The sequence below is a fragment of the Phaethon aethereus genome, assembly GCF_964289735.1.
Source record: "Phaethon aethereus genome assembly, chromosome: 1".
In the NCBI taxonomy this organism is placed as follows: domain Eukaryota; kingdom Metazoa; phylum Chordata; class Aves; order Phaethontiformes; family Phaethontidae; genus Phaethon; species Phaethon aethereus.
The window spans coordinates 68,403,387-68,463,157 of NC_138575.1; the positions used below are offsets into that span (position 1 = coordinate 68,403,387).

At 49.3% G+C, this 59,771-nt stretch overlaps 1 protein-coding gene across 1 annotated transcript; it reads right to left on the minus strand.

Moving 5' to 3' along the window:
- Positions 1-23,466: 23,466 nt before the first annotated feature.
- Positions 23,467-54,507, minus strand: LOC309416349 (sodium- and chloride-dependent betaine transporter-like; the record flags this gene model as incomplete). Its single annotated transcript, XM_082013847.1, has 14 exons — positions 23,467-23,925; positions 27,605-27,775; positions 28,859-28,959; positions 35,260-35,362; positions 36,794-36,931; positions 38,274-38,386; positions 38,635-38,759; positions 40,260-40,363; positions 42,318-42,452; positions 45,405-45,537; positions 47,135-47,222; positions 48,798-48,938; positions 50,313-50,447; positions 54,315-54,507. The coding sequence occupies 14 exons, from the start codon at positions 54,505-54,507 to the stop codon at positions 23,782-23,784; spliced, it is 1,824 nt and encodes a 607-aa protein (XP_081869973.1). The 3' UTR covers positions 23,467-23,781.
- Positions 54,508-59,771: the final 5,264 nt, after the last annotated feature.

Genomic DNA, 59,771 nt, shown 5'->3' on the forward strand with positions numbered 1-59,771 from the left:
GGGTAGCCCCTCCATGCTGCCCTGCTTTCCCCAGAGGTAAAAAGGAGGATAATTTTGCCTTGCCCCACAGCTGCCCTCCTGAAGATCCGCAGTCACGCCAACTGCTAACAACGTGCTCAGAGCTGATTGCTACCAGCACATAGCAAACTTCTCACCTCCCATCTTATCTCCTCCTTATACCAACACCTGCTCTGCAAGAAAGCTCCAGGACCAATGTGCCTGCAGGGAAGTCAAAGCCTGTGGGTGACCCACCACAGAGCAGTCCAGGCAGAGGAATACACTAGCATATCTGAGTGACGGTGGAGAAGAGCATGATGAAGATGTTACAACTCCAAAGAAGGGCAACGAAGCTGGTGAGGGGTTTGGAGCACAAGTTTTATGGAGAGCGGCTGAGGGAGCTGGGGTTGTTTAGTCTGGAGAAGAGGAGGCTGAGGGAAGACCTTATCGCACTCTACAACTACCTGAAAGGGGGTTGTGGCGACAAGGGTGTTGGTCTCTTCTCCCAAGTAACTAGTGATAGGATGAGAAGAAATGGCCTCAAGTTGCACCAGGGGAGATTTAGATTGGATATTAGGAAAAATTTATTGACCAAGAGGGTGGTCAAGCATTGGAACAGGCTGACCAGGGAGGTGGTAGAGTCACCATCTCTGGAAGTGTTCAAAAAACATGTGGATGTGGCGCTTCAGGACATGGTTTAGGGGGCATGGTGGTGCTGGATTAATGGTCGGACTTGATGATCTTGAAGGTCCCTTCCAACCTTAGTGATTCTGTGAACTCCCAGGTCCGGGTCCCAAAATTGAGTGCACCAGCCACAGAGGCATCTGAGAGATCGTGTGTCCCAGCCACCCAGGCATGGCTGTGACAGCATAGCTTTGCAACGGTGCCACTGCTACATACATGCCCCACGTTGCAATCCCATGCCCTAATCCCCTGGCATGGCAGCACCACGGCTGCGATCACAGATGTGCACCTGCAGTGCAAGGAAATCGCTGATCTGCTCAGCACCTCCCTGCATACCATGTTGCATGCGATACTGTAATCGCCAGGTATATTCAGACGATGCTTGTTAGTAGCTATAGCCAGCCTGTGAACCACTGAAATCCCACTAAGTCAGGACTCCAAAGTCCTGAGGATTAGTTGGTCGAGTCTGATTAAAAATTTAATTAATATTTCCATTGATTTTAGGCCCTAAGAAGTATATAATCAGCACAGTAAAACAACTCAGAAAGAGAGAACAGGTTTTGTCATTATACTGGTGTCTAAAACAGTATTACACTCATGTCTTGAAAGCTAAGTGCAGTTCTCCCTTCCCCTTACAGAAGCTATTGCAAAAAAAGGCACTGAGGTGAGCCAAAAGGACGCTCAAAAGTGTGGAACATCTTCCATGTGAGGAAAGGCTAAATGAACTAGGATCCATCGTCCTGTGGATGAGGTGACTGACAGGGGCCTATAAATATATCAGTGTCATAAAAGACGTGTATTCACTATTTCACCATTCACCAGACACAAGAACTACAGGGGATTAAATCAAGACAACAGGTGGTAGGTTCAAAAAGAGAAAAAGATGATACTCCACAAAATGCATAGCTATGGAGCAAAACTCCCCACCCCAGAACATGCTGGATGCTAAGAGTTGACATGACTTCAAGAAGCAAATTAAGTGGAAAAATAATGGAAGGAAAATCCACCAGAAGCTACCACTGTGGTTCGTGAAATCCCTGAGCTGCAAGTGGTTGGAGGTTGAGGGACTCTTCCAAGGAAGTATCACTCCCTACTTTTCCTGGTTTTATCCTCTCCCCTCAGCATCTGCCCTCAGCCAGTGCAGAAGACATGGTCTGGGACAGGCGTAGCCTTGGCTCTCACCCAGTTCTCAGCCCAGTTTACACAGAGCTGAATTTAAGCCTCCACCAGGGGCCATAAGGGTGACCAGTGCTATAATCTCCTAGAGAAGTCTGTTGACAAAAACATTCCCAGATGCACACATTAAAAAAAAAGAAAGAAAAAACGAGTGGGTATGTCAGGAAACAGAGCAATGCTATGAAGCGATGGCATGCTCTAACAGTTAAAGCTGGCCTTGCCTGAACTGCTTACCTTTACAGAACTATACAGAATCACTAAGGTTGGAAAGGACCTTCAAGATCATCAAGTCCAACCATTAATCCAGCACCACCATGCCCCCTAAACCATGTCCTGAAGCACCACATCCACATGTTTTTTGAACACTTCCAGTGATGGTGACTCCACCACCTCCCTGGGCAGCCTGTTCCAATGCCTGACCACTCTCTCAGTGAAGAAATTTATACTAATATCTAATGTAAACCTCCCCTGGCACAACTTGAGGCCATTTCCTCTCATCCTATCACTAGTTAGTTGGGAGACCAACACCCTCGTCACCACAACCCCCTTTCAGGTAGCTGTAGAGAGCAATAAGGTCTTCCCTCAGACTCCTCTTCTCCAGACTGAACAACCCCAGTTCCCTCAGCCGCTCCTCATAAGATATGTGCTCCAAACCCCTCACCAGCTTCGTTGCCCTTCTCTGGACGTGTTTGAGCACCTCAGCATCCTTCTTGTAGTGAGGGGCCCAAAACTGAACACAAGATTCAAGGTGCGGCCTCACCAGTGCTGAGTACAGGGGCACGATCACTTCCTTACTCCTGCTGGCCACACTATTCCTGATACAGGCCAGGACGCTGTTGGCCTTCTTGGCCACCTGGGCAAATTGCTGGCTCATGTTCAGCCGGCTGTCAACCAGCACCCCCACTCCCTTTCCGCCAGGCAGCTCTCCAGCCACTCCTCCCCAAGCCTGTAGCATTGCATGGGGTTGTTGTGACTTGTCAGTCTTGTCTCCCAAGCAAACAGTACCCATTTGCTCCATGGGATGCCTGGGGGACTTATTAACTAGCATTTCTAAAGCATCCTGAACAGACATGGTCTCCCAAGCCCAGGCTCAACAGCAGTATCGGCTCCTGCTTACTACAATTGACACCCTGTGATTATATCAGATGGATTTCCTTCCCCCACAGAATTTGTCACTGAGGTTAAAAAAACTGTGTCAACTGTGAAGGAAATGACTGAACCACAAAATAACTGTAATTCATTCTGGTATGTCAGCAGAGAAGCCAGAAAACTCCTTGCTGTGGGCTGAAGGCTGTAATCAAAGCCCTCTGAGCCAGCCCCGAGCCTCGCAACTCCTAAGAACTCGCTAAGAAGCCCAAGGATGGTTGCAGGTGAGCCCAGAAGTAAGTAGCAGCACAAAAAAGCCTCCTGGGGAGAAGAGACTGTTTCACATAGCCCATCAGGCAGATGCCAGAAGAATGCGTTGATGGACACCTGAAGCAAAGGCTTCGGTTAATGCATCCCCTTTCTGTCCTACACCTTGTGATAGTGTGACACTGTCACACCAGCTCCTGGGTGCTCAGTAAGGTAGGGAGCATTTTTGCTGATTATTCAGAACATGTAGGAGAAAAGTAAAATAAAGACAATTTATAAATCAAACCAGAAGAAATGGCACCAAAGCCCCTGGGAAGTATTCAGAGCTGGGCTAAATCAGGATAATTAGCTATGCCTGGAGACATAACAAATTAGGCTCAGCTGAAGCCATTTTGACTCAGTTTTTTTCTGAGACAAAAACCAGTAGGTAAGCTGCTATCTTAAAAAGTATGTATATATCCTGCTCTCCCTGTGCTCTTTCCCCTGTTCTTGCTGCCACAGTTCTGGAGTGATACTGCAGCTAGATGATTGCACCTCATATTTCATACTGAGGTAGGATGATAGAAGAGCAGCAGACCATACTCTTCTTACCTGAGAAGTGAGGTCCTTCATCTCCAGCTCAGGAAGAATAAACTCTGCCAAATTCTAACTAGATTTATACAGGTTTCTCCACAGCCAAGAAATAGAAAAACCATGAAGTGGACCCACTGAAGGTGCATCCCACCTACTGTCCTGTCTCCTACAGTGACAGATGATTAGGGCAGAAGGGCTCACGCATGTCCTGCAGCATGGCCGTGCCATGTACTTCCCCAGACACACAGCTCTCACCAGGAAAAATACAAGGCATCTGTTGCTCCAGGCTGTGTGTTTGACTCCTGCGTTTAGACATCGGCTCATACGCTGGACAAGTGGTCCTACTGAGAAAAAATGCACCAGCCCCTCCACTTATCCACATGGGTCTCCTCCAGCATGAGCACAGGGCTCTGCCAGTCAGGGCTCTGCCCGGTGCTGACAGCCTAGAGAGAGAAAAGTTGGTTCTGCAGCTCTCTGTCAGGTCACATTATTCGTTCTGAAAAACACATGGTGCTTTGGGCACAGCAAAACACCCAAAGGACTCAAAATGATAATCAGTAAGAGCAGAGCTACAAGCTGGAGGTGGGCTCTTCTTCACAAGGACTTGAAAACCGGGTCAAAGAGTTTAAACATGAGACTATAGCAGGTTTCTCATTCAGCTGCTTCTAAATACATCCTATTCTGAAACCAAGGTGTTCAAAACAATCACTGTATGCTTGGGTCATAAATCCCTGGCACTAAAGTAGTGACCTGAGGTTCACCGAGTCGTGCACAAGGCCTGGTCTTCTGCTGCTCAAGTCAATAAAAACAATGGCATGGTCCCCAGGGGTGTAGAGCCAGGCTAAAATGCATTATGGAAGACAGTCCTTCCCTCTTTTTTTTTTTGAGGAATTTCACTTAAAATAAGAAGATAGCCCTGAAAAAGCATTACCTCCACTTGAAACACTGCTGCCTGAAACTGCTAACAGTGGTCATCTTTTTGCTTTCCCTTGCTTCAGTGTGAAATATTAACAGCCTCCTCAAATTTGACAGAAACCAAAAATTTCAAGGGCATAAAATTGCCTGAAATGAACCAGCAAAATTACCTGTGGAAGCACATGTAAGAAATACTTTCACACCTCCCCACCTCTTATTTGTCAGTGCTTTATCAGCTTCACAAATCACTCTGACCCATGCAGGTAGAGCCACAATTAGTTTAATTACACGGCGCAGACTGTTGTTCAGTCAATTAGACTTTTCCTTCCATCCACACCATTTTAATGACAGCCAAGTAGCCCCAAGGCTCTTGCATCTTGTTTAGAGCCGTGACCAGCTGATCAGGGCACAGCAGACTCTCGGACAATTTTCTGCTCGCTGTGGCAGCAGCATATGCTTGAGCTTCCCACATCAGTGAAAGCCAGAGGGGCTGGGGAAGAGCCCCTGTGGGAGCCCAAGGATGCTGGTGGGGCACTGGCCCCATGTGGAACCTGCTCTGAGCTGGAGCATCACTGTCCTGCCCAGCTGGGTCAGGCAGACAGAGGGGCTTGTGTTTCGCAGTCCTCTCCACATGCTGCCCAAGAGGCAGCCACTGTAGCCACCCAACCTTTCATCTCCCTTCTCCTGGAGAGAGGCGATTGCTTGGTTACAGGAGAAATCAGCACTCACAGAGGACATGAGAAGAAAACAAATAAGCTCTCCTGGGTGACGGAGCTGCCGGACGGTGTCCACCTCCACCCCCCTTTTCCACCCTGCATGAGATTTGGGTTGTTGGTGTCCGGGTTTGACCTGTGTCTGTTGCGCAACATCACTCCTCCACCAGCAGCCCTGGGCAACCTGTGTCAGCCTCATGGCCCTGAAAAAAACAGGTGAAGAACTGCTGAGCTGCTGGGGCTGGCTGCAGCCTACCACATGGTTTCTTTGCCAAGCAGCACCTTGATTTTTGTGTTACTCAAGCAGGGGGACTTGGGTCGGCTATTGCAGTGCCCTCCCTCACTCTGGATGCCCATTTGAATCTCCTCTGGCTCCTCATCCCACCAGGGGAAGTGGGGTCAGATCCTGCTCCTGACTGCAGACCATGCTTCACCCACCACTGCTGCTCACGCCTCAGTGGGGTGCCTCACATTGCCTCTATGGAAAGCGGGCGTTCTGTGCCTTTTTTGGAACGATGCAAACGATGCAGCCTCTGATCTGTTTTAGCACTCTTGTTTAAAGCTCAGTCTGTCACCTGAGAAGTTCCCCCGAGGAGCAGAGAGCCGGCAGGGCTCTTCCCCGGCTCCCGCAGACCATCCAGACCCAGCCCGAGCAACTGCAGCTGCGTGAGGATTGAGGCTGGGCCACGTCCCACTCCCTCGTGGCAGCCTCCGAGCAGCTCCCCGAGCCCCTGCCTGCTTTGCGACTGGGAAAGACAGAGAAGTGGCTTAAAGGCATCCCTGTCTCTCCATCCTCCCCAGCGAAACCACCACATTAAAAAGATTAAAGGCCTTTTTCTGCCCATTTTAAATGTGCTGATTAAATTAAAAAGCATTTTCCTTTTCTTATATCATGCAAGCTGGCATGCTGGGATGCCAGTTTCATGATTCTGGTAGTTTATACAGTTTTGCTACGTTATTCTTTTGCCCTGCCTGAAGCAATGCTGACATTTTTAGCCCAGATCCATCTGTCCTCAACCCAAGTTACTTTCTGAGCTCACTGGTGAGTTTCACCCATACTTGCAAAAGGAGGACAGCACTCAAAGACATCCAGTTCCTTGAGAAGCAGGGAATGGAGAGAGGGAAGAGACTTCGGTTAGTTCTTCTCCCGAGGGAGGGCTGTGGGGTGACCCTGAGCCTGCCCCACTGTGCCCCACGCACCGGACAGCCAGTGTGCACGGGGCCAGGGAGGAGGGAGGCAGCTCCCGGGAGGGAAGCCTGCAGGCATGGGGGCCAGGCAGGAGCGCTGAGGAGTGGGTGGCATCGGGGGCTCGAGAGACTATAAACACTGCCATAAGGGACTTGTCATGAGAGGTGGAGGGGCAAAGGATATTATGAAGGAAAAAAGCAGGTATCATTAGTTCTGCTGAGCAAAAAAAAAAAACCAAAAACAACCCACTATTCTTCCTCTAGGACAGAAGCTGCTGGTTTGCATGTATTTCTCCACATTTTTTGTATGCACAGCCCAGGAATAACATTCATTGGCCTCCTCTGCCTGCCTTGTTCTTCGCTAAGGGACAATCCCACTCCAGGGAGTCTAATGGAAAAAACCTTCCAGTGACTTCAGCGAGAACATCGCTGGGGCAGAAGTGCCTAAAAATGAACACAGAGGGTAATTTCAGCTGGAATTTCTCACTTGCTTTATACCTTCTGTTCCCTTTCATTACAGCCCAGCATGGTGTCCAGGCACGGCCACCATGGTGCGGGCAGGCATCCCCGCCGGCCCCTTCACTCTTTCTCCTGGAGAAGCTGCCGTGACGCAGTTCAGCCGATGCAGTCTGAGTTACTGCTCCCGCCGGCCACTACCTTACCAAAACTGTGCCGCTGAGCTAAGATTTTAGCTCAAACCCTGAGCTGCAGCAACATCCTCAGCGAGACTGTGGCCTTCACAGGGGTAAATTTCCCCATCCCGCTGGCAGTCACAACTACTGTGCAAAAGCCATGGCTGTGCTATGTGTGAGCGGGGGAAATAACATCTTCATACATGTAGAGCTGGATTTGACGCAGCTCCAGAGATGCTGCAAGTAATGTCAGTGGTTATTTGCTGTATTGGGCTTGATATGATTTGGGGGTTGTTTTTTTTTTTCCTCTTTTTTTATTAAGTCATTGAATGGAGCAACTTGGGCAAAATAGGTCTTGCGAAGGAAAGTGATGACCTTCACCTTAGAAAGTCACCTTGGACTTTGTTGCCACAATAATGAAAAAGTGAATAAAGAAAAAAAATGACAAGGAAAGAGCATGAGAATGATCCAGAGACTGCCCTGAAATGTCCAGCATGGCAGGGGAGTGATCCCTCATCACTTGCGTGGCAGAAGAGCAAAGGACTGGCCACTGCGTGTCCCCTATGGCCAGGAAGCTCACAGCTGGGGACACAACCCATCTGCAGGGCATGGACAAGTCCACCCTGCTCCATGCCAGCCAGCACCCACTGCTGCTGGAGTAAGACAAACAGGTAAAAACCCTGCACTGCTTCAAAAATCTGCTACTGCATTCTCCTGAAAGCACAAAGAGGAAGATAGATGAGAGAAGGAGGAGAGGAAACACAGACCTTCCCCTTGCTCCTTCTGGGCAGGATCACAGCAGCTACCGAACGCTTCATCAAATCACCAAGAGCTCATCCAAAACATGGTACCTGTGAAACTGCCTGGCACCACTCCGGCATGCATATTCAGCTCTGAAAAAGACCAGAGCCTCACCACGCAGAGGACAACATAGTTTTCCTGCTGCAGCACAGCCAAGCCAGAGAGGAAATCTGTGTCCCACTTTCAGATGCCAAACTCTTTGTTCTCCGTCTCCATGAAAACAGAGAGATAATCATGCCCCAGAGCCCCGCGGCTGCTCTGAGGCTCCACTTGTTCATATGCTTTTTTGGGGTGGAAAATAGAGAACGGCAGATCCAGCTCCCTCTGCAGGAACCACACACAAGCACTGGCAGCTCCTTGGCTGAGGTCTTCCTTGAAAAAGCCCAGAAAACTTGTTCGTTACCCAGTAAGGGCATCATCCCCCACCGGCTAGGATCAGCCTGCAACTAGCTGGGCATTATTATCTCTACTACTTTAACACTCAGAGCTTCCTTCTCGTCTCCCGACTTCTTGTGCTAAGCACTGGTGCAGAATGAGCAGCTCTTCCTCCGGGGCTTGCGATATCAGGAGATAAGGCAGGTGGAGGAAAGGCTGTTGTCCCCGTGCCTCAGCTGGAGACCCGAGCCATACCAGGGTGCAGACCCTGACCCTCCAGGGCCAGGCACAGCCTTTACTGCATGAGCATCTCCACAGGGGCCAGACACAACTCTCAATTTCTGTGTCCCCAGTGAACAGGAGGTCTGCCCCCAGTATAAGGACATTACTTGTTTGTTCCTTGTGCCCACTAAGTTTCTCCAGAAGAAAACACATTTGCAGCTGCATGTCTTCAGCCTGACTTTTGTTCACCTCAGACAAAATCCCAAACTGTGACAGAGCTTCTCTTGGAGGGATGAGAATCAAAATTAAATGCACCAGAGGTCTCCACCAGAGGCTGGCAGATCCACAGCAAGGTCACCAGTGAGCTGGGGGGTCTCTGGTAGCCAGGCTGTGGCTGTCTCTTCCTCCAAGGAGTACTCATGGGAACTAGGGAGCAGGGACAAGGTAGTAGGCGAGGGAAGAGTTGGATGAATTTGGCCAGTTCTCCAGTGCCACGGAGACAGAAGAGGGATGGGGAGGGCTTCGCCTAGGGAGTGAGGCACCTCCTTCAGGGTCAGAGTCTTTTGGAGATAGATAGGAGGGAATAGCACAAGACATACCCCCTTGAAACACCCCAGCAGTTTTACAGGCCGGGAACCTCAGCTCCACTGTCAGAGGCTGACAGAGTTTGCAGGACCCCCGAAATGCTGTGTTTCAGGCTGATCCTTGGGACTGCAGCACACAAGGCTGGGAAGGGCAGTCCCAGCTCCAGGATCCAGTACCAACTCCTCTCCTATGCGTGTCGCCTAGCCTGTCCCCAGAGTCCTCCTCACTGGAGACTCCTGCCCAGGGAAACCTGCCCAAAGTGTCACCTAAGTGCTGTTACAGCGTCTTTACTGAGCCATCATTTGAGCTCTCTACATCTCCCTCCATCCCAAAGGCACTGTGAGAAGTTTTCCACTTTTTAGGCCCCCAATACCATTTCTGGGTACTGCTCCAGGACCACCATCCTCCCCCTTGCCCTGCCTGGCAGTGCTTGTTCCCCGGATGGGAGCGGGGGGCTCATGCTCATGGAGGGCTTCTCTACTACAGCAGAAACACCCTCCCTAGCCCGGGCTTTTGCTCTGGGTCCGGGGGTTTTGAAGTGGAGGCTGGTTGCTGCAGCTGCCCATTAACACTAAGGGGAATCCAGTTGGCTCTACGTGCTGGTGACAGCTGGGAAGGACACTGCCTTCCCAGCAGCTGGCATCTTTCTTCACCAAGGGGACATTGCAGTGGCAATGGCAAATGGCAGAAGAAGTTTAGGCATAGCACTGGTGCAGCCGATGGTAAAGCATAGACAACGTCTGCTCCTGCTTTGGGCAGCGTGCTCGCGTTGCACTGCCCCAGCTGAGCGCCAGGCAGGCTGGTCTGCCCCCATTTCTCACCTCTCCAGCACCTTTTCGGAGGCAGAAACCATCCTGCATCCCGCCTTGTCCTTGCTCAGCCCCTCAGCCCCACATCCAACCCAGCATGGACGGAGGAGATCTCAGTACCTGCAGCGGCCCTTCCCCAGGGATGCTCGTGCGGGCAGGTGGCTCTTCCCCACCACCGCTGCGGTGCTCCCTTCTCCGACCCCAGCACCCACCTCCCCAGTACCAGACGCCTCTCTCCCAGTGGACGCACCTGTGCTGGCTGGTTGCAGGTCCTTGGGATGTACAGAGCCGCTCACGGAGACACCAGCCCGGGGAGGCACATACTGACCTGCCCCCGCACACAGAGGGGAGCTATGAGCCCCTCCTGCCGCAGGGCCCCTCTCCCCCCGCCTCACCCCACGCAGCTCCTCGTTGCCCGTATCGATGAGCCCTTAATGAGCTTTGAGCTCACGTCCAGTCAAATCAACACCCTGCATGTCGCGGGTGTGGGGCGGGGGGGTACCCAGAGCCGCTGGAAAAACACAGGTCTCTGGGAGAGAAGAGGCTCCAAGGACATGGGCAGGAGGGAGGGCAGGAGCGTGGGCAAAGGGCCTGGTGCCGAAAAATGCGGGAGGCAGCGGGCGAGTGGGTTGCATGGGGTTGGTTGCACCCATGTTGCTGCAGCAGTTCCTGCAAGCATGGCTGCGGCAGTACGTAAGAGGCCACGCTGAAGGCACGGTGCACACCGCCTGCCCTCCATGTTTGCAGTCGGACAGCGGTCTCCATCTTCTCCCTGAGCAGCACTGGCTGCAGCTGCGCAGAGGATGCAGAGGTCCGGCACGCTGTGCACGGCGGGGAGGTTGAGTGTCCGTCCGTGAACCTCTCCCGCTCTCACGCAGCCCTGCCCGACACGGCTGCTGCGCGGGGCCAGGCTGCCAACAGCGCAGCCCTGCAAAGGGGGAAGAGAGCGGGCGGCGCTCAAGGGGGGACCATTCCAAAGCACACCCCGGTGCCACCGGTCAGGTGCACTGCTGGCTGTGGGTCGGGCTCTTGGAGCAGAGGGGAAGGGCAGATACTTCTTGTTTGAAGTGTCAGGTCCTGGCACCAGCCGAGGAAAGGAGCCACAGGCAAACGACAAGTTGCTTAGAATGTAAATCCCGTCATTGGCTCTAACAGGGCTTGTGTGGAGACTTTATCTCCCTTTTCTTTTTCTTTCTGGGGTCCAAGGCAATTTGCATCCTTTGGGAGCAGGGAGAAGTCTCTCTCAAAGGCAGCGTGAGGGAGCTGCTGGCTTGGCGAGCATCGCCTCATTAGCGGCAGCTTTTTCAGAGGTGCAGCGGAAGAAGACCAAGTGAATTAAAGTATAATTCTGCCCAGAGATCACCAGCAAAAATGACACCTTCTCACTTACCAGCTCCTCTCCTTGTATGAAAGGAGAGTTAGGCATGATTAAATTAGTGTCAAAAGCACACTCAGCGGCTCTCAGCACTGCGGGGACAATGCGGCTGGTGACCTGGACTCCCCCAAACCCCCCGCCCATACACAAGTGTTTGCTTCACCCCAGCCATGACCCTGCACCAGCTCCCGGGGTGCTCAGGTGGACTGAGAGCACCCTGGCAACCCCACACGTTTTATTCCTCGTTAGCAAACCTCACCTTCTTTAAAGGTCCCCCGTGCCTCCTCAGAGCAGGCAACCACACCCATAACCCATCACAGCTAAACCTAACGCAGCGCATCTGCCAAAGCCCTTAACCCATACGGATGGGAGGGAAAACGCGCTGCCTCACGTCTTTGCTGAGGTTGCTGCATCTATGCACCATCTATGCGTGGTCTCACCTATGTCTGTGCTAATATCCTGCTGACGGGCTGTTTAAAGATCAAGTTTCAGGCTAAGCAGGCACCAGAGGAACATGAAGGAAACAGTAAGACCCCACTGGGTGGCTTTGGCCATCATGCAAAGGAGAAAGACGGTGGTGCCAGGAGGGCTGGCAAGGCTGGCGAGAGGGAGAATGGAGAGAGATTATTTTTGCTGGGTAAACCCAGGAGAGCTGAGTGGGACGATTGCACACAGGCTGGAGGCATCCTGGCAAAAAGGTATAGTCTCTGAGCCGCAGCAAATGCTGCGAGTGGGAATCCCTTCTGAAAATTAGCTGTGGGGTCTGAGAGAGCACCCTGATCCCTCTCTGCCAGGGAACCTGTGCTTCCCGTGCTACTCTGTGAGCCTGAGTACCTCTTATTTAGCAACTAGTGAAGTTAAAAGAGAGGTAGACTACATCTGCCTCAGAAATCTTTCCCTTAGGCTCTTGTGTGGGGTAAAAAACAGCCACTGAAACTGTTGTGCTTCCCTCACTCCCTAGCACTCCCATGCTGCATTTAGGCAAGTGAGCGCAGCCTGCACTGGCCAGGACGGCAAGGACGGGGAACGTGTAGCGCAGAACGGGGAAACCATCATCGCCCGTCGCGCCATGGAGCTCTGCTGGAATTGCTGCCAGCTGAGGCCACAGGAGCGAGATCAAGCCCCTGCCCCGTGAGCCACGGCTTGCAGCGTTTCGGAGAGCTTCTTCACAGCTCTCGGTGACAGCGGGAGTGGCGGAGGTGGGCCCCCCCCATCTCCCGGGGAACGCACAGGATGTGCTGGACCATTTCGGAGGCTCAGCCCTCCCTCGTCTGCCAGGCTTGTCTTGCAGCCGCCACGAGAGCCAAGCCGCAAAGGAGTTTTTTGAATGTAATGCCTTGTTACCAGGTCAGATTTACTTTGGCCAAACAAACCAAAGTAGAGCAGATACCTGCTGATGGTAGTTTCAGTGCGGAGTCAGCAGCAAAGCCTCTGGCCTCCTTTTGCCAAAAGGAATTAAAGTCCGGTTACAGAGATATCATAACTCACCCCTTCCTGTGCACGCCGTGCCTGGCATTAGCCTGTCCATCGCGGTTCCCTCTTGGTCTTCAATCTCTCCTCCAGCCCCATTGCTGATGTGACACCTCCTAAAATAAAAAGACAGAGACGGTAGCAGTTTGCTTGCAGGGCGGGTGCCGATCTCAGGCCTGAGGGAACCAGCCTGCTGTGTGTGTTTTCACAGCTCCCCACGCGGTCCTGGCCGAACAACACCCGAGAACCGCAGTGGGTCGACTGGAAACACCAGGTGCTGCAGGCAAAAACATTCACTCCTTTCACTGGAAGCATGGCAAGCCATCTCCATACCTCATGCACTGCTGGCCGGAGAGAAAACGGGCCAGAAAGCAGCCCTTTCCACTGAATTTTCAAAACAGAATTTGAAAGCAGCGAGTGTTTTCTGTACAACATTTGTTGTGCGGGTTAGAGGCAGAAGCAGGCAGTGAGTATCAAAGGCACTGGGGATCAAGGCTTTCTCTCAGCGTCAGTCTGAGCAACTCTTTCACAGAAAAAAGGAATGTGGGACCAAGAAAACAAGAGAGGACATGGATATTTCATACTTGGCTAGAACTAGACACAAACTGGTAAGCCCAAATAAATTTGGGACCATGCCTTAAAAGAGAAGCAGAATTTGTATGGAAGGGTGGGATTCAGAGCTCTTCTCTTGGTTGTTGTCCATAAACATTCATGAGCCTAAATTTTGATTCACCAGCGTGTTCCCAGAAAATGTGAGCTTGGCAGATGATACTCAGACAAATACTCACTGGCTTGCATTTGAAGCGTTGGGGCTGCCACCTCCAAAGCTTTTGGTGGCTTGGGAAGTATCCAGCAAAAGAGCCCAACCCCACCTTATAATCTGAGTGAGTAAACATAAGTGCAAAGAGTGTTTTCTGAATAACAGCTATTGGATGTGATGATGGCAGTAAAAGCAGCCAAATAATCAGGCTAGCCATCTCTCGGTTTAAAATTCATTTGGAAAAATCATTAGCACAATCATTGTAAAATAAGCAGAAGTGTAATCACTCGAGGATAATTTGCAAAGAGGAAGAGGGCTGCACTCACTGAAAAGAGCTGCTAGTAGCTATGAGGCTGCCTGGCTCTGACTAAGGCCACCGAGTCCACCGCCTCCAGAGGGAAGCGAAGCTGGCCAGCACGGCAGGTCTGGCAGGCACTGTTTTTTTCAGCCCCGTCTAAGGCATGGCCTTCTCCTCCGCAGCCTCAGCGATCCTGCCAGCCTGCGGTGGGGGCCAGGCTGGCTTGCCTCCTTCCTCCCCGAGCAGGCTCAGAGCTCTGCTCCGGTCTGCTTCCTGCCACCCAAACCATCCTCCCCAAAACGGTGGTCAGTAGGGTATAGATAGGGAAAGTGTCTAAGACCGGCGTGGGTAAAGCATGACGATTCCTGTGCTCAACCCTCCCAGCTTCCAACCACAAGTGCTGTACAGGACTTCCAAGCCCTGAAGGTCTGTTGAAAACTCCCTTGGTGGGGTCTAGGGATGCTTCATCAGCAGTGGCCGGGCTGTTAATACCCCGTAGCACAATCACCTCCCAGCCTTGCTGGCCTCTTCTCCCCAGGGAAGCTGCCAGAACCTGGGCTCCTCTTGATCTCGGGCACCTTGTGTGATCACTCTCAGTCAAGGTGGGATGAGCCAGCCCTATGGCATAGGGAGAGGTCTTGCCCCACACATTTATAGTTCTTCACAGGCTGCCAGCCATGCACTTGGGGCCCGGAACTTCTTTGAAACATCTTTTCCCCAGAAATCTGTCCAATAGTTTCCCCAGCTAGCACCTTTATTTAGAGCTGCCTTCACCCACTGGTCTTAAAGCTACATTTATGCCACTTGTGCCTGCAGCTGCTAGGAAATAGCCCTTAGGAACAATTTCATCTGGAGATTACTTGTTTCAAAGACTAGGCATTTTTAAATCACTTCTACTGCCAGCAACACAAAGCAAGCAGAACATGGTGGAGGAACAGAAATTGTAAAAGAAATACAGTAAGAACAAAACCGAAAATAAGTACAAGGAAAGAAAAGGAGTTTCTACCCTGTAGGTGATTAAAGGTGACCCGCAAAAGAAAAATAGATTGGATTGGAACACTGTTGTTCAGGACTCACCTATTCACTTTTTTCCCCTGGAATACTCTAGAGGCAGAGAGAGAGAACTAGTGAGATAATGTCACTGGAGACGCCAGCAGCAAGACTTCATCAGCTGTGAAACAGCCAAGTTCTGTTAAGCTCAGTGTTTTTTCTGTTGTCTGTCCTGGGCACTTTACCTTAGCTCACGTGGTTGAGAAACACCTGGGAGAAAAACTTCCTCTGCTAAAGATTTATCAGCACTGAACTTTCAGTCAGCAGGTGAAACCTGAAGGACCAAGAGTCCTCCAGCACAAAATGAAGAAGATCAATCTGACAAGTCCTGAGATGTCTTATGGGAGGAGGGGGGATATTAGGTAGAAGAGAAAGAAAAGGCCACTAAAAGAAAATCCATGTCTTCAAAGAAGTCTCAGTGGTGTTTTCCCTATTATTTCTTTGAATGAAGAGCCTCACCTCCTGCTTGTTTTGGTAGGGTGGTAGTTCTAGGTGTATGAACAATTTTTCCATTTGATTGAAATAAATAGGGCTGTATATATGGAAGCTTCTGAGAGGAGAGGAACACACTGCTTCATTAGGTGTGGCATGCCTGTGGTTTTTGTTAACAGCTAAAGCACAGCGAAAGCTCAGACCTCTGCACTGCCACAACACCTCCTTCCCCGGCCGCAGCAAAGCTGGTGGTGACGCTTGAGGATGGCCTGTACCCATGGGTACCCCATCCCGTTCGTCTGATCATGCTGAGAGCTATGGCACCTCGCTACGGCATGGATTCAGTTTCCTGCTGGGTGAAGCCAGACTTGTGTTGCCCTTTCAAAGCGTGAGGTTTAATTACTGGTGCCTGCCTCCCAGGAGTTGCCAGAAAGCTCTCGAGATGATTGCCGGTTAGTCCCTAAGCGCTGGCAAGGGCACGGCGCCTGCCTGTGAGCTGTCACCTTTCTCCAGGGATGCTCCAAAGGAAGGCGGGAGTCCCCAGAGCGCAAGCATGCCGGGGGGCCTGGTGGGGCACTGGTGGATCTGGGAGGCATGTGCCACTGGTGTCCACAGTGGGATTTGGGAGTGGACTCTGAGCACAGCAGAGTCTCCCCTTGCCCCCATCTTCCCGGCTATCTCCCCTGCTGCAGGGGTATCTGAGTGAAGCCGGGGACACCTGGGAGTCCAGCATCTCTGTGATGTGCCACCTCCTGGCCAGCACACTGACAAGGGGCACAAGGTCCCACAAACAAGAAGCAAGAGCTGCCACGGACACCAGCTGTGGGATTTCTGCAAGGAGAAGGACTTCTGGCAAGACTACAGTACCTACCCACTGCAGGGAGCTCTTCTGGGTCTTGTCTACCCATAAGCAACCAGTGTTGCCCATCTAAATCCAAACCGTTTAGGCTAAATGAAACCAGAGCAGCCCACTTTGCAAGCGTGATTATTGCAGTTTAAAGACCATTTGGGTGACAGGTGGACATAGTCACATTGACGAAAGTGTGCCTGTATCTGCAGGTTGTTCTGATAAATGTAGTTAAAAAAACTGAGCATCTTTCTATTAGTGAAACTGCTCTCACAGGGGACTCTGAGGATTTAGCTCTGTTGCTTCTAATCCTTCTAAAGCATTATGAAAAGTAACACTGTGTTCAACTTAGCTCAAACTTGATCCTGACGGACTTAATATAAATTAAAATTAGTGTGAATGAAACATAAATAGAAGTGTCTTCACATACTTTGGAAGATTTAACTGAAATCACATACTGTGTTAAACCATCCTTAACTTTAAAGTAAATGTGCCCTTAGGTCTAGTTACATCATTGGTATAGGTCTGCCAGGAGAGCGGATGATTTTCTTCCTTTTTATTAAGAGGCTTATGCTGATAAAAGCTCTGAGGTAGGTGCTTTAAATCAGCATAAGTACAGTTATACTGATAGAGCTTATGCCACTCCCCAGTCCAACAGTATAGCAATGGTCTCCTACAGGGAGAAGAAGCCTTATTGCACTGCTGTGTTTGACCTCAAAAGCACAGGGGTGTGAGGAAAAATGTGATAGGTGTGAGGGAAAAAGCGGACAGATGTTGGTGTGAGATGCAAGCCAGGGAAAGTTAAAAAGAGAGGCAGGATAACCCTTGGCCACCACAGGCACCCCGTCGTGATGAGTATGGAGGCCGGGGAAAGAAGAGGAGGAGGAAGAGCAAAGGCTTGTCCCCTCTGCGAAGTGCCACGCAGGTGCAATCTCATTTATCACCACATAGGAAGGGACGGTGTCTGCCCCATGTGCAGGGCTATGCCGACACGCCTGCAAGCTGGAGGGATGGGGCAGAGCTGGCCTGGGTGAGGGAAAACGTCTCCAGCCTGCAGCCTTGCTGCTGCTGGCCCATGTGATGCACAAAACCAAAACGAGCCCTTGTTTGCAGCGATCGAGTTTCACCCCCCGGGGGATTTGCTTCTATTGATAGAATTGGCTGGTGGGAAATTGCCTTGCCATCGTTCGATGGGCTGTACGTCAGCCCATCCAAGGGACTCTGGCCAGAACAACCCGAAGGTGCTGCTGACACCTCTGCCCGGGGTCAGTAAAACACCCTTCCCTTCCTTCCAGAGAGGGAAGAAAGTTTGGAAAGTTTTACCAAGGTTACAAATTACCCCTACTTATAGTCAAGGACAGCTGCTGGGAGAGACGCCCCAGAAGTAACTGCACAGGTCAGCACCCCCCTGCCCCGATAAAGCCCAACTCCAACTGCCTGGAGAGCAGGAAAGCAGGAAAGTGGAACTGAGCTCAACCACCCCCAAATGCAAGGAAAATGCCACCCCTGCACTGAACTGCAAAAGAGGCTGGGGTTCGTGTCAGGCACCAAATAACTTTTAAAAGCTGGATCTTTTAACTGCTGGCTAGGGCAGGTAACTCATTACGGGGGGAAAAAAAAAAAAAGGACACAGAAGGCTAACACTGCCTGGACGTGTCTTCTCCAAAGTTACGAGGTTAAGCCCCAGCACCGGGCCAGTTCCCATTGCCAGGCTGCCTCCCACCATCCTGAAGAGGCTAAGCCAGTGTTTCTGATCTACACCGCTGTGCCTTGCCACTGGGGGGATTCCTCTTCAGCAGATCCTGGGCCCACCTGTGCGCTGCTTGCAGCATCCCAGCACAAAACCCTCCGCTCCCGGAGAGCCTGGTCAAGAAACACCGGGCTCCAGCTCCCAGGTCACTTCAAAGCTGGTGTGTGGGGAGGCAGACGCATGTTGCACGACGTCTGGCCCTTCTCCAGGATGTTTTTTTGTTTGGGGGTGGGTTTATTTCTCCATGAGAAAAAAAAGCTCATTTCATCTCCTGTTGAAAGATGAGGTCAAGAAAGGCACCAGACTGCCTGTAATCACTCATCCTCCTCCAGTGACCACTATCTACGCCATGGCACAGCAAAAATCTCACACTCGATAAAACATATTTTGGAAAAGTCTAGTGGCCAGTGGCAAATAACGAATGAGCGTGAGCACGCCTCCAGTCCAGAGCAGTCATCCTAGGCAGCTAGTTGGGTAAAGCTCCCCGTCCTGACTGTAAACCAGGCTGGGCAGGAAACTATTTTACACCCTATAAAAAAAAAGGAGAAAAAAAATCAAGAGATCACTTCACAGCATGGTCTTGGCATGTCACCAAAAGCAGGACAGGACGGAGTCGCCCACGACTGGCTTTGCACAGCCATTGAAAGCATTTCTCCCTGGGAATCCCTTTCTTTTCCACATAGCTTTCCAAGCACAGGCTTGACAAACCAGAACAGACAGCTCCGAAAATACATGTCCTCCTTTGCAGAGACAGTCGTGGGTCAGGGATTCAAAACAGAGCCAGGATTGTCCTCCAAGAGCAGTAGAGAGGGCAGAGCTTATCCTGGGTTTCAAAACAAAACCAAGCAAAACAAACTCCCCACTGCCCCCCCCAAGTGCTGTTAGACACGTTTCTTCTCTTCCCTTGTCCCCAGCAAGAGAGTCAGGAATACAGTCTTTGACTGATGCCCCAGCCTTTCCCTGCAGCCCTGCGGGGGGAACTGGATGGCAGCATATACACATCCCTTCATCCCCTCAGGTCTTAAATTTTAATCCGTACTTTTTGAAAGCTTCTATTATTTTACCTTCTCCTTTGATGAACGTTACTCCCCTCTTACCCTGTTCAAACCTGACTTAACTAATTAGTAAGAGGCTGTATATAAGCGCATGTAACCTAATAAAGAACAGAAAGACGACCAAACACTCTCTATACCCGCATGACTGCAAACCACCTTTTTTGTGGCCCTTGTTGGCTGTGCACCCAAGTCACTTGGCTACTGTCTCTTATTTCTACCTGCGCAAAGCCCTCCTCCCTTCAAGACCAGCAAAGCACCTCACCAAACCCCTCCTGCCACACACTAGGGAAGCAAAAGCTCAGGCAAGTCCCCAGGTGCAAGCACAAACCACACAGCCGCTGCAGAGCACCCATAAATCACACAGTGCAAACATGATCCAAGGTCCCTGGCCTCTGAGAAACTAGCCTCCCCTGCTCTTCTAAGGGTTTTCACAAACAAAAATGCCCTGTTTCCTCCAGCTCAGTCCCTACTGCCCTTTGTCCTCTACTGGCCCTTGGCAAGGTGCAATACATGGACAGGATCAAGGGAAAATCAAGAGCTTTGCTCAGGATGGAGCTGTGGCTCCAATCCTTGACAGCTAACCCCTGCGCTAGGGTTATCGTGGGCATAGCTTCTCTCACATAAAAAACTAAGACGGGAGCTGGAGGGAGGGCACAGCTGCATCTCCAGCTCATTGAGAGCTACAGCAGATCACTGTCCTTTGTCTGAGGGCTACCATGGTCACCTGGGGCAGGGGAAGGTTTGAGAGCCGAGTTCCAACCGCAATGAAATTCCACTGCAATTCTCCTCCCCCAAAAAACTTCGTTGAATGTTGGAGTCATGAAAATTGAAGATATCTTGGCAATGAGAAGAAATACATATTACTTCATGCTGGACAAAGGTAGAAGTGCAAGAACTGCTCTAAGAGTCCTCCAGAGCCTGGATGCACCCTCCAGGGCCAGGTTGGAAAGGGCTCCCCGGCCAGCTGCGGCCCCGGGTCCGTGTGAGGGACACCACGGCGTCTCCCTACCCAACTAGGCAGCAGTCCAGCCAGGCCTGGAACCACCTTCATTCAGATGAGGTTCTAAGGGAAGAGGCTCAAGAATGACTTGCCAGAAGGGCATGGGAAGAAGGGGCTTGTTTGGTGCACACAGGGATGGACACAGCCTCTCCGGCTGGGAGGGTGGATGAGCAGTAGGGGGAGCATGGCAAGCAAATAACTCTTAACAACTTGCTTGGCTTGTTTGCCATTTGTTTTATCTTTCTTTCTTCAAATTTTGTCAGGTATGAGTTTTCAACTATCATTTCCTTCTCCTTTATTTTCCATTTGCCACTGTCGAAGGAAGAAGGGAGGGAAGGCTGAAGGGGAGGGAATGGGAAAAATGGGAAAAAAAGAAACAGAGAATGAAGAAAGGAGAAGGAAAATAAATACAAGACCGTTTGGCTTGATTTCTTTTTTAACAAACCATTTTCCTGCCTTTCCTTTCTGGAGAGAGGGGTGAAAACAGTCGTCTAATGAAAAAAACCCTGAAAACCCAGAAGTGATAATTAGGTGCATGACAGATGTCTGTCCTTCCTTCTGTATACGTTGTTTTCCCTTTGACCAGGAGGAGCAGCACAGTATGGCCACCTCATAACTTCCCGTGGACTTCAGCTTCAAATGCATCATGTCTTGGCCTCCTAGCAGCAATTAAGGGGGCGGGGGGGGAACTCTCCCTCCTCTCCATACCACCTCTTTGATAGTGTATTTACACGCCGGTGGTGTGCAGGAAGGGAGCAGTTTCCCATCAGACTCAGGGGCCTCCAGAAGTGCCCACTTCCAGGGGCAGATGGAGACCTGTCCCATCTGTCGTACGCGCACAGCAATGCCCGAGATGTTTGTATCAGTTTAGAAAACCATTACTTGGTCTCTCTCCATGCCTGCATGCTGGGGGTCTCATAGCAAGAGACAGGCATTGGGAGCATTTTTGCCTGTTCCCCCAGCTGGGTGTACCTGGGTCACTGAACTTTCCCTTAAACTTCCTGAGACTCTGTCAATCCCATCCAAAGTGCCTGGATGAATTTCCTGATCCTGGGAATTTTGTAATTGCTTTCAATGGGAACAGCAATACCTTCTCTGACTTTATTAAAATATGCTGCTTCCTGGCAGAGGTGGGACGCTAATACCCAATTATACACAAACAACAGATGAACCAGTTCATGCAGTATTTATTTTCAATAACACAGCCCTATATTTGTGCTCAAAATTGAAAAGTGATTTAATTCTATCTATCTAGGATTTTTGCAGTGTAATCAGTCTACCTCAGCAAAAGGAGTGAACACATCTCCACGACTTCTCTGGCATCTCTTACATTCTCTCTTACATCTTGGAGGCAAGGCAGCAGGAGCAAAGGGGTTAAATGTCCTACCAAGGGTCGTACAAGAGACCGGTGCTAATGCCTAAGACTGAATCTGGATGGCAAGTCCCAGCCCTTTAACTTTCCTTTCTGTTGCTTGAAGAAGAGAAGGCAGGTTTCCTTCTCAAAACCAATACCACCATTTTTGACCACGGGTACTGTCAAGGCAGCCTGAAATCAAACTCCTCGTGCGCGGCCCCACCGCAGCTCTGGGCGTGGGGAGGCAACCGCAGAGCAAGTAGCCCCCGGGGCCGGTGATTTCTCCGGCTGATCGGGCCATGCCACCCTGACACTGCTGCTCCTTGGTGGCAGCCACTGGACTTTGCTCTGGCTGCATGTAGAGACCCGCTGTGGGGAGCTGCTCCCCCCAGCCAAATCGTGAGCAACGCCGCTGGGAGGGAGAGGAAAAAACACCAAAACACGACGAGGCCTGACTGCCAGCCTCAGGATGTTAAGCTCTTCCCAAGGACTATTGCTGCAATGTGGCATCTAGCTCTTTAAAAAATAAAAATAAAATAAATGGTGTCTTTTGTGGTGCCGCCATCCTTTGCAGGGAACAAGAATGAGGTTGGCCAGCTATCTGCCTTTTACCGTAAATCATCTCCAGTGAAACAACAACGTCCCAGAGAGGTGCACATTTTGATACTTGACTTTCAGTGTTCATTTCACCAACAACTTTTAGTTTTTAAAGGAAAGGAAATAAAACGGAAAAAAGATTGCCCTGTGCTAATTCGCCAGTTAAACTCACAGGAAACTGCAAAAGATAAGGTTCCCATAGCAATTGGAATAGGTGCCGCGTTCCACTGATGAGGCCCGATTTTCCCGCTTACTTTCAGTGCAGGTGGTTTATCTCCACACAGCACAGGGAAAAGCAATTACTTGGAACAAGGAACAAGGGAAAGGAGCCTGTGGCATCTCTGATTCTTTTTAATAGCCGTTCTCCGGCACAGTTTGATGCACCACTATTGCAACACAGCCGTGCACCGGCGCGTGTACCCCCGACCACAGCAAAGCTCCTGGGGGGTTCCTGCCACTGGCTTTTGCTGTGGTTTTATCTGTGAAGTTCTGAGAGGTGTTCAAGCAGGTTTTGGCAGGGCGTTTTACAGCCCCAGCCTCCACAGGACAGAGCTCTCTGGCACCGCACCAAACGCCGCATCCGAGCGCAATACCTTCCAGACATTGCCTCACATTCACGACTACCCTGGCAATGAGAGACCTTTAAATTGATACAATCTGCTTCCAATGAACCCATTTTACCTATTAATTATTGCTTTATCTTGCCTGAGCTTATGATTATTGTGCCCAGTTATGTCTTCCTTATCCCCTGAGCAGTCATCTGCAGCAAAGCCAAGGGAGCACAATCCTTCTCCCACCCGTGCCCCAAAGCTACTCTGCAGCACAGAATCAGGCCCATCAACTCCTTCATTAATTCCTCTAAAAAATGCCCCAGCAGTGCAGTTAAATTTGTGGGCGTGCAGTCCCCAGGGTCTCATTTCTCCCTGCTGTGCTGCAGCTCATTTTTTTTACCAACTGCTCTGGGACTTTTCCTGCACTCCAGGAATTTTCTGAAAGAATTGTCAAATATCCAGTTGTTTCACTCTCAGATGCATTTGCACTTGGCTGTGTAGTTCTGACCAAGAGTGAGTGCCCTGGATAGTTGTTCCTCACCCCGTTTCCAGCCTGCGATTGCCTTGAGATCCGTCATCAATAACTATGATTGCATCGAGCAACCTGTCACTCTCTTCCCTTTCAGTGACAACAGAAGCTGTAACTACTAACGTGCGGCAGCCTCCTTTCATCATTGCCTCTGATATGTTCCTGGCTCCCTCTCCCTCGTACGTAGGTGACCTAGCAATGCACTTCCCTTTGTCATCCTGCAGCTCCTTATGTACTTCTGAACCAACTTAGTTATTCCCTGCGCTAACGCCCCATCGTTTTGTGCCTTTGCATCCCTGACTTTGCTCCTGCACACCTTTATTCTCTGCTCTCTCTCACCACTGTGGTTTCCTTTCCTCCTCTCAACATGACTGCTTTCTTTTTGTTCTTTTCTTTTTTTTTTTGATAATACGTTGTTTTTCTTTTCCCCACCAGTGTCAGTACTGGAGGACACTGCTGACAAAAGCCTCTTGCTCTCTCCCTGGCTGCTGACAGGGAGAGTTGTCTCCAGGGTGTCAGAAGAAATGCTGTCCCTGGTGGGTGCAACCAGCTGGCTGGAAGGAGAGGGTGTCCTGGATGCTTCGTCTCAGACGTGAAGGAGAGAAGGGAAGAGCCCAGGAGAGAAAAGAAACCACTTCAGGAAGGAGAGAGCAAATCAGTCTAGGGTATGGAGGAGACATCCCTGGTGCCTTAGAAGTGGGTTTCTCTCTCTGTGATGCTGAGCACCTCTTGGACTGGAGGGGACCATCCCTTGCGCTTCAGCTCTGACAGCCCCGCCACATGCTTCTTCAGCTGCGGCAGATCCTCCGCTGGGGAAATGAGCTGCGTTAGCCGCTGCGGAGAGGAAGTCTCTGTTAATTAAGTTGATAAACAAACTGGCGCCCAATAGTGATCCACAGCCATTGCTGGGGGCAAAGGCATCTAGAGAGCTAATGCTCCCAGCTCCCTGCTCCTCTCCTGCCAAACGGCTGTGAAAGGGAGAGGAAGGAGAGCAGGTTCGTCTAACTGCTCTCGGTGACAATTACTCCACCTCTGGGCTCAAACGCAGGCCATGGATTGACAACCCAATGTACAGGGCTCCTCAGACATATTTCTGGGAGGAAGGATGCTAGGGATTAGCCTCACAGACATTTTCTGTGTCCATGGGAAAAACACCATAAAGCCCTCTTTTTTTCCGTATGCCAAGTAGCCGTGCTTCCCGCTGACTTTGGTGGGAGCTGCAGAGCCTTCCAAATGGTCTGACCATTAAAAATTGCTGGGCATCTCCTGCTATGGTCCAAAACAGGATGGCAGGCGATACCTACCTCAGTGGCACTTCCCTGTTAAAGCAGTCCCTCCGCAGACTGGTTCCTGCCCATATCAGCAGGTCATACCAGCTCCCCTCTTCCAGCCTCACCGTGACGGTGCAGGCAGGAGTTGTGGGGCAGCTGCCTGCCCTTAGCTCTCCCTGTCCTCTGCAACCCAAGGTGCTGCAGGCTGTTCCACACACACGTACGTTTGTGTTGTGTCAGCTGTGGGGAGTTTATTCTTAAAAAATGCTAAGAACTTGGAGTTATTTGGGCAAAAGGTGCTGGCCCGCAGAGACAGCTGCCGTGAATTTCTGGTCTTTCTCATCCCATTTTTGAAGCCCTTCTGGTGCCACACACTTTCCTCAGATCACCTCATCTCCTCCCAAAACCAAGTAACAGGCAATGTCCAGCAGCCACCTGCCTGGCTCCATGGGCCAACAAATAATTTCCCTGCTGAAAACCAACTTTCACAGTTACTTTTTCCATCACAAGCTGTTCAGGCCAGTGCACGCTCCTCCCTTACAGAGTGCATCACAAGCAGAGCAGGCAGTTCATCCATGACTCATTGGATTAATTTCCGTGCTTCCACTCCTTGTGAAGTGCCTGCCAGAATCCTGGATTTTGCTCATTTATTCAAAACTATTTGCCCCATGATTTCTGACATCAGCCTTGGCCTGCAGCTGCTCTGTGAGCAGTTCATTGTGAGTTTTCAGTCTTTGGAGCTTGAGCTGTCTTAATCAGACGCATTAGGAAACAACATTTGCGTTTCTTCATCAGTCAAGTGTAACAAGAGGAATCAGTTTGTTGCAGTGACTAATCATAAGTACCAATTACAAACTTGCTTTCAGTGAATGGTTTGCAATATTCAGTTGAAAGGCACCATTCCTGGAAGCATCTGTGTCAGGAAATTAATTCACTAGATTTCTGGGGTGTGACTGGAAGAAAGGAACAGGTATATTTTGAGAAAATCTGTTTTCAAAACAGGACCAAGTATTCCAGGAGGTATCGTGTGGTTGGCTTTGATTGTTCCCTGAATCAACCCAGGCTTAGCAGCCGATTCCTCCCTACATGCCTAAACCACATCCTTGAAAGTTTGTTCATACTAATATAACTGAGAAGTCCCTGGAAATTACAAGAAGTCACATTTAAACCAGGGAAAACAGAAAAACCCTCAACGTGAAATTAGCCAAATCAATTCCTCGGATGTGCTGTAAAATAAGCATTAACACTACTCACAGCAGCATTTCAGTCCAAGGGCTCAAAGCACTGCCACAGGTGAGAAATACTGCTTGTTTAGCAGGCAGGACATTTGGGCAATTACTTCACTGACAGCTTCAAGTCCTCATTTAGACATATGAAACCTCTGAGCTGTGGGCAGTCAGGCATGTTGTCAGCCACGCAGTCAAACTCTTCAAACCGGCCACGGGAATGGACAGATGTATTACTCTTAAATGGTCTGGAGCACAGGCGAGGGCTGTAAGAGGCAGGACTCAAGATCTGAACTTGGAGCAAATCATCTCACAGCACCCTGGCACAAGATGCACCTGGAGTTCCTCATACTGCGAGGTGTACAGCTCCCAGCTCCCTCCCAACCTTGTCATCTCTTCATGGCCACCAACGGCAACTGGAAGGCCCGAGGGCCAAAGGCAGCTAAACAGGAACTATTTCACAGCATTGTACTTTTCCTCCACCTCCCTGCCTGAACAGCTTATGCCCCCACACTGTTTCACTGAAGACTTTCGTCAGTACCGTTCCCATCTGGGCGTTGCACTGTATCTTCTCCGGAGCCTAAGATGGGCATTAGCCAGCTCTGCCACAGCTCCTGTCACTCTCTATTAAGTCACATCTCTCAGCCAGTAAATAAGAGCCCCATGGGCACAGATTCACCTTTCCTGAGGCAACAGAGCCAACGAGGACATGCTGCACCCAGTCCGTTCCTTGCTGTGTTGGCAGTGCAGGGTCCTCCTCCTCATGACCCCACAATATGACTGTCACACCTACACCACAGCAACAGGGATGCTCCCATCCCCTGTTCACCTGCTCCCCCTCCCCAACCAGTCGCAGTCAAGCCTGCAGTCAGTGAGGATGGGGAAGGACCTGAAGAGAAACTGTGCAGAAATTTATATGCACTGTACACCACTCAGGTCTTTCTTCATGCATCAGGTGAGGTGTCATATCTATGCCACCATCTTATAGAATCATAGAATAGCCCAGGTTGGAAGGGACCTCAAAAGATCATCTGGTCCAACCTTTCATGGGAAAGGGAACCTAGCACCCTGCCCAATCACGTCCTGAAATCCCCCAGCACTGGGGACTCCACCACATCCCTGAAGAGGTTGTTCCAGTGAGTGATTGTTCTCACTGTAAAAATTCCTTTCTTATGATGAGATGAAACCTCTTCTGGAGCAACTTGTACCCTTGTCTTCTCCTTGTGGCTCCTTGTGAAAAGAGAGCCTCCATCCTCTTTGTAGCTGCCCTTTAAGTACTGGAATACTGTGAGGAAATTCCTCCTCAGTCTTTTCTTCTCCAGGGTGAAAAGACCTAACTCTTTCATCTTCCTAGACACAGTTCTTCCTAGGACAAGGTGTTTACAGTGAAAGAGGACAGGCTTGGGCATGGCACAGGGCAGACCTTTACAGTTCTGTGAGCATGTCCTCTTTAATAACCATGTGTAATCTCTTCAGAGGAAATAACAGTCCTGACCCAGGACTAAAAGGGGAGCAGGGGCAAGGGACAAGAAGCAAGGAAAAACAGATCCTGGTTTTGCACTGGGTTTGCACTGGCACCAATCAGTAACAGAAGAGGAGGCAAAAGTGACAGCATGCCATCTTTACTTAATTACATGGTCAGCAGGACTACCTGAACAATAAACCAAGCCAACCAGCCTGTGGCCTTGGGTAGCCCACACTGAGGGGGTCCTCTGCCATCCAGTGGAGCCAGTGTTAGAGACGCTCCACATATGTCTACATATTGCACCGAGCACAGTGGTGCAAGGTCTCATGGAAGAATCTGAACTTTTGATGATCACCCTGGAAGCTGTGCTGAGACTCTCCAAGCCCTCCAAATTGCCAGCAAGAGCTACAGGGCATTCTGGGGAAGGGCCACCCTCACCCCCCTTGCCTTCTCAGAGGAGAAATGTGCCATGTACATCTTCCCTGGGGCCCTGCCTTTGAGCCGTCTGGTGGAAGCAGCAGCAACTTGCTCAGTGACCACAATCCCAGTACCTGCTTCAGGGGTCCTTTGGTTCTCAGGAGGATGAAGATGGCGTAGAGAGGAATGCAGACCATGGAGGAGAGTGCCATCAGCCAGCCCACCACATAGCCCCAGGGCGGGTACACGTAGGAATTGTTGTATTTCAAGGGCGTATACTTGATCAGGGAAAACAGGAAGACGGCCTGAGAAAACACAGACATAGTTCAGAGCAAAGGGAGCAGCAAAGCCGGGCAGCCTGGCCACCCTGCAGGCACAAGCTGGGCAGCAATGAGTATGCTGTCTTGTATGAACTAGCATGGACCTTGCTAGCTGCAGCAAGGCAGAGCTTGGTGCATGCTGACCACACAAGGAGTTATCTCAGATCCAGGACCAGGCTTCTCCACAGTGTAAAGCCTTCAGGATTCCTGAGGGTCCAACCTAAGTAAAGTTAGCAGCAGCTTTGAGGGTCCAGCAACATTGAGACAGCAATTTATTCATATCAAAGTCAGGAATTGTTGTTGTCCCTGGCAGAATCCCTCCAGAAATGCCACATGGTCACAGATTTACCCTTCTTGAGGCTTTCTAGCCACAGAGCTCTCAGATGATTTGGGCTGGATCAGGCTTGCTTTGAAAATTTCCCTGACATTCAACTCCTGCTAGAGCCCAAGGACAAAGGACCAGAAATCTTCTGTAAGCTGTAGGCATAGATCCCATCTGTGTTCCCACTGAGGTCAAAGAAAACAACTCTCAATATCAGATGTGGGAGCAGCATTTGAGTCAGAAATCATGTAAAAGTCAGTGGAGCAAGACTGGACATAAACTCAAAACAGGCAAGAACTTGCCTGACTTAGGATGCATTTTCTTTAAACACAGTTGTCACAGAAGTTTTAAAAGAGATTTAATAACATAGAAAGCAAATGGGCATAGAGCGATATTTCTGAGCCACGGGAGATCACAGGAGCACAGGCTGAAGCAAATATTTCAGAACAGGGTCATTCTCACTGGTCTTCTATTCAAAAGTAATTTGACCAAACCTCTCCAGACTTTGAGGATACATTTCCCTTTGCCTTCACAGTAAACAAGTGGCTTTTCAGGCTGAATTAATTTTCCAGGCAAAAGACAAGGCTTTACAAAGGAAATAAATTGCCACCTCAGCTATGGACAAGCTTCTGCTTCTCCATAGCAGCTTGAAAAAATTACTGCAGCACCTTGAAGACACATCAACCTTTTCTACTGAGAGCCCAGGGACCCAGAATAATATGCCATGTTGTCGTAATTGCACTTACCGAGCACAGACCCGGGGTGAACACCAGCCAGCATATCTTGATCAAGGGCCGCGGCCGGAAACCAATCATGTCCTCAATGTTGTCATAGAAGCGGTTGGCACCTTGGCCACCAGGCAGCACAGAGACAAAGTCAGAGGTCAGATCATTGTTGTTTCTTTCAACCACTATTCGCATCAGATCCCAACTTTCTTTATTCTCAGTGTTTACTCCTGGCAAAAACACGGCTATCCTAAAATAATATAGCAGGAGGTAACGGGCTTTTCTGGCATCGAAAAGGCCCATCTGTGGCTGAATACAGATGGAGGTTTTTAACTTCAGCCATAAGTTATCAGAAAGCTTGACATAGAAGAAAAGCCCTGTCCCTCAGACAGCAGCAGCTGTAAGTGAGAGGATACAGTCCACTCAGAGCTGGTAAGGACCAGCACAGGGCAAGGAGGGGTGCCTGGTTTATAGGTCAGCAAGGGAAATGTGCTCTTGCAGGTTGAGCACATGGGATTGTGTGAGCCCAGAGCACTAAAAGGAACAAAGAGAGTGGGGAACACCGAACAAAACCCTCTCTTTGTAACTAGCACGGCACACTAGGGAACTCAAGAATCCCCACTTGGCCATTTCCCCTATCATCAAGAGCTTGCTTTCCACAGAATGTTTTATTTGTGACATAAACCCAGAAGACCTGGCAATCCAATCTCTGCTGGAAACCAAATCTTCCACCTGCAAGTGGGAGCTGTCCTGGGGGTGCCTGATCTTCTTCTCTCATTACTTTCACTTACTAGATTATGTTCACTTACTAGATTATGTTATCCACAGTACGCAGCACCCACCTGAATCTCATGATGCACCAGAGCGGGATATACCTCTGAAGAGCATCTAGAAGTCCTGCCACTGGCCAGACCCTATCCATTGACTCTTCCCAAGACAAAACACAAACAGGAAATGTTTGCAATGGTATATAGAGGAGACAGCATAATGCAGATGGACTTCAGCAGACCTCATAGTAAGCTCTAGGATGTCTTCAAGGAACAAGAGCCCCATGTTGGCCAAAAAGAGATGTAAAATAAGTAAGAATCAGAGTGTCATTCATAAGATGCCCTAACTTCTTCCTAACTAGAGCTAACCAGAGGTACTATATCAGACTGCCTCAGGTAAAATAGAGTAACAATATTAGACAAAAAAATGGAGCTAGACTGTGCATAGAAAGGGTTACCAATTAAGCACCTCTGAGATAAAATAATACCATATTTGTCTTATTTAAGTTTAATCACAGTGCTTAGCTAATGAAGAAGGGCTCTGCCTTGAGGGGTTTTCATCTCACTGTGAACTCAAGGTCATACCACAGTTTCCACATGCAAGCATGATGAGACCTTGCTTCTTTGCATCTTAACATGAGAAATATGGGCTGGGAAAAATATATGCCTAGAGGACTGGCCACACTTGCGAGTATTTGGGGTTTGGTGAGTTTTAATTTGGTTTGCATTTTTTATGTCTTAGAATTAAATTCCCGTATTAAGTTTCCTTTAAATATATTAATTCTACAAAAGCACATTATGTGTGCTTTTCTTTTTTGTAATGCTTTGCATTATTGTCTATATCCCATGACTAATGTTTGCAGGAAAGCTCTTTTAAACCCAGCTTTTTGAAGCATTTAGGCTAGGAGGGCAGGTTCTTTGAACACCTCATGGTTCCCGTCTTGAGTTGGCAACTTAACAAGTAGCCTCAAGCAAAGACAAGCTGTGGCATATCAAGGGACACACAGTCTTGTGTGGGAGCCCAGCCTACACCAGAGAGCAGAACCCTAAAACTTCCAAGCTGTAAATATCATGAGGCTTCAGACCACATTTCTGAAAATATACTGGGGATGAAAGGGAGATGGTATAAAAAATTTATTTTGCCAAAAAGCTAAAATCTTCCACGGGGTGAAAAAAAGGGAGAGAGATATAAATGATGCGACTTGCAGTTCAGAATATGAGCATAGTGCAGTCCCTTATACCATACAGTGTTTCCACAGAAACACACCATGATGTCAGATGTATGACAGATAAAGTAATTTGTAATACAACTTTGTGGAAGCCAAATTTTCACCACAAATTTGGATCTAGGATCTAGTGGAAGAGACATAGCAATTAAAGAAATATAAAGACACCAAACAAAAAGAAAGACACAATAGTCATCCATCCTCCACCATGGAAACAACCCAAAACTTAGGATGTTGGTTATGGTGTGCCTCCATCTGTCCTTATCCCTATTCTCTGTAGTACCATCATCAGGTCCCGCATTTCCATGACCACTGTGGCAGTCAGTAGGTGACATGATGAAACACAATGGGATCTGACATGAATGTCCTCAGAGAGTATACGAACAGGAGGTTTTACATGTTCTACATTTCACAGGCTTAAGAAGCCATCAGTTCAATCACTCAACATTGGCTTTTTGAGCAAATCAGAAGCTGGGGGACACGTGCAGTCCTCCTTCATTCCCAGTACATTAGAAGGATTAGATAAAGCTCCTGCAGAGAAAGCCATAAAGATTTCCCCAAAGAGATTTTTGTTGGAATGAACAAAAATGTTTGCTGTTATCCCCAATATCCTAAGTCAAGGAAGATGGTACGCAGGCACAGGGCAGTTATCCATGCACGCTTGTACCACTTCTCTTGTGCTGACCAAATCCCATGTACCTTCAAAGCTGTTGCATGATTTTCTGACAAATTACTTAATTTTGCTAAATTCATGGGAATACATTCCACATGAACCCAACTAGAAATTTGCTTACATCCTTAAGTCTTGTCCTTATGGACTCCTTCTCATTTTATGTAGCTTATAACAACTGCAAGTGATATCCAAACCGAAAGGGACAGAGATTTTATTTTTACAATAACCAGAAACAGTGAGTTTCACAGGTCTGCTAGTTTGGAATCTATGAAAAAGCCCTCCCTTTTAAATCTTTTCTCCCAAGCTGCATTTATTTGCTTTCATCTATATCAAACTTAACCCACAGGATTTCAATAGGTGATGATCCCACCTCTATGCCATAGCGCTGAGCTTGTATCTGCTCCCTCCCTGTCCCAAACCTGCAGCACCAACACCTGCGCCAAGCCTGTGCAAAATGCCAACAGCAGAGGCGTTGTGGCACTGCAACACCTGCACACCCTTTGTGTACCAGCTGCAGAGAGCAGGCCCTTTGCCGTCCATAAATAAGCGTGTAAGATTGCCGGGAGCCGGTGCATCCGCATGGGTGAAGCGCACGCAGCCAGTGCAAGCCTGATGGGCAGGATCCGGGCAGAAGGAGGCTGATGCTGCTGGTAGCCACACTGGGTGGGAGCAAGAGAGCGAGAGAAAGATTTATACCAGCACAACACAGAGTCACCCTAGGGCCACCCACCGGTACCTGCTGGCATCAGTTTGCTTTAGCTTTGTAAACAGTCCTAATGGTCTCAGCCCTGGCTCTCCTGAGGCAGTGGAGGCCCTCACTTTCTCCTGGAACAGCTAATCCTGATGTGCATGCTGTGACTGCCTGGAAAATATCGTCCTGTGGCATGTTTTGGTGGCATCAGGCTACAAATCCCAGTGCCTAAAACCCATGCTTATATGAGGGCTGCCTGTCCCAAAGTGGAAGGGAGAGAGGAGAAGGGGGAAAAAAACCCCAAACCAACCCCCCAGCACTCCCCTCTACGGAACGTGATCAGCAGGTCCGATGCCAGGCAGTCCTTTCGCAGGCAGAGAGAAGTACGCAAGGACATTCTTAGATCTTTGCGAGAGCAGCTGCCTGGCAGCAGAGGGAAGCTGCCAAGTGGTGGGTGGTTGGTGTATGTGCTGGGAGAGGGGAAACTCAGAACGCATATTTGTGTTAGCAAAAACGCTGTCATTCTTCACAGTGTAAGCAAGAGGCTCAGCCCTGCCAATTCTGAGGCTGAAGAAAAATAACATTAATTGGCACCAGGCACCTTTTTTCCACTACAGTGCCCCACCTTGGCCCTCTGACTACATTCCAGTCCAGAATCAGTCCATAGATGCAAAGCAGACCATCAAGAGGGTAAAATCCCGCTGTTTGGAGTGGGGCAAATGAACCCACGGTGGTGAGGGAAAGGGCCATTTCTTAGTCCCCAGCTGTTCTGTCCCTCTTTCCGGGCTGCTGGGGCAGCATCACCTCTCCTGCTGCCCATTGTCTGCCATGACTCCTCTCCGTGGGTGTCAGAAAAGGCACGTGGTCTTTGTGACCGTTAAATGGCAGAGGGTTGCTATACATTAAAGCATAATTCAGCTTAATGTAACTGAGCATGATGATGATAAAGCCCTGTCACAGATGGATGGGAATCTCCATCCCCCTGGACATCCCACGGAGACTGGGTAGAAGGTGACTCTAAATTAAAATCTGGACAAGGTTTGGTATTGCAAGCTCCAAGGTGAGCTTCCCTTGCAGGACATCTCTCTAGAATAAATCTGTCTTATAGATCTGCTTCTCTTGTAGTCCTCTGAGGTCAAGCCCAAGCAGCTTGACTTGCTCCCATTTCAGTAGGACAGGAGCCCATCCAGACTAGCAGTTGGCTCCTGCTGTACATGAAGCATTTGGACAAACTGATAACTCCTTCATCAGCAACTGCACTACAGACAGTGCAACCTCTATAAAACTGTAAGCACCAAACAGAGCACACCGGGACTGACTGTTCACTGTCACTTCTAAAATAAGACAAAGGTGGCACCAAATGAAACTAGCAGGTGGCAGATTCAAAACAAGAAAAAGAGAGTGATTCCTCACACAACACCTGACCAAGCCATGGAGCTCCTTGATGCAGGATTTTGTGGGTGATACATGTTTACTTGAGTCAACTGGAAAAATTAACAGAAGAGAAATAAATAGATTTTACTTCTGTCTCTGGAAATCCCCGAGCAACAAGCCAAGTATTGCATCTGGCTCTGGGACCCCCTGCACAAGAAAGACATGGACCTGTTTGAGTGGGCCCAGAGAAGGACCACAAAAACGATCAGAGGGCTGGAACACCTCTCCTGTGAAGAAGGCTGAGAGAGTTGGCATTGTTCAGCCTGGAGAAGAGAAGACTCCAAGAAGACCTTGTTGCAGCCTTTCTATATATAAAGGGGACTTGTAAGAAAAACAGAGAGTGGTTTTTCACCAGGACTTGTAGTGACAGCACAAGGGGTAACAGTTTTAAGCTGAAAGATGGTAGATTTAGATTGGATATAGGAAAGATATTTTTTGCTATGAGGGCAGTGAGACACCGGAACAGGTTGCCCAGAGAAGCTGTGAAAGCACCACCATTGGAAGTGTTCAATGTCAGGTTGCACAGGGCTTTGAGCAACCTGATCTAGTGGAAGATGTCCCTGCCCATGGCTGGTGGGGTGGACTAGATGAGCTTTAAAGGTTCCTTCCAAACCAAACCATTCCATGGTTCTATAATAAGTTGTTAGAAGCTGGAAGAATACTCACAGAAAGTATCATTGCTAACTTTTCTGCTATTATAATCTTTCATGAGCATCCACTCCTGGGCATTGAAAGAGACACAATATGATGCTCATGCCTGCGTTCTTTTCCTTAGGTTAGGATGGCCATGCTGCTTGGTGTAGCTAGGAGCCAGGAGGTGAGTGATTGTGGGATGTTGAGGGTTTGGTCTAAGCTGGAATCTACTATAGCTTTGCACGATCCTTGCAGGTAGTGAGCTCCTGTAGCTCCATGAAGCTAAGGAGAGAGAGCAGTGGCTCTGCATCACACACAGTTAGACCCTTTGCCTGAAAACCACCAGCCTTGACACGAGCTTCAGGGAGATGAACTGCAGCCTGTGTGCTCCGGCACCATTCAGCAGGGAAGAGATCTCCCATAGGATATCACAGGACACTCTTCTCACGGCACAGGCTAACAAGCAGTTGGTTTTCTTCTGACAGTTCATGGAGCTCAGTTCAGTCCTGCTCCTGAGTAGTTTAGTTACAGACTTCACTGACAGCCAAAGCAGTCCCATTTCTTTTAGGAGTGCCATGACAGCCCGTGCCAACAGGAAGCATGTATCATTGCAGAAGTAACACACAGCAAGTCTGCATCCCAGCATTTTGTGTTAAATTAACTGACAGGACTAAACTAAAGGCGCAATGGAAGCAGATTGTAACAGAGACAGAACAACAGCAGTCACTCCTCTATAGCTGATTTTCTAATTCAAAGAACAGATGGGAAGAGCAGCAAGGTAGCTCAACACAAGGAACCTTCAGAGGGAAAAACCATTCCTACTCTAAATGTGGAGGAATTAAGAAATGTTGCAAGGAAACACAGTGGAAAGCAGACAAGAAAGAAGGAAAATTACAGCATTTCTTTGCCCCCTAAGGATCTTTTCTATCCAGTCCCACTTCTCAACCCTACATGTTTGCCTTGAGAAAGAGCAACACAGGTTTTTGTCCTCCACTTACCATACACCCATCCTACACAGATGACTTCAAAAATAGCCAGAAAGAGCAGGCATGTGCCGCTGGCAGCATAGTAGTCAAAGAGCTGGAAGATGTACATCCCACCCTGTAGAGAAGAGAGAGTCATGGCAGGACTATTCCATGCAAGGGAAAAATGACTGAGGCAAGCAGAAGAATAGCGGCAGAAACACTGCACCTAGAGCAGGTGGGAGAAGAAGATGATCCTTCTTTTGGGGCTGCCTCCACTCTGTCTCAAAAAAGACAGTCAGGCCTGGTAGCAGGAGAGCATTTCATGCCTGTTTTATGATACTTCTGGGCTAGGCTGGTTTTTATGTCCATAGGAGCAGAAGCCAGTTTGTTTGCTTGTTTTAAATCAGTTAGCAAGTTTGCAGCATGATTTAAAGTACCATGTAGCAGTGCAGAACTTTGCACCCAAGAAATCGGGATTACGAGGATCAGGACATTCAGATACCTCATTTTAGCTGCATCCATGATTACATATTGCTCAAGGTCCAAGCCGTGTGACGGCAGAGGCATGTGGCTCCCCTGCTGCTTCTGCCTTCAAGCTGAGCCCTGCATAGTTGCCAACAGCTGCCTGTACAGGTAAGTGGATGGCTCCTCTGATACTTTCATGTGTTTTCTCAGAGAAAAAGCCCCTCCAATACAAGTCAAGCAGATGCTTTCAAATAGTGCTGAAGGGCTCTAGACACTGCCAGAATAGCAGAACAGGTACCCCTTCATCCCATTACATATGAGATGACATCCTGCAATGATGGAGTAGATGTTTCCATGCGAGGGGGCAGGCAAAAGCCGTGGGAACCCCTAACGCAGTTCCACTCAAAGCTCTCAATCACAGTGGGAGCTGCCTTCAGCAAATCCTTAGCCAGGATGCTGTCGGAGGATCATTCAGGAGTACCTAAGAGGTTTAGCAGGAATTAGCTGCTGCTACACAGCACGTGGAGGCAACACAGAGGAGTGCGAAGACCCCCGCCCAAGGGGGAGGCTGCGCGCAGTCCCCTGTGCACCAGCGCGCAGACAGAGGTGCTTGGCTCGTAGCTGCAGAGCAGGGCAAACTTCATGTGCGTAGCATTGCACCGACCCAGCTCTGCTGCTTCTGGTCCTGGGGATCACAGGCTCCCCACTCGCTCAGGCAGGGTAACGGTGCAGCCATTACCCCCAGCCTCCCCTCCTCCTGCTCTGATCACTCAATGATCACTGCCCATAGAAGAGCTTCTGCTTGTGCAGCTGAGCTCTTTTTTAGCAATCAGTCAGGCCTGGCATTTGCACAAAGCTGTATGTCAGGCAGCCTCTCTGGGCTGTGGGACCGTCTCTCTGGAAGGCTCCGTTATGCAGCGAGTACACTAGCATCACTCAGGGTAACAGCAGCACCGGCTGTGAGAGACGCCAGCTAATGCGTTAGAAATGAAGGATAATTAACAGCATCAAAGATGAGCTTGATGTACCTAACCACCACTCCTCCAGAGCAGTCTAGCAGGGTTTCTGGTGCTCAGCTGTACCCCAGCTACTCCTTTCTTACCTCAGTGACCAGCAATAAGCCCAGCAGGTAGCATATGACTGCAATGGCCAGGATCAGCAGCTCCCGACGCCCCTTCTTCCGAAACACTCCCGGGAACATGTCAATAAGAGCTGTTACCACACTTTCCACACAGACAAACTGCAGAAGAAGACACATCAGAAAACCTGGTGTCTCCCCTTCCGCAAGCAAACGCTCCTTCTCACTGTCCTTTTTTGCTCCAGCAACACAAATCCTTATTTTTTTGTTTTCTCTTTTCATCTGTCTTGCTTCCACCAAGGGCCAGCTGCAACTCCTAGGTCCCTAAATACAGCTCAGCATATTGGTGTGGTCTCGTCTGGAGCTGCAGACCAAAGGGGTTAAAAGTACAACCCCAGGCTGGGCAGAGGAACTATGAGAAGGGCAAGGAATTGCCTCAAAGCTATCAGAGCATGCTGCTGCACAGCAGGAATGACCAAGGGATGGGGAGGCAAGGGGCAGACTGCATCCATCAAGCAGGGCGAGGAAGCACCTGAGATGGCACAAGGAACCCTTGTGACAGAGGGGAGCCCACCGTGCCACTGTGAAGCTAAAGGGAGCCAAGTGGCTGAGAAGGCACAGCTCAGCCCTAGCATCAAGCACACCCCTTGTACAGCGGGACTGGCTGCAAAATATGCCATGACTGCCTGGGACAACCCAGTAGAGCAGGTGGGCGGGGGGTTTGCAGGTGAATTGCTGGCTTTTGGGGCTGACCGTGGGGCAGGATGTCTGCTTATACACAGCTCTTAGTCCTGCAGTGTGTGTCACCCATGGGATACATAAGAGAATATCAACCACTGCTGGGACAGCTCAGCCAGCATGAAGCAGAGCTGTAAGCGAGATGAGGCAGGAGGGGACCTTGACCCAGGGAAATTGAGGAAAAAGACCTCATTCTCCAGGCACAGGGGCTGAGGGGCTGCAAAGCAGAGCCTGAGCAGAGCACCCCGCCTGGCAGGCACGCCGGGACATCCCCTGCTCCCCTTGTGCCAGCATGCCAGGGTTGCACACTGTGCTCCACAGGGTGCTCTTCTGGGTTTTGCTCCTGGCGTAACAGGGGTGCAGGAGGGTAAGAAGTGGACACACCACCGAGGGGAGCACATGGGGGTTGCTCTGGTGAGATGCAGCCAGGGAAAACAGCCCCATTCCCCTTCCCCGGCTGCCCTGCTCTGTGCTGGGCCTCGCTCTGCAGCGTGCAAGGTTTTGGTGCTGGCACCGAGGTGAGGGGGGACACCCTCAGGTACACATAGGGAGAAGGATGCCAGAGAAGCCAGCATGTGTACCCACTAGGCTCCCATCGGTCCTGCCTCTGAGCACCCACAGTGTGAAAGTGTTGTGGACACTGTGGGAATGTATTTGAGGTACCAGCAAAGCACGTAACTACCTTATCCTTCCCCATGGCCTTGGAGAGTGCTCAGGGTGAGGACAGGCACCTTGGCATTAGATGAGGAGGAGGTGTTTGCTGTACCTGGCTGTCTAGTCCCAAGAAGATCAGCATGAGGAAGAAGAGGCAGGACCAGAGCTGAGACACAGGCATCATTGTTACTGCCGTTGGGTACGCTATGAATGCCAGGCCAGGACCTGCCAAGAGACCACAGGGTGACCACGTGTGCCCCCACACCACCGCCTGCCACCACCATGCTGCAGCACTGAGTCAGCTCACATTCAGCTTCAAAGCTCATCTCACCACGGCTCCCTGCTCACACAGGGCTGAAAGCTGTGGCAGAGAGCACCAGTCTTGCAGACCTTTGCTGCAGACACTGATAGTGATGGAGGATGTAGATAACACTCTGGGTTTCACTTCAGAAAAGTCCCCTGGAAAAACCTACCTGATTCAGCCACTTCTGCAATGGGTACACCCTGCTCTCGAGCCATGAAGCCCAGCACAGAGAAAATGGCAAAGCCAGCAATGAAGCTGGTGGCACTGTTCAGGAAGCAGAGCATGATGCAGTCCCTGCAGGGGGGAGAACAGAGACAAACTGGTGTTTCCCACTGCAGAACGGGTCCACTTCAGATCATGTCTGTATTCAGCTTCCCCAGTTGGACAGCATAGAGCAAGGAACAGCAATGCTGCCCTTGAACTCCCTCAGAAGTAAAAAGCTCAGAACAGAGCCAATAATCAGCCTACCTACCTTGTACTTCACTGGTAAAGAGTTATAGGACTATATGTGGCACAAAGAGAGACATGGCACCACCAGTGGCTCGTGAATAGGATGCCACAATGATATACATAGGGACAGGGCAACAAAAAAGATGACAGGAGTCAAAAGAATAAGAAAAACAACAGGGAAAATGAGGAAAACAGCAAATTAGAAAAAGGAAGAGGTTGCAAAAGTAAACATAGTCAAGAACGCAGAGCATCTGAAAGCATGAACAAGTACAGGTTCAGCAGGTCTGGTAAAACAGGGAGTAATGGGTTAACAGAAATCCTCACCTGATGAAGGTTTTGTCTACACTGTCTTTATTAACTATGCTCAGATGGAGGCTGGAATGTGCCATGCCACTGGTCCTGAAAATTTTCTGCACTTGCTCCCTGTGAAAATGGGGCACCAGTGTGAACTGGCTGGGCTGGAAACCCCACACCCCGGGACCCTGCCTGCTATGGGGCATCAGATGCTATGGGGCAGCATGGCCACCCCAGCACTACTGGGCCACCCGGAGCTAAGCTGCCAGTCTAAGGTACCTAAGGCATTAGAGGAAGGCGTCAGTGCACCAATCCATTGGTGTCAGATATATTTCGTGAGAGCCACGGCCATGGCAGCACCGAGTGGAGAACAGAAGAAGAGAGACGATTGATGTCTCCTGAGTACCACTGCATTTCCCCATCCATGCTGGAGCAATATATGAAGGAACAACAAAGCCCCTGCTCCTCGGGGCTCTGTGGAAGGTGTGAGAAATGGTCCTGATGGCTTCATTCAGCTCCATGGATAAAATAGATCTGTAATCCAAAGGCAAGCAGGAGGCCAGACAGACGTGATTAGTTTCCTTGATAGGATCAACATACCACTATCAGTACATTACCCTGATGGTAGTAAAGCACTGGAGATGGGGGCCCAGCCATCATCTTTGTCCCATCTCTTCTGCCTAGCAAGTGACAGCAGAGCTGGCCATGCCACCCCTGCTCACTCAGCCTGTCAAAATAGCCCGTGGTGTCTCCACAGTGGCTGCAGACACTCTCCACTTTCATTCCTCCCCCTCCTCTAGTCTTTCCCGTTTCCAAGCTGACTCACACAGAAGAGCACTACTAAAGCCATTTTGTGGAGCTCCTGTGTTTCCTCAGCCAGTCTCCATCCCTACACTGAGTGCTCTGCAGCTTCCACATTGACCAGTTCCTTAGTCAAAACAGCATGACCCAAGGTCTCCCCTGGGGACAGAGCTTGCCTCAGCTGCAGCTCTGTGCTGTTTGTCTCTGAGCAAGTTCCAGAAGTATACGAGGAGTCCAGGCTCCTTTTACCTGTAGCAGTTGTTCGTGTATTTGTTGTAGCTGCCCAGAGCTGTCAGACACCCCTGGCAGATGGCATAAGAGAAGAGGATCTGAGTGCCTGCATCCATCCAGACCTGGAATAGACAAGGTCAGTAGTCTCCAGAGCTGGCAACAAAATAAAAAACTGGCTGTGCACTGCCTCCATCCATGCAGAGCAAACCTCATGAGACAGAGAGGGGTTCAGTGGATGCAGAAACCGGGATACCTCTCTGGCAAAACTGAGCTATAGGACTGAAAGTCCACTAGGAGAAGTCTCCTGAGGGGACCGTATTTTCACATTCCCAATCTAGTTGCCCACATCTCTGAGGCCGTGGTGCAGGGTGAAGGGCAGAAAATTGCCAAGCCGAGAGTTTTCAGGCCAGTGGGGTGTCGGGCCAAAGGTGTTCCCCTTTGGCTTCCCATGGGAAAAGCTGAGTAGGCTTGTTCACTGCTGCTCCAGCCCTCTCCCCCGTGGAGGAATCCCTTCACTCCATGTGTTTTGAGCTGAGCTGCAGCTCTGCTTTTACACCCTCCCAGGGAAAGCCCTGAACTGCTAGCTAGCAAGCAGGCAGGAAAACAGCCCACCTTTCTGTTTGTCTGTGTGCTCCCTCTCACTCCCTTTTTCCTCTAAGCAGCCCCCAGCTGCAAACATCCAGGCAGCTGCAGTTTGGCAGCCTTCAAAAAATCCCAGCCAGGCACTGCTGCTTAAATTGACCCAGCACTCTCACAGGGAGGCACGTACACGGCAGCCCTTCAGGCACGGGCACACTGCTTTACACCAAAGCCCCACGTTCTGCCTAAACTCAGTAGCAGGATCTCTCACTCCTGCTATGCTGGGTTGCAGCAGTCTGGAAAGATCACGTCAGCTTTAGTTAGGCTGTGAAAGATAGGGAGGTTTTCAGTGAATAAGCTCTGACCATGAATAAAACACACTCAGCCCCAGTCACCGCCCCCCTCCCGCCAGTTATTTATTTTCATATTAAAATGCCATTTACGTTCAGCTGGCTCTTTGTGTACAGCACACCACAGATTTTGTATTGACAACACATAATTACATCTGAAAGCCATTTGGGGGAAGACAGCGTGTTTGGCAGCTGGTTTGGGAGCCGTTGGGGCTTTGGCTATCTGGGAAGATGCGGGAGGTAAGCTGAGACTGTAGGCTAAGCATATTGCTTGCCTGCCTCCACAGAAAGATTCGGTGGTGGAATAATTAGAAGCAGTATCATTTAAATGCTCTTCCGAGGGGGGTCTGCATTAGGACCTCCCTGGGATGGAGTTGGCCGCCTGCACAGCTTTGCTGAGCCCACGTGGGGAAGGGAAGCAACCTGCTGCTACAGAGAGGAGCCTGGGCAGATACCCAGGGGGGATCCTCCATGGCGGGGTCCTGCCGCCTGCCCCACGCAGACCTCGCGGGTGCTGCCCGCCTCCCGCCAGCCTGGGTTACCCTGCGGGTCCTGGGTTTGGCTGCATCCCCCTGCCCTAATCCGGACTTGCCCTCCCTGGGTACCCAGCATCACCACCTTCCGGGAGCGGTTTCCACGAGTTCCAGTGAGCGGTGGCAGGGGCTGATGCCCTGACCCAGGCGAGTGGGACCAGCCGCCGGCAAGGGTAGGGAGAACCTGCTGCACAACCCGCGTTACCGCGTGCACTCGGTCTCTTCAAGCTCCCCAGGAGGGCTCTGCTGGAGCCAAACAAGGTGCTAACCAGGCCAGAAAAAAATGAAAAGCAGCAGACTATTTCCCCCTCCCCTTCCTTAATTATTTGCATTTAAGACTCAGCAAAACCATCTGTTGCTTGCTGAATATTTCATATACTCTTCTGCTAAGCCCATGAGTGGAAATGACCTAATATGCCTATATGCTGCAGACTCATGAGCAAAAAAGCTGTGCCCTGCAGGGGGACTAGACCCCTCCAGCTCTTTTAAGGAGTTCCCACTGGTTCGCTGGTCTCCCTTCAGAGAAGACAGCTACATCCTCAGCTAGCAGCAGATCCAAGGGCCAGGCTGCTGGAAACCTTCCTGTAGCCAGCACCTGCCTGACCCCCACCCACCTGTGGGTCAGCCAGCCTGGAAATGTCTGGTTTCAGGTAGAAGATGATCCCTTCGGCAGCACCCGGCAGTGTGACTCCTCGCACCAGCAGGATAATAAGCATGACGTACGGGAAGGTGGCAGTGAAGTACACGACCTGCGGACGCAGGAAAACGAGAGGAGAGAGGGTCAGCAGGGAGGGGATGCAGGCACCATCTCATCTCATCTCATCTCATCTCATCTCATCTCATCTCATCTCATCTCATCTCATCTCATCTCATCTCATCTGGGCCCCCACCCCAGCAAACGTCCCTGGACTCTGATGTTGACTATAGCTGCTACTGCTAGCGTAGAAGAGGGCTGGGAAAGAAATTAATCAAGGTTACATCTCACCGGTGATTTAGTTAATCTACATTTTGTTCCTCACCCAAGACTCTGCCACTGGTTGCTCTGCTTTATTTTCTCTTTCCAGTCAGTGCAATTTCCCTGCTTTCAAGCTGTTCTCTCTGTCTTTCTAGAGCTACAGAAGAAACCCAGGTCTTGTCCTGTTACTGAGTTTTAATGAGGAGTTATTAAAATGGTCCTATTCCCAGCAAGAGTTTTCCAAATTAAACAGCAACTTTTGCTGCTCAACCTGAGACACCTCTGAGGGGTCTCATTTCCAGGGGTGCTCATGTGGCTCTCAACCTTCAATGCCTCTGAGCTCACAGGTAATAAATGAGGGCACCTCAAAGCCTTTAAAGAAAATAAGGACATTTATTTTTGTAAAATCTTCTTTACATTTCTTCTTGTGCATGATGTAAATAAATATTAGAGTAGAATTAATCATCTCTAATCCATTGCCTAATGTACTTTTTTTTTTAATTAGCAAAATATCCATGAGCAAGTTGCAACTTCCTAACATTTATTTATTATTAAAATTCATCCAAATAATGTAAAGGCTTCTTTAGTGCATGGATTCTTAGTAGAGGGGCCTGAAATGACATCTTTTCTGCTTAGCAATAATTGGTCAAATAAGTCACAGTACATGGCATTTTTGCTGTTCCCTGACTGAATGAGAATGTGAGCACTTTTGGCACAAGTACTAAAATCTACCTTCAGAAATCACTTCTGGGGAACATTTATACACATCAGCTGAATGCATGAGGAAAAGAAACATGGAAAGAGCACAAGAGTGGGCAAAATGAATAAAAGAAAAAGGTTTTTAAAGAAAATGTGTCTTCACGGAGTTATTTGAAATTATTTTCCTGATGTTGCTATTGTTTCTTTAAGTTTGGACTCCTTAAATCACAGAAGCATAAACACAAGGGTCTGGCAGAGTTATGCGATTAGAGCAGCCATTCAGTCAAGCACAATATCCTGTTTGCTCTGCAGCTGTTGAACAAAATTATGCACCTACTCAAAATTCCTGGGACCTCCCTACTGCTTATCCTAATAGCTAGTCAGTGAGGAAAATGAAGGGAGGAGCTGATTTTTTTGACAGTGCTCCTGTAAAACTCAAAACGACTACCTGCAGAGAAGACAACTGGCCTGTCTGACCTGTGGTATGTCTCGGGACAGAAAAACCCACCCTGTATTGCTGCACCATGTCCATAACAGCTGGTTGGTAGAAAGTAAGCCTTGTATCCTAAAACTTGTCATGGAAAAATCTTCTCTGGTCCCAGGAAAACCATTCCAGCAACCACCTGCACTCACTGTTTCCTCTCACTTTCTGGTTTGACTTTGCCAAACTCTATCGGCCCAACCAGACTGACTGAACTGCTTTAGCTTTCTGCTTGTGCAAGCAAGCTCTGCACACCAAGGCAGCACGAGGCAAGAGATACTGGGTGGAGAGGGCTGAGAGCTGAAGGGAACCTGGGATGACTTAATTACACTCCCATGTGGATCAAACAGCCTCTCAGACCCAATCTCCCAAGATCAGAGTGATACCTCTTGTGAAGATGCCACTGTGGTATTCAAACCAGGGAGCATCAGAGATTTAAGATTTAAAATGTGGAGCATCCCCTCTCCTTGTAGATGTGGAGTCTGGGTCTCCCTCCTTGAGAAATGGTGGACAGCAGGTCAGCACCAGCCAGAGCCAGAGTCATCAGCAAAGACTGGGTGAAACCTAGTAAGCAGAGCAAGCTATTGTCTTGCTCTGTTAAAATGGGTGCCCAGTGCAGTTTAAAGGTGAGAGATGGGATTTGACACTGAAACATGGTGTCCAGTACTACAGAGAACATCTGCCAATAGTAGAGATAGTGATTTGAAGGAAGAAGTCTGCTGCAGCAATTGGTTCCCCTCCCTTTGCTATTGGGATATTCCCTGGACACCCACAAGACCCAACCATCATTAATGACCCAGCCATCTCATTGCAGCTCCAGGAAGAAAGGCGGTCCTGAACAAGTCAAGGCCATAGCAGCGTCCCTAACACCCACCCCAAGGCATCACACACACCCATTCACTCCAGAAGGATAACCAGTCCTGGTTATCCTATAGATAACCTGGTCTACAGGATCAACATCAGGAGGGAGCACTTGACTCCAACCTCACTAGCAAAATGCAGAAAGTGACCCACTGAGCCAAAAACTGCAGAGCCAGGGAGAGCACAGACACCTCTCCCACCCCAAGTATTTTGCAGGATAAATAAGCAGGAGAGATTCATTATCTATTCACTGAGCTTGTCTGTCACTAGGGGCAGCAGCTTGTCTGTTTTGCTCAAGGGTTTAATTATTGCCAGGGGTAGGAAGTTGGCCACTGCAGAGGATCTTGTTAAAAACACCAGCAAGCCATACCAGGACAACACACTGGTGAGTGGATGATTCCCAAGGGCACTTTGGAAGTATTCATCAGCCACTGTGGGTATCTGCAAGGGAAAAGGTGACCCAAGGCTCCCCTCAGTTCCCAGGTCTTTCCCTGTTCTCGCCTTCCTGTTTGACCTACTCTTATTCTTCCTCTTATGGGCCAAACACAACCAGTGTAAATCAGTATGGCCCCACCAGGTTTTAGGTTAGACTTTGGTACTGTGTGTCTCCTGCCTCTACTTCACGAAGAGGGAAAAGAGATTGGGGAAGAAATGTAAGATGGGTACAAGAGGCTTATGGACCAGGAGGACAATCTCCATTCCTACTTTGCCTGTGGACTTGACCCCTTTCCAGATGCAGAAGTAGCAGATGATCCACGCCAGCAGGAGACACAGAGCCAGCTCCCAGCGCACAGTGCCCAGTTTGTGAATACCATCTGTGAGCCCCAGGACTCGCTTCCTGCCAGTGCCCAGGGATAGGGAAAGAAGCATTAACACCCCAGACCCCACTCATCCGTACAGATCTTTCCCATGTTACCCCATCCAAAGAATTAACAGACAACACATCTGCCTAGGGCTTCCAGCCACGAGAATCACCCCAGCTCTGCCTAGGGCTCCCCTCTCTGTCATTCCTGTTGATGCTGCTCCACCACATGTTGTAGCTGGCCCAAGCCCTCCCACTCTTCAAGCCCATGGCACTGTTCCCGTCAGACCCACGCAACACAAAAATCACCACTTGCTCCCCATTGCTCTCCCACCCTGGCAGCTGCCAAGCAGACACTACTCAATCTAAAGCAGGCCACCAATGCCATCATCACCCCATGGCTGCTGCTCCTCCTCTGGCCTCCCCATATACTACAGACACCTTATATATAAGCATAAGTGGCCTTTATGATTTCCATGCCATTCCTTCAGCCTCATTCCTTGAAGACTCACCATCATGAAGGTGGGCCACACAAGAGCTCAGCGCTGCAGCTCATGCAGTCCCCAGAATCCCAACGCATACTTATGATTCCTCTGCACACCCTTCTCCAAACCAGTCCCCTCAGGGTCCTCTTGCCCTTGCAACCTCCGCAGAAAATCTGAACAATCATTTCAGAGGGGTCACAGCTCTCACTAAATAGTATGTGCAAAGAATAGTGCAGGAGAGGGTGTCCAGCACTGTGCAGACTCTTTCTGCACCCATGGGCGCACATCATCTTCTATGTGCCCTGTGGCTGCAAAGGACAAAGGACACTCAACCCTCTCAGAGGCACTTCAGGAGCCATAAATGGGGAAAAAAAAAATACTGCTGAATCTCAGCCCCTGGCACCCTCTTCTTTACGAGGGCATCCTCAGTTGAGTGCAGAGAGGTAGTGTGGCCCTGGCAGACATTTCAACCTCTGCAGGCTGCAGTGATGACCCTCTCTGGGACGCTGTCTGGCCTGCTGCAGGACCCCTCCCTCAGAGGTGTTTTGCTGCCTCCAGCCCCATGACCAAACTTCCTCAAGCCCTTCTCTGGCCTCTCACACATGTGCCTCAGATCCCCGCTCTCCAGGGATGAGTGTGAGCAGCCTGATGGACCACTTCCCTTAGGCACCAAGCAAGACATGTTCAGAAGAAGGGAGAAGGCAATTTTGTCCCTTTCTGTTTCACTGTAGAGGAAAGTTCCATCCTCCCTGGCCTCTCATGCTTGCCTGCCAACAGTAGCCTGCAACAGCCAACACAAGTATCCCCTGCTTACAGCAAGTCCTCATCTTCTTTTGGTGCCTCTTTCTGTGGCCACACTTACCCAGGCACCTCAGTGCCAGAAAGGGAACAAGCCCGTGCATGTGTGCACACAAGTACCCTTGGGCAGGCACGCTGCGAGCAGCCTTTGGGGTGTATCTAGCCCTCATGGCCCTGGGCTCTGGGCCAATCTCCTTGGCAGCTCAGTGTGTTGTGCTCCCCATGTTCAGGTCTGACATGTGGCACCTCTCTTGATCCTACAGAGGTGCACAGTCCTCTGCCTGGATACTCCTACAGCTGCAGCCTTTGGATGAGAGAGGAGTCTGAACAGAGGGAAAGCGATCACGTACTCCCAAAACTCAATCATTGGGGAGGTGGTGTTTGCAGGCAAGGTCCTGTTGTCCAGGCTGGAGCTGTTCAGAATGTCCACACAGAGATCTACCAAAAGAAAAGGAAGCTGATGAGCCAGAGAAATTCTCCAAGGTTCCTCCATGAGGGATGCTCCTTCCCCTCTGTACCCTAACCCTCGCTCTGGAAGCATATAGACCCTTCACCTTGTGCTATAGAGCATCTCATTAAACTCTTGCATCTCATTAACCATCCCATTAAACTCTGGCTCTCCCCAGCTATGAATCCCAATCCAGCAGTAGCCAGAGGGTTTCAGGAAGGGGAGAAGGAAAGGAGAGAGCAAGTCCCTGCCAAATGGAAACGAGATGGCTGCAAAATATAAATTATTGAGGGATAGCCACTATGAGTAGCCAGGATAGAAAATCCCATTCTCCTCCCACACCACACACCATTCCCTGGCCACACATACATGCATACGTTCACACATGCCACAGATGCCTTCATGTTCCACCCTGCCATCCCCAACACTGTGACATAGCATGAAATTGCTAAAAACAGAGGAGATGCCACACATCCAAGAAATGCACCTTATCTTGCATTTGGCAAGCAAAAGACAATCCACTGGAAAACCAAGGAAGCCCAGCGCCTGCTGGGAAGCTTCTGCCTGTTTAAAGAAGATCTGTGGCTTTCCTCGCAAACAAACCCATGCTGAGGGAGCCGAAGGAATCAGAACAACTCTATAAAAGGCTGGTTACCGCTGCTGGCATGAAGGGTCAGAGGAAGCTGTGAATGCATGCCCCATGGGCTGGAGAAATTTAACACATCACAGAAATTAATCATCTGACCCAAGACAAAAAGTGAGGGAACGAAGCTGCCGCCAAAGCTCTTTCCAGCCTGGCCTTCCACTGAAAGCAAAACAACCTGTTCAACATGGTAAAAAAGGCCTGTCAAGGCCTCAGATCTATGAGGATTATTTCACATCTACCCCATCTTCCCAGGCACAGCCCAAGTGCCTTGAATAAAACCAAAGCCAGGTCTTCTTTGTTGGGCACAGTTATGTAAATTGTGGGCCTGAGGAGATGCCAATGAAATGGTATAGAGACTTGTATGGACATGATTAGACCAGAAAAACAGTGCCTTTAGAGTTTTGTGTTACAGGTTCCTGCACCTGGGAGACATGCACTGGCAAAATCCTTCCGTGCAGGCTTGGCCTGATTTAGTGAAAAGCTGAGTGCACAAATGAAACTGTTTAGTACAGCAACTGTCCCAGTAACTCTGAAGGGATGGGGTAGAGTAAGGGAACCGTAGGATGAATGGTTTTACCAGATCTAATGAAAAGCTCCTGCCCCGTGAGGAGCAGAGATTCTAGATTGGCTGGAAAACTCTCCCAACCCACCTAACTCTCCCACTTGCCAGAAAATGTGGATTTTTCAGTGAAATCTCAAGATGGAAATAGTTTTACTGTTCCCTGCTGCTAGGCATAAAGTCATACCACTCACTCTTCCTGATATTTGCCCATGGTGAATGAAGACAGTCGCCTTTGCAGGGTCCCTAACAACATTGCAGCTCATGAGAGCTTTTTATATGAAAAAAATATTTTCTACAAAACCCAGATAATTTCTGGGAATTGGGAAGGAGCTAGAAACCGACCAAGGAAAGGTGTACCTGAGTTCCAAGGGTTATTGCAGCTGGCCCATGGTAGCACTGAAGTGAAGGAGCTGAACAGGTAGAAGAGTGCCCAGGACAGGATGATGATGTAGTAGATGTTCAGATAGCACTCAATGACTTGTGAGGCATATCCAATTCCTGTGAAGGAAAGTAAAGGAGGTGAGGATGGGGCTGCCAACCAACTCCCAACACGTCACGCTTAACCCCAAGTGAAAACACAGACCATGCCATGGTAATAAGGGTGCAACACCAACCACATGGCTCACTAGAGAACAGGGCAAGATTAAGGGAAGGAGAAAGGATTTTGTGACTGTGCATGCAGACAGGAAACATCGTTGGTATCTCTAGACAGGTCTACAGTGGAACGGAGCAAAAATCTTTTGCTGATGGGAAAACTTTTTTCTGACCACTACAGTGCTACTGCATTACACTGCCTCTCCTGCAGGAAAGCCAGCTCCAGCCTTTAAAGAAATGCAGGTGAGTTTCTTCCTTCTGGAAAGACTCAGGCAAAAAAGGGTTCTCACAGCTGATGTACATCATGCATAAAACATGGTGTTGGGGCAAAAGTATAGACTTAGGAGCTGAGCTCTGGTCTTGGGTCCTGCTTATGCCCATTGCTCACTGAGAATGGTAATTGGGTCAGAAAGGCCCAATTCATCTGTTTAGAACTGATTGCCAGTGCCCTTTGAGATGCCACTGCTGTCCACCTCCAGGGCCCATGTCAGAGCACAGGGGTCTCCAGCACAGGAGGTCCCGGACTCCTCAGGGAGTTTCAAATAGCACTGCACGCTTGTGCTTAAGCAAACTAACCAGGCCTTTAACCTGCCTGAGCACAGGTTTCTCTGTCTGCAAAATGTGGGTAGTAAGCTCTCCTCTGGACAGAAGAATTGTGGACGTTAAATTCACTGACATATTAATGTCATTAAACAACCTTCCCCTGGGCCCCAGGAGTCCTGGTTCTTATACCTGTGCCTTAAGCACCAGCCCAGCCCATCTCCGGGCTGTCAGATTGGTGTGTGCAGTGGGATGCCCCTTGGTTTGCAGGACGCCAGCCTGCAAACGCTTCCACAGCAGCCCTGGGCACAGCGATGGGCAGGGAAAGCCTCATAAGCCAGCCAGCCTTCCTCATCCTCTTCTCTCTTCAGTATTTGTCCTGGACTACATGCAGGTGTTTGTGTATTAACACTTCCATCCTCCTCCTCCTCCTGTTTGCTGGCCATCCTGCTTCTCCTCGCTCCGGGGCTCTGAGCATCTCAAAGCAGAGTCTGTGGCTCGGCTGGACCAGCACAGCCCCCAGCCAGCACCACATCCCCTCAGTACCCTGCGGGGGCTCTGGGCACTGCCCCTGCACACACAGCAGTCACCAGGAGTGATAACAGGGCTGGGAGAGAGAGGAAGGGAGCGAGAATAAAGAAAGAAAAAAAACCAAAAAACAGAATAACATTTCCAAAAAAGACTCTGAGTCACTAATTGTTAGAAAGTGCTGCCAGCAATTCCCGAAACTTGACTCACCTTCAAAGATGGGACAGATCTTCCTCCAGGCAGTGACCCCTCCCTGGCTGGTGTACTGCCCCAGTGCAGTCTCCAGGAAGAACAGAGGGATCCCACAGGTGAAGAGGAAGATGAGGTAAGGGATGAGGAAGGCTCCTGCAGAGAGGGGCAAGATGCTGCCTCAGGAACCTCTCTAAAATCTTATCCCCACCACCTCTTACCAGGTTACCTGGGGCCACAGCTGGAATCAGCTAGATAAAGACAAATATTTCTCTGAATTAACTTTGCAACCTCAGCTAAAAAAACCCCAATGTCTCCAACACCATCATTTCTCAGAAAAAAATACAAGTGTGGTCTGTCTTGTGCTACTGCAGTACTTGGTCTTGGCCAAAGCCTAGAGGTAAGAAGCAGCCAGGCAAGGGGGAAAAACAAGACAGCACTGGAGAAGTTCTCCCTGTTTCAATCTCCTGACTTCATTTTAGCTTTCAGCAGGAGTCAAATGAAGGAAAAGGAGTCCTCGTTTCACATAACCGCATTTATTCTGCCTTTCCCGGGAGTCACAGCAAAACTCCCACTTGCCCAGAGGATACAAACCTGGAGGCTGGTGACATTTCTTGGTAAGTATTAAATTTGCAGGAATATAAATTTGCTTGAGACATATTTCATGTCAAATTTGGAAAGCAGTTTACACCAAAAGAATGGAAATAGGGGAAGGGCAACAGAGTATCTTTCCAGCATCTTCAAAATGAAAAACTTTAACTTCTCTCTTCAGATTTTTTTTTTAATTAAAATATAGAGAAATGTCTTAAGAGAAATCAACCTGAAATAGCCCTTAAATTAACCCTTGATGAAATGGAAGAGGAAGGGGAGAAAGAGCAGTTTTTTCCCAGAAACAACAACGAACAAAAACAATGCATCAGAAAAGACAAACAACACCAAAGAAAAAGTTTTTGTTGTTCAGATGCCTGAACTTTTTTTTCCTTCTTTTTGGTTCTGCTGCCAAACCAAAACACCCGATACTTTCATTGCTCTGCTCAAAACTGCTCCCGAGATCTCAGTTTTACTGCTGACCTTCCTTCTATCATCTCATAGTGTTTCTCCCCATCATCAGTGTAGGTTTTCACACCTTCACACCCCTCCAAACAGCCCAAGGTGCCTGCCTTCCTCACTGGAACAACTGTTGAAATCTTGCCATCCCATACAGGAAACTTTTGGTCATGAGTACCTCCAACAGCCAGTGCCTGGAGAGGAAATCTCAGCTGTTTGCAACCAAGATGACAACCCCTTTCTCAGCTGAGACAGACATCCCCCCGGCCCTCTCCTGCCCTGTCAGCAAAGGCGTTTGCACTGAAATTCCTTCCCATGACAATTAGCAACTAGGAACATTTCCACTTGTTTTTAAGCCAATAATGTTACAATAACAAGCAACATCCAAATTTCCCTGAAACACAGCTCTGCCGTAGCTGCAGGGGTCCTGGGGCCAGCGGGAGGGAGGCTGCTTCACAGCGTCAGTTCAGGTTTGCAGAGCAAGGAACGGGAACTGCATGTGTTGAACTAGAGGCAGCTGCTGCTTTCGGTGCTGCAAGGCATCTACCTGTGTGCCAAATCTGCAAGACAGTTTTATTATCCTGCACACAGATGAGCCTTTCAGCAGGTCCCAGGCCCTCTCCTCTGATACCATTTGTCCCAGAGGCAGGTCCATTTTGGTCTCTGAGTAATGAGGACTTCCTTACACCTCTACTGTCTTGCCTGTCTTAATCTTCCCAGAGCAGTTACCATCTGAAACTCCAGTTGTGATCTCCTCCCCAGTTTGCTGCTCTGTTGGAGGAGACTCAGCCTTGAGAGGGACCCCCAGAAACAGATCCTCTTTCCTGACAAGTCAAGTTTAGGATGCTGAGCAATTAGATCAGATTTGAAAGTGCAACCATAGCTAAGTTTACACTCAGTTGCTTTACAGCAAGTTAGCACAACCATTTTTGTGACATCTGTCTTTACAGCTTTATAACCATCTCGTATATCTGAAGGTGGAGAAACGTGACAGGACAGCAGTCTCCATTTTGGGTCTGGGTCGTGGGATATTTATAGGTGGAAAATGTCTTTTTTGCAATTTCAAGGACTTTTCCAGTGGTGAGAATATCTTTGAGTGTCATGGAAAAGGCAGTGCCTTGTCCTGTACTAGTCTGTTGACCATCTGGTTCCCTAGAGCACTAGAGAGAGAAATGCACCTTCTACAGTAGTAGCATACTTTCTGCAACGGCAGTGTGAGAGCTGTGGGGGAAGGACCCTCCCATCCTAATCTTTCCTGAGCCTAGCCTTGTTGGCCTCTGAATCACAACCTTAGATATGCCAAAGTAGTTTAATTAAAAAAAAAAAAAAGTTATTCAATAGATATCTAAAATGAACAAAAGTAGCCTTTTCACATACACTAATTAGCATACAAATTGCAAGGACTACTGAACAACCAGATACCATAGGTATAAACTATGCAAAGATATCATCTGAGCTCAGGAGGGAATTTTCCATGCAAAAACCATGACTTCTCTCTCAAAGCATCACTGTAGAATGGGCTGTTCAATCAGATGCACCACTAGTGTTTACTAACCCATGCCAGCCTGACTTGCCTTTGGTGCCTGCCTCCAGTGCCAACCATCAAAACCTCAGAGAAGGAGACTGGAGGATCTGCTAGAAACCATCCCAGGTTCAAGAAGAACTCCTTCCATTTTCTTTAACCATCCTTTTCTGTAGCCCCTATTTGGTTCAGAGAAGACATTGTATTGACTCCTGCTTGATTTGGATAAACTCCAGTAGCAGTGCAGGGGACAGGAATTTGGTAGTACTGGGATGAACAACAGCTGAATCACTCATCCATTGGTGACAGCTCACAGCACCTTGGGAAAGGCAGGCCTTTGTGGCATGGTCTGCAGAGAAAGGAAGATTAAAGTGGGGGGAACATGCAAGTCCCAATGTGTTATTTCAAGGTGTCTCTAGAGTACAAGAACAAGAGAGAAGTTATTGTTGTATTTGACATGTAATTTATTATTCCTCCTTTTCTTTTATAAAGTTAGATTTTGATTCACCAAGAAAAGTTAGTGACAGTCAATTATTCCCTTCCTCTTTCCCAGTTTCATTTTATTGTTATGAGAAAGTTTAATTTTTAACCGTGTAATGACCTTATTGCAGTGTTGGAAAAGGAGAGTCACGCAAGAAACAAAAGGAAAGGGGAACGAACTCTTCCTGTGGATGGATTTCCCTAGCAGTGGGTTGACTACTGGGAGAAATGTTCCCTGGGGAAGAGGTAGCAATGTCCTTCTTCCTGTCCTCTGAGAAAATCCTTCACCTGCATGTTCTCAAAGATGGTTCTTCCATCTTATATTTGCCTATATGACAAGCCAAGGTGTTTCAGCGTTGGGTATCTGGTACCCTCCCTCATTTCTGGAACTGATTGAGCTGTACTGACGCAATACCGCGTTTCTCTAATAATCACAGGGCAGCCAGCTGTGTGAGAGGAGCTGGTGGGAGATCAAGTGCCCTGGAGAAGGAAGCGGGCACCCAGGTGCAAGGAAGGGAGTTCCAGGCCTTGGCAAGAATGCCGGCACCATCAAAGCCTTTCCTCCTCTGTAACAAGGGCTTGAGAGAGGTGGAGGTGACACAGAGAATTGGTGGAAAATTGGTGGAAAAAGAGAATTATGTAAAGGAGGTTGCTGTTGGCTTTTTGACCACTCACAGTTTTCTGATGGTTTCAGAAGACCATCTGTCTCTCGAGATGCCTAAGAGAAGAGTTACTAAAGTTCAGTTCAGCATCCAAACTTGAGAGAGCTGCTTTGAGAAACAGTACCTGCTGGGGAACTAGATTCACCCCTCAGTGCTGTTCCTCCCGGTTTTGGCAGGAGCTAACTTACTGGAGAACAGGGCAAGGGAGTGCATGTAGGGGCACATGAGGCACTTGAGAAATGGGTCCAGGCATGTGTGTATCTCTTGTCATGCCTACAGACCTAGGACAACTCACGCATGCTATGAACTTACCACCACCATTCTTGTAGCAGAGGTATGGGAACCTCCACACGTTACCCAGACCGATGATCTCCCCAGCCACAGACAGCACAAACTCCATTTTGCTGCTCCACTGGCCTCTCTCTTCCATTTCCTCTTTTTTTATCTCTTCAGGAACTGCGATGGCCCCATTGGGCTCTCCTTCCTTAGCTGCAGCTCTTGTCATGGCTCTGTGGGACAGAGGAAAAAGAGAGCATGGGACATAGGGAGCTGCTGTGGGACGTGCTTGTGGGAATGGGAGAGAGGGGACCAGTCACCACAATTGATGTGTTCCTAGTATCACCATGAGGTTATCCTCATCCTTGGGAAAATGGCTTATTTAGCATCAGGATGACGCATTTTCCCCAGGCCATGTCTGTGGGACAGAAAGTCTGTTCTGAAGGGACAAAGGAAAGGTCACTGGTCAGGTGAGAAGGAGTCACCTGCATCATCCCTCCACTGGACTCACTCCTGAATTCATCCCTTCCCCCCACAGCACCCTTCCTCATCCTTCCCAGACCACCAGCTTTACTGTACCTCCATCTGCCCCTCTGCACACTGACTAAATGCTCTGCATCTCCTGGAAACTTGGCTGGGACTTTGGAAACGGCAGTTCAGAGGAAGAGAAAAGGAGCTGGAGCTGAGGCAGGAGTTTCCCTTCCCCGTGTGCTTTCCACAGCAACTGTCTCCTTCTGAAGTGGTTTTAGAAACCAGCGTAGAAATGTTGCAGACTAATTGAACAATTAGATGGCCTACCATCTTATTTCATTGCCAGAAGCGCCGTCTTTGACTCCTTGGACGCCATGTTACACCACCATACAGCCTGCCACCTCAGCAAAATGCACACACACTTATTTGACTGAGGCTCCCTTCAACAGCAAACAGGCATGAGCAACAAATGTCCCCGCCATGCCCAAACCTGCAAAGAATACAGAGCAAGGAGACAAAGCCCCTGGGATTAGCAAAAGGACCTCAAACTTATGAGGTGTTTCAGGTCAGGGCAGGGGTGTACTAAGATTAGAGAAGCTCAGTTATTGCAGTGAAAAGGCCAGTAGGAAAAAGCCCAGCTATGAACACAGAGTGATGTCACTGTTGGAGGAGGCACATTGAACGTGGCTGCGTCTGTAGGATGGTACAAGGAAGACGTTCTCCGGTCTATACTAAATCCTAAGCAAAGTTACTGGCTGCTTGTTACAAGATAAAATTTTCTATCTTACACAAAGTCCTTTAACTGGTTAGTTAATTTAAACCTAGCCAAAATTCAGAGAGACAAATTTTAATGTTCTTAACAACATTTTCGTATCGGTTACCGGCATTTGATTATGCAAAGAAACTGAAGTGTGGAGAAGCTCCCTTTGACTTAGCTAAAAAAAAATTCTCCTCAAAAGCTTGGTCTAATGTTACCTAAGGGAGGGATGCCCATGTGAGTCCAGCCAGAAAGCACTGAACTAACATGAGCAGGGTAGCTCACAAACTATGCCAGGGAAGCCCTAACTGTAGCTGCATCTTGCTGGTGGCATTACTGAGCAGAAGTAGGCCTTTGAAGGGGTGATTGGCATCATCAAGAGATACACACTTCCATGTTGGGATTAGGAAACTACACTGGAAACAAGCCTCTCCAAAGCAGCAGCATCTCTGCTAAAAACTTCCGTTCCTATCAGCTGCAAGTGCTAAGAAATCAGGACTTTATCCTCTCACATTAACTTACAGATTCGATTTGCTGGTGGTGTGATAGGTTTTTTAATAGCACATCTATCATTCCCTCTGTGCCTCCTAAGGGGACATCCTCATCTCCAGGGAGCATCAGGGACAGAAATCTGCATCAACTACGCTACTTAACTCTTCTTCCTCTGCCCCCAGATCTGCTCTGGACCACATAGCTTGCTCTTTCCCAGGCGAAGTCCAAGCATGGCTCTGGAAGTGGCTTGGTCCAGGGACCTCTCCCCATCAGCACAATGAGCAAGACCTCACCATGCCTGGTGCCCTCTACCTGATCAGACCACCAAACCTATCAATCAACCTTTTGCACCAGGATGGTACACCAGGACCAGGATAGCAAACCATTCCCTCCCTCCTCATGCCTAGTCTCTCTCCAGTCATCTCCCTCTGGGCTAGCATCAGGATATGAGCCCTCTCATGGGGAGCAGGGGCTACCAGGGAGTCTGAGCTTACTGGCAATATGAGCAAGTGTGGTCCTAACATCAAACTGGCCCAGTAGCCTAAACACCATGGCACTTGTTTTGGTGTAGTTTTCAATGAGGCAAGGGAGAAGCAGGAGCAGGAACTGGTTGGCCATGCCTGTGCTTACTCCACACAAACCAGCATCACTACCACTGTGTCTCATTTGCTTCCGTAAGTTTCTCAGCACAAATGAAATTATTTCCTAAATGCTAACCCTCTGGATATATCAGGCCCTGGAGCAAAGAAAGATGCTTGCATATGAAAAGACAGCTTTTACTGAACGTTCATAGCAAAGCAAGCAGGTTTTGGCACAAGGCATGTTTCTTCCCTCTGCCATTCAAAGAAAGGAAACCAGATCTCACAGTATAATACACCAATTGCTCTCTAAATGCCCAGGGCAACAACAGTCTTTGTTTCCCCATCTGCCTTCATGCTGAAGGGCCTATTCTATTCCCTTTGAAATCGACAGCAGATTTCCACTGCCTCGCAATGCAGAGGGCTGAATCCCATGCAAGGCATTAACACGGCCTTTAGTAAGAGGGGCTGCAGCAAGAACAGGGGTGCATAAACTACGGAGGGCAGTCAGGGGTCAGCAAAGACCATCCTCCCGGCTATATAGCTGCCTCTTCAAAAACATTGCAGAAAAATTCTGGTCCGCTGTTTGAGAGTTTAATTTTAGAGTTATTTCCAATAAGGGCTTACACATGGGCAGTATCACTGTGAGCACAACCAGTTTCAGTGTCAAATGCACATGCACCAGGGCACTAAGGAAGCAACCTCCCTTTTTGCCCCAGCCCTTGCCCTTTATGGTCTGTATGCCAAAAAGCATGTATTTACTGGTGTGCCTTGAACCGCCCCAAATCCACCATGTACTACAGCATGTGTGGATCTACACTTGAGTGTGCTGCTGAATCAGTCCTCTAACAGGCTTATACAAACCTCTAACCCCACATTTAAAGAAGGTGATGCAACCCAAAAATCAAGGCACACATCCTAAATGCTGACCAGTGCAGAGGTAGCAGCTCTGCAGCTCACCAACAGCTCACCAGCACAGAAGTCTTCCCATCACAGCTTTGCTCACTTCACTTAGCTCGCCTGCTGGGTTGGATCAGGAGATGGAAACATCAGGTCCTCTCGCCAGTCTTTTCTTAGCTTCTGAAGCCCGGGCAAAGCCCCTTTCCCCACTGCCTGCCTGCAGCAAGCCTGACAGCTGGCTAATCAGTTCATTCAGATGCTGCAGCACAGCCTCCTCATCTTTGAGAGGAGCAGAGCTCCATGCACTGTCAAATATGAGAGAAAAAATATCACATACTTAATGAAATGTGTTTGATCTGCCACAGTCCTTGGCACGTTCCAATTTGCTGCAGTCCAGGGCACATTATCAAGTACAGTGATGCTTAAGTCTGGGCTTACTGAGGATGTCATGAGAAGCTGACAGGAGAGGGCTTCACTAATTCTTTGCTTTTATTCTTTTAATGCAAGGTAGATCCAAGAGCCAGCCTATTTCTACTAATATTTGTGGTTTACCTGGTTTTGTGTTAGACCCGTTTCACACAGAGGCAGGGGAAGACCACACTTGGGGAGTCACCTCTTCTCACCTCACCCCAGCAAGGGAACGCCCTGAGTGCCAGCCCCCAGCCTCAACCCTGTCACCAGCCTCCACCTCAGGGATACCTGGACCAGGGCTTTGACCCTGCGCCTGTCCTCTGACTCCAGAACAAGCCAACACAAAGGACAGAGGCTGGGACGCTGCAATGGGGAACAGGGCTGGGACAAACACAGAGCAGCTGGGGAGATGTGCCACCTGTGGCTTCATTTTCCTATTTTAAAATAGGAAATGAATTGGGAAATGAACTGGAAAGCACCCCAGTTATGGAATCAAACTTTTTCAACTGGGTACAGGGGGCAGATTAAACCAGTGCCCAAAGTTTTGGCCCTTCATGCCGCGAGCTTCAGCTTCTCCCTTCCCAGACAAAGCCACACACAGCATTACACTTCCCCACTACTTCCCTCTCCTCTTTCCCTGCTGTTTCTATGCGAAAGCCTATTCACACACCTCCTGGCTCTTTTCCTGAACATCTAGTCCTACTGTGCCCCTGCCCTGTATGTTCTCAGGCCAGATGGGGACTCAAATAACTTCTTGTTTCCAGCTAGGAACAATTTGACTCTCCCACAGCAGCTGCAGCCACCCACTGTGTTACATCCTCCCCAACACACAGACGTTTGCTTCTCTCTTTGGATGCTCCTCTCCTTAATACACGAGTTCAGAGAAAAGGCTTTTCCCCTCACTGCCTGCTTGCATTTCTTCTGCTGTCCCTTCACCAAAGTTTGGAGGCAAATTCCTCCAACCACTTCATTCTCAGTCTCCTTTTTTTCCTCTACCATAAAGTTTTTCCCACAGTTAAGATGCCATCTGACACAGCCCACAGTCTAAACCCCTCCTGGACCCACTCAGCCACCACCTTCTTCCCTTCTCAGCTCCCTCTGACCTCTCCAGTCTCTTCTAGAGGTGCCCTGCTGTATTTTCAACCATCAGCACTTTGAGGAGGTGCCTTTTTCCAGGCCTGGAGTAACCTTTGCAGATATAACCCACAACCTGCCATCTTCCACAGAAAGGAGGGGGCTTGCCCTGTGCCCAGCGCAACAGGCAGCTCCGTATGAAACAGTACTGGACTTGGTACTGGGCTTGGTACATGAAGGCAGACACATTTTTCCCCATAAGACTTATTGCTGAGAAAATAAGAATACACCTGGATTCCCCTAGGCACTGGAAAGAGAGCAGGCAGCATGCAGGCAGCCATAAACACAGACCACACCAACAAGTTCCCTTCTTCAATATTTGAATGAGGTAGCGCAGGATCCCCTTGGTCACGAATTTTGGGCTGTGTTTGTCCCACATCTCCCACCACAGGATCCTTCAAGTACAGCCACAAAAGGCAAGGAAAGCCAAGGACACCTCTGAAGTCCTGTGGATGCTCACCAGTCAGGTCCAATGTGCCAAACACACGATGCAGAAATGCAGGAGAAGAGCATTTGTTGGCTTTGTTTGGGAACAAGCAGCATCTAAAGGGAGGAGGCAAGAATCAGAAAAAGAGGCGAAAGAAACTGTCTTTGAAAGCAAAACATGGTGGTATCCTCAGCCTCTCCCAGGGCAAGTAGGGCTTATTCAGGGCTGCTCAGGTGAGACAAGGAACAAGACAGAGACGAGAGAGAAGCCACCTGGGGTTTTGGCACTAGAAGAAAAAGCCATTAGAGATTGTCCTAAAGCTT